This window comes from Taudactylus pleione, unplaced genomic scaffold (assembly GCF_031769625.1).
Source record: "Taudactylus pleione unplaced genomic scaffold, aTauple2 ptg000116l, whole genome shotgun sequence".
NCBI lineage: Eukaryota > Metazoa > Chordata > Amphibia > Anura > Myobatrachidae > Taudactylus > Taudactylus pleione.
The window spans coordinates 15,489,429-15,550,376 of NW_028284518.1; the positions used below are offsets into that span (position 1 = coordinate 15,489,429).

Consider the following 60,948-nt stretch of genomic DNA (forward strand, 5'->3'; position numbering starts at 1 on the left):
TCAAGTTTCATTACCTTTGAAGATAACAGTGAGGATTTATTTGCGAAGTGATTGACAGACAGGGACCGTTTGTGGGCGGCAACAAGGGTGGCAATTTAAACGCAGGCGTGTCCTGACCATTTTCAGGCGGTGTCTCAGCCTGCAACTGCGATCCCGTACGCAGTAAAAATGTCTTTGGCATCTCAGTCAGTTGCCGTGGTCATTCTGAGCGGCCCTAGGGTTGCTCAATAAGCCAATAATTGACTGATCTGTGACCGATGCTGGGTCTTTGCACGCATTCTCTTGGATTTGTGAAGATGGCGATGGGCATTTCAATACAAGTCCATGCAGCTGCGGTATTTGCATATTTTCACCCAGCCACTGCATACAAAGTCCCAGCTGCGCTGGTATTTGCGTACATTTCTGAAGCAGACCCAGTGTGAATGAAGGTGTAGATATTGTCTCATTTGAAAATAATATAGAGCTGCAATTTTTTTAGGTAACAATCCAGAACCATGGCTCACTACTTACCTGGAGTAATATACCAATTAATGCACTATATACATCTATAACTTTTATTTTACTCATTATTCAGCTGATCCAAACAATACTGGCCTTCTCTGTAGTTCTGTACATGCAGGAACTGGTTTCTCAGATTTGGGCTTTCAGTTCCATTTACTAAAAAAGAGGAGAAAAAGTCTATTATGTTGTCATTGCTTAGCTTCAGATTACAACAGGGTTTTTATAAAATAAACAAAACATTTTATTGGATTAGTTCTGGCAATGGGCTTAACGTTTTCACAGTAAAAAACCCATGAGTACAGGCGCTAATGAATGACGGGTGGAGGACACGGGATCCTGGCAGTCGGGCTGCCAGCAGTTAGAATACAGACAGTGGCATCCCGACTGTCAGGGTACTTACCTGCATGCATCGGGAGTCTAACACCCAACCCTCCCTCTAACCCTTATCCACTTCTCCAGTAGCCTGACCCTTACCCTTCCCTCCTGCAGCCTAACTCTACCCCCCCCCCCTGCAGCCTATCCCTCCCCCTTCCCCTAGTGCTTAAACCTTACCAGTAACCAGGGGCACTGAGAGCCATACTGGGCCCGGGGTAAGGGGCGTGGCCTAGTGGCCATGCCCCCTTAGGATTAAAGAAAACTATTTTTGCAGCGCCGCATAGTGGCGAGGTGCACTGGGAAGGGGGTGCTCTGTGAGCCCCTCAGCCCGGCACAAAGCCAGGGGGTCGCGATCAGTGTGATCGCTCCCCCCCATAGGCATAGGAGACTGCTATGGCTGCTTCTCAGCAGCCGTAAGCAGTCTCCCACTGCAGCATAGTACACAGCAGTGTGTGCTGGGCTGCTGTGAAGTAAGAGGGAGGGGGCGGGGGGTGCTGGCCCCCTGCCCCTCCAGCACACTCGGGCCCGGGTAATTAGTACTGACTCTTCCCACCTCTCGGCGCCCCTGCCCATAACCCTAATACTTACTGATGGGATGTCAGCAGTCGGGATTCTGGAGCTGAAATTATTACTTCCAGCATCCTGAAACCTGGAATGCCGACTACATCCTTGAATGACCATATAGTTAAAATTTATTAATGATCAATAATACTGAAATATAATTAAAAACCAGCTGCAGCACCCTTATTAAGAGTTTATGGACACTCACTGGAATCCCTTTCTAACGAGGAAAGTGAACATAATACAAACGAGAAGTGTTGTGCTTATAATGTGAAAACAGAGATATTGATATGGCAGAATGATGTAATCAAGACAAGTTACTAAACAATAACACATCATTTAATATTTTTATAGATTATCTTCAGATCATAACAGGATATTTATAAAATAAACAGAACATTTTACTGTATTAGTTCTTGAAATGGGTATTTTAGGACAGAATGTTTTCCTACCCTGCATACTCGTATAATGTAATTGATCTAATTTCTTATATATATTGCAGAAGTTATATTAACTTATTATATATATACTTCAGATAAAATAGTGATTCTACAGTATGTGCCTCAGATTTTAACTATTGAAAAACAAAAATTGAGGTAATTATGAAAGGCCCCATATGCAATTCCCACATTAGTAGTGAAATCTCCAGTAGTAATGCACCCATTAGTAGTGCCCCATTACAGTGGCGGAACTCCCGGAGACAATGGAGTCATTTGCCGCCGGGCGTCAGCCCTGAAGGGGGCACCTGGCTCCATTGTCCCCGGGAGCTGCATGGAGAAGGAGCGCCGCTGATCGGTGCTCCACATCCATTGGCGTAACTACGGAGGGTGCAAGGGGTGCGGTCGCACCCCTGCACCCTCCATTTGCCGGGTGCCCGCTGAGTGTGTTACCAGCGGGCGTCCGGCTCCTATCCTCCTGGCGGTAGCCGGAGGACGGAGCTCCCTCCGTCTTCTGGGTCCCGCAGTGTACTATGGGAATGATGTCATAACGTCACTCCCATAGTGCCGAGGAGCGGACACCGGGGACGGAGCTCAGGAGTGAGCTCCGTGTTCCAGGTCCCACAGTGCACTATGGGAGTGATGTAATGACATCACTCCCATAGTGCCGAGGAGCAGACACCAGGGATGGACGGCAGCAGCACTGGAGCGGGGATAAAGGTAAGTGGGGTTTTTTTGTGTGTGTGTGCGCGCAGTGGGGGCCATCACTACTGGGGCAACTACAGGGGCCTACTACTGGGGGAAACTACAGGGGCTCACTACTGGGGGCAACTACAGGGGCCTGCTACTGGGGGCAACTACAGGGGCCTACTACTGGGGGCAACTACAGGGGCTCACTACTGGGGGCAACTACAGGGGCCTAATACTGGGGGCAACTACAGGGGCTCACTACTGGGGGCAACTACAGGTGCCTACTACTGGGGGCAACTACAGGGGCTCACTACTGGGGGCAACTACAGGGGCTCACTACTGGGGGTAACTACAGGGGCCTCACTACTGGGGGTAACTACAGGGGACTCACTACTGGTGGCAACTACAGGGTGCTCACTACTGGGGGCAACTACAGGGACTTCACTACTGGGGCAACTACAGGGGCCTCACTACTGGGGGTAACTACAGGGGTCTCACTACTGGGGGTAACTACAGGGGCCTCACTACTGGGGCAACTACAGGGGCCTCACTACTGGGGCAACTACAGGGGCCTCACTACTGGGGGCAACTACAAAGGTCCTCACTACTGGGGGCAACTACCAGGGGTCTCACTACTGGGGGCAACTACCGGGGGCTCACTACTGGATGTACTGCATAGGGGGACCATTACTGGGGAGCACTACATATGCGGACCACTACTGGGGGCATTATATAAAAGGAACTGCATAAGGGAGGCGGCGGCAGCTGGGGCTGGCATAGGTGCTGGGGGGTGGTACATTTTAGTTTGGGGGGGCACCAACATTTATCTTGCCTCCGGGCACCTGGGATGAAGTTACGCCACTGCCCCAGTAGTAACGCACCCTGTAGTAGTGTCCCCTGTAGTAGTGCCCCCAGTAGTAGTGCTCCCAGTAGTAGTACCCCCAGTAGTAATGCCCCCAGTGGTAATGCCTTCTTAGTAGTGCCCCCAGTAGTAATGTCCCTATTAGTAGTGCCCCCATTGGTAATGCCCCTTATAGTAGTACCCCCAGTAGCAATGCACCCATTAGTAATGCCCCCATTAGTAGGGCCCCCAGTAGTAATGCCCCAAGTGGTAGTGCCTCTACAAAAAAAAGGTGAAAAATGTAATTCAGCAACAGCTGGATGGCCGCTTATTGCCCACCCCTGCTTTAGGAGGATGACTGGGAAGAAAAATGTCAGTCCTTTGAAAAGATTTTAATCTGGGAATAGAAGCACCACAAGCAATCCCAGAGTAATGTACTGTCACTATACTACAACTGATCTGTACCCATGTATATATTCTGATCTAATCGTATCATGGCTTCTAAGTAAGGGACCTACTGTATACAATTCCAGTCTACATTGGCTTTGACTTTAACCATGGAAGTTTAACTGCTATAATGGGCTCCCCTTTCATTCAGAATGACTTCATCACAATCATAAGTTCTGGTAAATATCAGTCAATGTTTCTACGTCTATGGCAGGTCTACAGAAAAGTTCTCAAACAATTGTCTGCCTGTAGACCTGTAGATTGGCATTATTAGTTTTAGCAGTCCTATAACTAAAATAAGATCCCCACTGGACAAATGTTAATGGAATTAATGAGTAGAATAGTTATGTTTTATTATAATACTTATCTTAAATGCCATATTACTTTCAGAAATCTGTAGGGTCCCTGTTAGGATCAACGGGTAGCTGATCATCTTGGTGGCAGGGACCAGCCATAGTTGCAACTGGGACACTGCCTCATGTCCTGTCCTTGTTCCGGCTGTTGCAGGCAGCTGGAAATCCTGTCTTGTCTGTGTACAGCTCCTAGCCTGTCATTCTTGCTTGTCTGTGTGCAGATCTCAGGCGCTCACTAATTAATCATCTGTCTCTGTGCAGAGCTGAGGTGCACACTAGCCTGTGGTTAGGAAAAGCTCTCTGCAGGAAATGGCTCTGATTGGATCCTGCATCTCTTAAGTTACAGCCAGCCCTGCACTCAGTGCCGTTTATACTGTCTGACACCCATGTATGTTGTTCTGTTCAGTTCTTGCCGGTCTACAAAGTTTGTTATTCTATCCTGATCCTGTCAGTATTGCATCTTGCAGTATTATTACCACAGTCCTGTCTGGTTGTTCTCCACCTCGCTGCCTCTAGTTTGTGTCCCTGTTGCATCTGAGTTCACCTGTCTGCCATCTGGTTTCTGCATTATGGTTTACTAGGTTGCGAACTGTGTTAGTACGACCACGGGTCAGCTAACACACCTGGGCCGCATCTTGCCAAGCACTGTACTTCTCGGCTGCCACAGCCGCACCTCGGCCACATCTTGCCAAGTAGATCTCGGCTGCCACAGCCGCACCTCGGCCACTGGGCCGTATCTTGCCAAGTACATCTTGGTTGCCTCAGCCGCACCTCGGCCACTGGGCTGCATCTTGCCAAGTATTTCTCAGCTGCCTAAGCCGCACCTCGGCCACTGGGCCGCATCTTGCCAAGTACATCTTGGTTGCCTCAGCCGCACCTCGGCCACAGGGCTGCATCTTGCCAAGTATTTCTCAGCTGCCTCAGCTGCACCTCGGCCTCTGGGCCACATCTTGCCAAGTACATCTCGGCTGCAACAGCCGCACCTCGGTCACTGGGCCATAGGGCCGGACTAAGGGAGGGGCGACAGGGGCGGTCGTCCCTGGGCCCCCACACATAGAGGGCCCCACACTACTGAATGCAGCAGCACAGTCAGTGCTGCTGCATCAGCTTGGGGCAGGGCAGTAGTGTGGACGGCACATAAGTGCCGTCCGCACTACACAGCACAAACACACAGCCGCCGTCTTCCAGCTCCCGCAGTGGCAGATGGGAGAAACGATGACGTCTCTCCCATCATGCAGAGTGGGCCGGCCTGGGAGGACGCTGGACGGAAGAGCAGATGCCGGAGCGGGGCTCAAGGTAAGTGGAGAATTTTTTTTTTCAGTGTGTGTGTCTGGGGGACAACTACTCCTAAGGGCACTGCTGCATTTGGACTACTACTAGGGGCACTGCTGTGTGGGGGTGGGGGGGAAGTACTACTAGAGGCACTGCTGTGGGGGGAGGAGCACTACTAGGGGCACTGCTGTGGGGGGGAGTACTACTAGGGGCACTGCTGTGGGGGGGAGTACTACTAGGGGCACTGCTGTGGGGGGGGAGTACTACTAGGGGCACTGCTGTGGGGGAGGAAGTACTACTAGGGGCACTGCTGTGGGGGGGGGGAGTACTACTAGGGGCACTGCTGTGGGGGGGAAGTACTACTAGGGGCACTGCTGTGGGGGGGAAGTACTACTAGGGGCACTGCTGTGGGGGGGAAGTACTACTAGGGGCACTGCTGTGGGGGGAGAGGAAGTACTACTAGGGGCACTGCTGGGGGGGGAAAGGATGACTACTACTAGGGGCACTGCAGTGGGGGGGAAAGGACTACTACTAGGGACTTATGGGGGTACTACTAGGGGCACTGCTGGGGGGGGATTGGACTATTACTGGGGGCACTGCTGGGGATACTACTGGGGGCAATGTACACTGCTGTGACCACTACTGGGGGACACAGCATAGAGGGTGATTACTACTAGGGGTACTCCTGGGGGGGACTACTGTTGAGGGGGGACTGCTGCTGGGGGCATGGCTGGGCTCGGCTCTGTGTGGCTTGAAGGGGGCCCCCGCAACTTAGTTGCCCTGGGGCCCCCACAAGCCTTAATCCGGCCCTGCTGGGCCACATCTTGCCAAGTACATCTCGGCTGCCACAGCCCCACCTCGGCCACTGGGCTGCATCTTGCCAAATACATCTCAGCTGCCTCGCCGCATCTAGGCCATTGGGCCGCATCTTGCCAAGTACATTTCAGCTCTCAAAGCTGCACCTTGGCCCTCTAAGCCACATCCAGTATCCAGTCCTTCTTTGTTGTGTCTGTCTGGTCTATGTTTCTTGTTTTGTCTGTCCAGTCCTAGTCCATGTATTTTTGTCTAGTTTGTCCTTGTCTAGCCTTGCCAGTCTTGTCTTGTCTAGTCTTGAAATCCTGCAATATACTACAGTCTTGGTCATTCCTGCTCTTAGTCTCTAGACATACCCAGACCATTTACATTTGTTGCTGCTAGTGCACCCTGTCGATACCTGTTAGTGTCCCTCTATGCAGCCACACTACAGCTATTCCCTGTAGTGGAAGGTCTGCCACATCATTACCTGGTCTAGTCCTCGGTCAGCAGTTTTGCGGTCTCATCTCCGTGTGAGAACCGTAACAGTCCCTTTCCTGGCTATGGGCATTAGTATTCTCACAGAAAATGTATGCAGTACATAACATGAGGTTAATAAAGTAAAATGAGTAAAAAAGGTTTTTCCACACAAAGGTTCTGCAACCAAACTGCGTATTTGTACACAGCTGCTCGTATTTAAAATGCTACCAGTGGGCTTCTCAATGCAATCACCGGTGGCTGTGTCATTTGCATATTTTCACAGAGCAGCTGTTTATGGGATCACAGCTGCCATGGTAATAGCATACAACTATGAATTAGGCCCAATGTTCTTCACTTCCTGTACTGAAATCTGCAGACTTTTTATATAGGTTCCCAATAGGGTAGCAACAGCCTTCCCACAAATGTCATGCTGTCCTGGGGTTTGGTCCCATATAGTAGACAGAAATGGTAAATTGTATAGCCCACCTCTCAGGTATATGGCAGAACAACAGTCCACTCTGAGCTAAGTTATATTTTGTAGTTATATATTACTATTATCAATTAAATATACATTATTATTATTAATAATAATAATATTATTTTGAAGATGAATATATTGTACTCTAGTAAGATACTAATATGTGTTATCCCATTTTTGCAGGATATGATGATGAATGAAACCCAGAATGAATTCAGCAACAATGTGTCAATAGAGGACGTTAATGGAACTGCAGATAATCAGTCTTTATCTGAAAGGAACTCTTACGCTGTGCCCTTGACCATTTTCTCTCTAGCTGTATGTGTCATGGGTCTTCTGGGAAATGGCATTGTTTTCTGGTTTCTCTGTTTCAGGATTAAGAGAAACCACTTTACCATCTATATCCTCAATCTCTCAGTTGCTGATTTTACCTTTCTGATTGGATTATGGGTGTGGATGATGTACACATTCTGTTATTTAAAAGGGTTAAAGACATCAGTTCTTGAGCAGAATTATATAGCTTTCTTCACTAGCTTGCTGTATAATTTTGGCTTTAATGCTAGTATGTATCTTCTTACGGTCATTGGCCTGGAGAGATGTGTTGCTGTCGTATGTCCATTCTGGTATCAATGCCATCGTCCTGAAAAGTTGTCAACCTACTTGTGTATCCTGTTCTGGCTGCTATCTTTGCTGGTGACTGTACTGGAAAATGTAATTTGTAATGGAGGACAGCAGTATCGTGCCCCAGGCTCAGAAAGCTGCACAAATGTCTATTATTTTACTTCTTGTTTATATCTCATTATTGTTCTACTAATGGTTCTATCCAGTGTAACTCTTCTGCTTACTATCCGAAGAGCCTCAATGAGCTGCCACCCCCCTAAACTTTACAATGTCATTGTCATTAGTGTCAGCATCTTCCTCGTTTCTGTGATCCCTGCACGAATACTGGGCCTTCTCTTATACTTTAACGTGCTCCAGTCAGAAACATTCCTTGTTGCGTTTTTCTTTGTCACATCTCTGTGTTCAGCTTTTAACTGCAGCGCTAACCCGTATATTTACATGGCTGTGGGCAGGTGGGGAAAGCACAAAACGGAGAACGGTTCAATAAAACAATTGTTGGAGAAGGTATTTAAAGAGGTCACAGGAGGCCAAAACATGACTGAAAATAAAAATATAACATAAAAAACAAACATATGCAATGTATATACTGTATTGTCCATATGTAAATATTATTAATGATTACTGATAGAAATGATAACTCCTCTCTCTGACACTGGGCCTGAATGGGCTTTGTGCCCCCCACTAACCAAGAAAGCTTATATAAATGCACTTTCTCTACCACTTGATTCTTATTTAAAAACAAAATCAAACAATTGTATGTGAGCATAATACCAAGCTTCCTAGTGTGCAAAACCTGCATTCAGCAATGTACCAATTACTCTGCCCCAATAACAGGATCAACGACGCCTTGTAGATTCTGCCAACTTGGGGAACAGATTTATGTTTCCCATATCAAAATAATAAATGTTGCAACAAAATGTGTCTGGACTTACTGTATATAAACAAACTGTGTTAAATGGTCCCTTTTATTTACACCTGAGAGCTTGGTATTACATTTTCTGCTAGTTTCTATACACATCTCGGACACCAGTCACTTTACAGTCCCCACCAGGGTCAGTTTATATCTACACACAGAAGATTGAAGCAAGGGTTTGGTCTAAAGTGCACTGAAGAACCACTGACATCATAACCATGTGACCCGCGACAGCAGGGGAAGGAGCAAGGTTCAGAACGTGGGACCCAAAGTGTACCTTCCTGGGCTTTGCTCGCCACGCTTCGGGCAGGTTACTGTTCCCACTTTATGTCCATGTGGATAGTAAAACTGCTAGCTCACCGGCCTTGCCCCTCCCTCTGCCATCGTGAGTCTCATGGTTGTGACGCCAGAGGTCCTTTTGCCTACTTGGATCTAGCATCAACCTTGAAGTATAGGGGATGTTTTATAGATGATATCATTTCTGTATGTAAAGTTTATCTCACTGTGAACTTTTAAATATGTTTTATTTAAATTTTCTTGCACTCACTGAAAAATCTGTAAATGGGACATGTATGGACTTATTGTACATTTTCAAAAACTGACAACTATAATAAAGTGGTTGCTTAGAGGATTCTTACTAAGTAATTAGTTTAATTTCTTACATATGATTATAATTAAAGCACAAACTATAGTCCTTTAAGCTGAAATTATGACTTGCATCATGGGCTATTTGTTTTAATAACTATTCATAATTTTGGCATTAAGTGCTCATCTACGTTTTTTTCAATGGAAAAAATATTGTGTTACCGAGACAGCAAATACTTTCAAAATGACACTAGAGCTCATATCAACCGCTAGTTTACAGCGCTATAAATCATTTACAATTTCTTTACAATTTAGAAATTTCCTAACTGTAGATTTTCAGAAGACTATGATTCGTGTATGTGTAGCAATGACGAGGAACGGACATTTACATCATCTATAAACCACATAAACACGTACAAGCCTATAGCAACCCGCAGAGATCAGTCTAAAAGCCTAAACTTGGGTATTACAAGCATGCTTGAAGTATGTGTGAATAAATTAATTTGATACTCTAAAGCGAAATGCAACTTTTTTTTTAAAATCTGGAACTCTTACAAATTGAAAAAACAAATAAACCTTGTTTCACATTACTTTACATTGTCAAATGTATTTACCATAATATAGGGATGTTTACCCATTATAGCAAATGTACTGTTAATAATAGGCCTGATTCAATATGGATCGCAACTGCGATAGCTACAGCGATTACGCACGCAGTCTCACTGCGAAGATATGATAATGTCTGCTATTGCTATACCATATGCAGCACAACATAAAGACGCCCACCTTACCTTACACACATCCGTAATCCTTAGCAAGACTGCAAAACCATCAGTAACATCGAGTACCATCACAGCCTCACACAGACTTGCACAAGCTCTGACCTTACTCAGGAATTGCTAACCTCATCGTACGCAGTGAGTGCACAAGCTGCGTATGGCATTGCAGTGGTTAACTTTTGTATGCCCGTGCAATGGCATTCAAATGCACTGGCACGCCTGCGTTCCGCCCACCACCTCCCCCATCACCACCCCCAAATGGTACTTCCTGTCAATCACTCTGCGATGGGTCTGAGTAGTCACTGCGATCGCAGTCCCGATCAGAGTGGAGTGTTTGCGCACGCGCACTGCGATGCATCCGCAGAATGCAATAATTGGCCGTTTGCGTGCATATTCGCAGTTGTGATCGCTGCTGAATCAGGCCCAATGCACATATTAATTTTAAAAAATACACATGTTGAAGGGATCCTGTATAGAGCTGCAACTTGTCCAATCAGCTTTTTCTATCTTGGATTCTTGTATTTCAAGGTTATTATAAGACTATTTCTTATCTCTTGCTAGCCATTAATACAGTAGATAGATATCTCACCAGTTTCTCAGTGATGATGGATTATGAAATGGGGAATACCAGAAATTACTTGGCCGGAATCTACTGTTTACAAAAAAATAACTGAAAAACAAATTGAATGCTTGTATATGGATTTGAAAATAGAACTGTAAGAAGGTAAATGTGAACAGCTGCATCTTGGCTACCAACAATCACCATCCCAGCTGATTAGCCAGTATACCATGAGGACAATTCACAAGAATAAGGGGGAACTGTAAAAAGGGTCGGTGCTACCACTAGGCAGCCTGCTGCCTAAAGGTGGCAGCCACTGAAGGGTGCCACTGAGTCCACATAAAAAAATGAAGGATGTCTCTTTCAGTCCCGGCCAGGACTACTGATGACCAAGGCTGAAGCAGGAATTCCCCCAGCACCTGAAAACAGCACTCTCACTTGTTAGTGTGGTAGAGTCAGCAGCAGTGGTGACCAACCCATCCCTCTCCTCCAGTCCTCTCCTTTCCTCCAGCCTGTCACTCACATAAGCTCCGTACCCCTAGACAACACAAGGAGTTGTTACCGCTGAATGGAGCCTGGTAATGTATGTTATGGCTTTTTGGTAAGGAGAAAGGATTAATGGGTGGGTGAGTGTGTATGAGGTGGGGGGCTTGTGCGTTTAAGGGTAGGGGAGCTTGTGTGTGTTAATGAGTGCAGACAGGCTTATTGTGTGTGTGTGTGTGTGTGTGTGTGTGTGTGTGTGTGTGTGTGTGTGTGTGTGTGGGGAATTAACTGAGTGCTGACAGGATGGGTGTGAATGTGAAGGAATGTTTAAAGAGTGCAGTCAGGATTAGCGTGTTTGTATGTGTGTAGGGAGGTGGTTTTCTTGAGTGTTGTGTGTGTGGGGGGCGGGTTTAATGAGTGCTGGCAAGGTATGTATGTGTATGTGTATGGGGGTTTAATGAGTGCTGGCAGGGTGAGTGTGTGAGTGGGGGTTAGTAATGTGTGTGTTAATGAGTGTTGGCAGGGTGAGTGTGAGTTAATGAGCACTGCCAATGTGTGTGTGTGTGTGAATGAGTGCTGGCAGGGTGTGTGTGTTAATGAGTGCTGATAGGTTTAGTGTGTGTGGTTAATGAGTGCTGGCACGGTGAGTGTGTATATGTGGGAGTTAATGTGTGCTGGCAGGTCGAGTGTGTGTGAGTTAATGAATACTGGAAATGTGTGTGTGTGTGTTACTGAGTACTGACAGGATGACTATGTGTGGGCTAATGAGCTCTGGCAGGGTGAGTGTGTGTGTGTATCTATTAATGTGTGCTGAAATGGTTGGTTTGAGGGGGGTTAATGAGTGCTGGCATGGTGAGTGTGTGTGGGAGGGAGGTTAATGGGTGCTGACATATTAGGGCACAGGTTGTGTGGCACACATATGTATTGGGGCATGGATGAGTGGCATAATTTATTGGGGCACAGGTGTATGGCATATAAAGAATTTGGGGCATATGTGTGGCTTATGTATTGGAACATTGTGTGGTGTAATGCATGTCTATGTGGCATACAATAAATTTGGGGCACAGCTGTGTGGCATATGTTTTGGGGGCACACATCTGTGGCATATCATGTATTGGAGGTACAAATGTGTGGCATATTATGTATTGGTGCAAAAATGTGTAGCATATTTTATGCATTGGAAGCATTGAGTGTAGTATAATTATGGATTGGGCATACAGCTGTGTGGCATAAAATACATTTGTTACACTGATGTGTGGCATATTATGAATTGGGGCAGTTTTATGAGGTACATTATTATTTTGGTAACCTGCTGTGTGGCATATTAATTGGGGCATTTACATATAGTATATTATAAATCTGGTACAATGCAGTGTGGCATATTATAAATTGGGGTCACAAATGCGTGGCATATTGTGAATTGGAGGGAGCAGGGGCGGTGGGTGAAATGTTGCCTAGGGCACCCAGAAACCTTGCACCGGCCCTAACTGTAAAGATATTTGAGAATACATGTGTCAAGGGGAAGGCTCAAAAATCAGAAAATAAGTATGATGTGTCCATAACTGAACACAGAGCAAACATAAGAAAAATGGGCACAACAAATACAGAGAAAGTGTATTTTGTTACAGCAGTGGTTCCAAACTCCAGTCCTTAAGCATCCCCAACAGGTCATGTTTTGTGGATGTCTTTAATTATTCAGAGGTGAGTTAATCTATTTTGCTGCATCAGTAATTATCCCACTCGCTTCCACAGGTAGAAATCCTCAAAACATGACCTGTGGGGGATTTTGAGGACTAGAACTTCTTAGTTACAGAATACACTAAGGCTCTGATTCAGAGCCGGGCGCTCTGACAGAGCGCTCGCTCTGAATCAGGGCGTCTTTTTTTTTTTATGGAGCGGCCTCCTGGGGTTGCCACCCACCCAAGACCATCGCGACCATCGGGCTTGCGACAAGACCCTTGTGGTAGGGTCTCGTGGCCGCAAGCCCCAGAGCTTTCGGCTCAAACAGAGCCGAAAGCTCTCCCACTGACATCACTTGTGATGTCAGTGGGGCCGCCCCCAGACGGTAGACGTTCTCATGGGAATGCCTCCATCTGGGCAGCCACCCACCCGGCCCGCCCACCAAAGGGGGTGTGCTGTCACTCAACATCGACATCACGCCCCCTTTGGTGCCAGACCCGGAGCGACGTATTGCCCGTCGCTATCCAGGTCTCGCGCATGCGCATGACGGAGCCAGCTCCGTCGTGCGCATGCGCTCTGGGCCACCATCAACCCGATTGTGAGCGCTCAGTGCTTGCGACCGGGTCTGAATCAGACCCTAAGTCAGCCAAGAAGGTCAAAAACATTTTAAGAAAACAGAGGCCGGTACTGCACATGGACAAACATCTTACCCAACGAACCAGATGTAATTTTAGAAAGGCACCAGACATAAAACAGAAACGGGTGTAAACTAACTAATAATAATACCTACAAGCATTACAAACAAATAACAGCAGGTTTCTACCACTGTGGAAGATACCACAACTGTAAAAATCTTAGGTTATCAAAGGCACAACACCGGACCACAGCCCCTATTTGTCAGGTGTCAGGACACAGGGTACCACACCATCATTGGCGTATCTACAATGGGTGCAGAGGCATGACCTGAATCCGATTCAGCATGCTCCAAGAACAAGCAGGAACTGAAGACATTTGCAGTAGAGGCCTGGCAGAGCATCACCAGGGATGAAACCCAGCGTCTGGTGAAGTCTATGCGTTCCAGACTTCAGGCTGTAATTGCCTGCAAAGGATTTGCAACAAAGTATTAAAAAGTGAAAGTTAGATTTAGGATTGTTTAGTTTGTCCCATTACTTTTGGCCCCTTAAAAAGTGGGAGGCACATATAGAAACAGTTGTAATTCCTACACCATTCACCTGATTTGGATGTAATTACCCTCAAATTAAATCTGAAAGTCTGCAGTTAAAGCACATCTTGTTTGTTTCATTTCAAAGCCATTGTAGTGGTGAATAGAGGCCAAAATATGAAAATTCTGTCAATGTCCCAATATTTATGCACCTGACTGTATATTCACACATACATATGTAATACCTCGCTATTACGGATGACATTGTGCATTACGCTACAGTGCATGTCATTACACAGGCAGATAGTTGGAAGTGAGGGGGCAGTTGGAGAGACGGCCGGTAGTGTGGTCCCGGCAAGAGAGTGAGGTGCCTCAAAAAATGAGTGCTCTGTACCTATCAAAGTCGGTTGAAAGCCTGAAAGGAGGAGACATCACTGAGAGGAGGAGAATGTACAGTAGCAATGGAAGCTTCATTTATTACCACATTACCCCTTCTTGTTGGTGATGCAGCCCTTGCCCTGGTAACTCCTCCTCCCCTCAAGTGATTGACAGACTGCAGTGAGCAGCTTCTCTCTGCCTGTCCTCAAGAAAGATGCTGACATCTCCGCTGCTTTCACAATCTCCCTGAAAAGCTTTTTCAAAAGTGCGCAAGCATGGCACAGTGTAAGGAAGTGAATTGTATATCATTCTCCAGAGGGACTATACACTAAAACTACAAATCCTCTATTTTAAGTATATTTGGAAGCCCATCCCCTGCAGATTGTGACAGCAGCTTCTCTGATAGGGAACCGGAGGATCAGCCTCATGCCCTAACATCAGAAATAGCAAAGCCTGAGCCTGGGAAGCTAGTAATATAGCTCTAGTTCTACAGTATGTAGATGCTGGAATCCGCTATTTAGCACACTGTGGGCCTGATTCAGAGCCGCTCGTAAGCGGCCGCTCGTTCGCTCTGAGCGATGTTCGCACAACTGCGCATGCATATGGGTCGTAATGCGCATGCGCAAACCAGTCATTGCGGTCGGAAATCGTGCGCTCGCAAAACAGCGAGGGGCTACTAATTTGATTGACAGAATGTACTGTTTGTGGGTGGTAACAGGAGAAGGTGCTTGAAAACGGGGGAGTGGAGATCCGAACGCAGGCGTGCCAAACGGTCAAAAGGGCGTTTAATGGGAGTGCATAATTAGTAAAGGAGCGTCATCGACCACGTCATTTGGTTGTCTTTTAGTCTGAACTGCTCGCAGTGATAGCGGTAAGAAAACCTACCACAAGCACTGCGAGCAGTTCAGATGCCTTTCAATGTACCCGATTAATCTAATAAATACCGGAGATGACGTGTGTTGCGAACGGCAAGGGACGTCTTTACAAAACAGTGAGCGCATTTTTCGTTCGCTCGCTCAGACATAGAGACGTCAACAAACCGCAAAGAGCGAGCGCTCAATTTAAATAGCCGGCCCCTTTTTTGCAACGACCGTCCGCAAATAGCGTCCGGGTCTGAATTAGGCCCTCTGTCCTCAGGACTCTGACACCTGGATTCACACATTTATCAGGAGAAAACTCTTCAGTCCAGAACTTTCCCCCATATTTATGACCCGGGTCAGACTTTCCTAATAATCTGAACTACTTAGATATATGGACCATATATCGAAAAGTGTCTGGTGAATGTTCTAGTCATTTTGTGAACCCATTTATATAAGGTATAGAAATGGTGATCTGAATTTGAAGAAATAATATAGATAAGTTGGATCTAATTTGTATGTAAAAGTCTTTGCTAAGGAGTTAAAGGTTAATGTACTTGTTTGGGAGGTATTTATAATAATAAAATAATCGAAAAATAGAAAACAATCTAGCTATGTAAAATGCAATGCTTATACTCTAGTGTAATAGATGTCAATTATAATGTTTTGGATTTAATGAGTTTATTGGTATTGGACTGTGTATATAATTACATTGTTATTAGTATAACAGAGAAGACGATCTCACCGGAACAATTGGAGTTTAATAAAACCTGGTATTGTACGAGAAAGTTGTCAGTTACTGAGCTGGAGAATTGGGGTACTTGCCTCTCTGCCACAAAGTGAAAGACATCTATGAACATCCCATGACCATACGCAAAGCATCAACCTGGAAAAGCCTTTAAACAACTTTTGGAATGTTACAAATATATATAAGAAATTGTTCTTCCAGTAACTTATGTTTCACTGGAGTGTAGGTAATCACCCCATGGAGCTCACTTGGGGTGGGGGACTGGCGCAGCTAACAGTGGTTTGGGGGAGTTGAAAGGTCCTGCGATGACCATTTTACATCACAGTGGGGGAGGAGAGCTCAATTTGTAGGCTGGCCGCTGCTGCTGTGCACACTGCACATCAAGAGCCCGGGGCAGGTGGAAGTGAAGTGGTGCAGAAAGTGGAGGGGTTGTCAATTTTGGGCAGTCAGTAATTGCCAGAGTCTGCCCGGCTGCCCAGTCTAGCACTGATCATTTTTATTTTAGCGTCCCCCTGCATGGCCCTGACAGTAAAAGAAAAATTGTTGCACATAGGTACCACCACTAGACGGTACTTACAGAATGTGATGTTGTGGTGTAGGAAGGAAGGGCTTTTGAAGCCCTTCACTCTCACTGTGTTGCCATTCGCAATGCCCAGTCATGACCAGACTCAGAGAGAATGAAGACGTTTTCCTAGGCGGACAGGTGTGGTCTTGTGGTAGGGTTTGTATGGCAGGATGGCCGCTGGCAGCCATGACAGAAAAAAAAATGTTTTTCCTGTCAACTCTGTTAGTTTCCTGTAGGCCGATTTTCATGGGGGAGTCTGGAGCTGCAGATCCACCCACTCTAGTGTTAATCTGCCTCTGTCTCTTGGTGAACATATGATCACCCAGAGCCAGTGAAAGGGTTTGTGTTTGTGTGTGTGATTAATGAAGGCTGGCCTGGTGATTGTGTGTATGTGGTGGTTAATGAGTGCTGGCAAGGTGAGGGTGTGTGTGAGTTAATGAGTACTGGAAATGTGTGTGTGTGTGTGTTAATGAGAACTGGCAGGGTGACTTTATGTATGGGTTAATGAGTCCTGGCAGGGTGTTTGTGTATCTATTAATGAGTGCTGAAAGGGTTAGTGTGTGGGGGGTTAATGAGTGCTGGCACAGTGAGTGTGTGTGGGGGGAAGTTAATGGGTACTGACATATTGGAGCACAGATGTGTGGCACAAATATTGGGGCATGGTTGTGTGGCATAATGTTTTGGAGCTCAGCTCTATGGCATATAAAGAATTTGTAGAACATGTGTTGCTTATGTATTGGGGTATTGTGTGGCCTAATTCACAACTATGTGGCATACAATAAATTTGGGACACAGCTGTATGGCTTATGTATTGGGGGCACAAATGTGTGGCATATCATGTATTGAGGGCACAAATGCTTGGAATATTATGTATTGGGGTAAAAATGTGTGGCATATCATGTATTGGGGACACAAATATGTGGAATATTATGTATTGGCGCACAAATGTGTGGCATATAATTTATTGGGGGCACAAATGTGTGGAATATTATGTATTGGGGCACAAATGTGTGGCATATTATGTATTGGGGCAAAAATGTGTGGCATATTTTATGCATTGTAGCATAATTATGAATTGAGCATAAAGTTGTGTGGCATATAATGAATTTGGGGCAGTGTTATTAAGTATATTATGATTTTGGATCTCTGCTGCATGGGCATTTCTATATAGTATATTACTCAATTGGGACAATGCTGTGTGACATATAAATTGGTTCACTAATGCATGGCACATTATGAATTGGAGGGAGCAGGGACAGGATGTAAAATGTTGCCTAGGGTGCCCAGAGACCTTGCACCTGCCCTGTGATCACCTGGGATGCTTTGATCGTAAGTCAGTCCTTTCACTCATTGAACATTATGGGCAATGATTCTGTGTCTCCTGGCGGTAACTATCTGAATGCATGTGCAGTGGTACTTCCAACATCAGCCAACTATGGGCCTGATTCAGAGCTGCAGCTCGTTCGCTCCTAGCGATGTTTGCCCAACTGCGCATGCATACGGATCGTTATACGCATGCGACGAACCAGTCAGTGCGGCCGAAATTCATGTGCTCGCAAAATAGCGAATGCCTGCTAATTTGAGTGACAGAATGAGGCGTATGTGGGTGGTAACAGGGGAAGGTGCTTGAAAACGGGGAGTGGAGATCCGATCGCAGGCGTGCCTAACGGTAAAAGGGGCGTTTAATGGGAGTGCATAATTAGTAAAGGAGCGTCATCGACCACGTCACTGGGTTTTTTTTAAGCCAGAACTGCTCGCAAAATTGTGGTAGCAAAAACCAACCACAAGAATAGCGAGCAGTTCATACCCTGTTCGATGTACTCGATTAATCTAATAAATAGCGGACATGACGTAGGATGCGAGCGGCCAGGGGGCGTAGTTTCCCAAAAAACGACCGCAAGTTTTGTTCGCTCGTTCAGACCTAGAGGCGTGAACAGACCGCAAACAGCGAACGGTTCATTTGAATAGCCAACCCTATTTTCTGGACGAGCGAGTGCAAATAGCGTCCGGCTCTGAATCAGGCCCTTTGTGCATATAGGCATTGTGTGCAGTTAGTGTGCACCTCTGAATCAGGCCCTATAGGTGCAAGTCCTGTGTTACTAAACTGTGTTCCTGCAACTGCTTTATTTTGGATTTCCCTTGTTCTCTGGCTGTCTTCACCTCTGCTTGGACCATGACGTCTGTTGTTAGACACCTGCCCTGATCTCAGCCTCGGCCCTGACCACTGCTATTTTTTCTTTTTCTTTTTTAAGTTTAAGAAATAATATGTAGCGCTTATTTTATATTTATTTCACACTATGGAAATAATCCATGTAATGGATATTTCAATGTCTTTGTTACCCACTCAACAAAAAAATCATGTGTTTTGTTAAATACTCCTACACACACCCAACCCAAACATCATTGGGCCTGATTCAATACGAATCGCAAAGGTGATTGCAATAGCGATTACGTACGCAGCCTCACTGCGATAGTATGCTAATCTACTGTGATCGCTATGCTGTCGCAGCACAACATAAGGACGCCCACTTTACCTTACATACATCCGTAATCCTTAGCAAGACTGCAAAACCATCAGTAACATCGAGTACCATGGCAGCCTCATGCACACTTGCACAAAGTCAGATCTTACTCAGAAATTGCTAACATTCCGGTATGCAGTGAAAGCTCAGGCTGTGTATGGCATTGCAACGGATAATTTATGGACGCCCCTGCAACGGCGTTCAAATGCACTGACGCCTGTATTTCGCCGACCACCCCCCATCACCACTCCAAAACTGTACTTCCTGTCAATAACTCTGCGATAGGCCTGCGTAGCTGGTTCACGCACACACACTGCAATGCATACGTATGCGCAGTACGCAACAATCAGCTGATTCCATGCGTATTAGCAGGTGCGATCCTTGCTGAATCAGGCCCTTTGTTCCTTGCTGCAGCCCTTCTTTCCACCTTCCTTTATAAAATAATATACAAGGAAAAAATAGAGGGGAAAGTGAGTATTGGAAGTGGACACATAAACTAAATAAAGACACTATAATTCAGAACCTTTGTTCAATGTAAGAGAGTGATCTAAGGAGCTGAAAAATAGAAGGTGTAGGAATAGAGGGCCTGATTCAGAGCCGGACGCTCTGACCAGAGCACTCGCTCTGAATCAGGGCCCTCCTACCTAAAAATGGAGCGGCCTCCTGGCCGCTCGCTTAGCTGTGGGTGACCACCCACAGCTTATGCGAGCGGCCAAAAAGATGGTCGCGATGGTCAAGACCATCGCGACCATCGGGCTTGCGGCGAGACCCTGCAGTAGGGTCTCGCTGCCGCAAGCCCTGGAGTGCTTTTGGCTCTGTCAGAGCCAAAAGCACTCCCACTGACATCACTAGTGATGTCAGTGGGGCCAGCCCCAGACGGTAATGTTCCCATGGGAACGCCTCCGTCTGGGCAGCAACGCCCCCGGCACGCCTACCAAAGGGGGCGTGCTGTCGATGGTGAGTGACCCTTTGGTGCGAGACCCATAGCGACAGCTTGGCTGTCGCTATGCGGGTCTCGTGCATGCGCACGACGGAGCTCCCTCCGTTGTGCGCATGAGCACTAGGGCACCATCGACCCGCTTGCGAGCGCTCAGCGCTCGCGAGCGGGTCTGAATCAGGCCCAGAGGGTTCAGAGCCGGATGCTATTTGCGGACGGTTGTTCCAAAAAAGGGGCCGGCTATTTAAGTTGAGCGCTCGCTCATTGCGGTTTGTTGACGCCTCTATGTCTGAGCGAGCGAACAAAAAATGTGCTCGCTATTTTGTAAAGACGCCCCTTTGCTGTTCGCATCACACGTCATCTCCGGTATTTATTAGATTAATCGGGTACATCGAAAGGCATCTGAACTGCTCGCAGTGGTTGTGGTAGGTTTTTCTTACCGCTATCACTGTGAGCAGTTCAGGCTAAAAGACAACCAAGTGACGTGGTCGATGACGCTCCTTTACTAATTATGCACTCCCATTAAACGCCCCTTTTACCGTTAGGCACGCCTGCGTTCGGATCTCCACTCCCCCGTTTTCAAGCACCTTCCCCTGTTACCACCCACAAACGGTACATTCTGTCAATCAAATTAGCAGCCCCTCGCTGTTTTGCGAGCACACGATTTCCAACCGCAATGACTGGTTTGCGCATGCGCATTACGACCCATATGCATGCGCAGTTGTGCAAACATCGCTTATAGCGAACGAGCGGCCGCTTATGAGCGGTTCTGAATCAGGCCCAGAGTAGCCATAGGAATAAGGTGTTTCATGACTTATTTATACATGCATGATATCAACACACTATCCTGTTCAGCAATAGCAATTTAAAATAACTAGACACAGAAAGTGAAGCAAACACTGTCTTCCAAAGTTAAGCCAGTGGTGCACTCTACTGGTTAACATTGATACCAACTGCTAAAATATATGTCAAAAAGCAGACACAACCTCAATTACAATGCAAGGTCTTATAAAAATATTTATACTACATAGGAAAAATATATGTATAGATGTATGTTGGAGAAATTATATATAATTGAACTATAAACCAATTCTCATGGATAGCTTGCAATGCGGACCCCCATCCTGTTGGCTTATATACAATCTTGAATGCCATATGGATGGATAGTATGAAACGAAGACACCAATAAAGACTACAATTGTAACTGCTAGTACAGGTATCGGCAACCTGAGGCTCTACAGCTGCTGTGGAACTACACATCCCAGCATACCCTGCCACAGTTTTGCTGATAAGGCATGCTAAAACTGTGGCAGGGCATGCAGGGAGGTGTAGTTCCACAGCAGCTGGAGTGCCACAGGTTGCCTACCCCTGGGATAATATATAATAAAAGCTTGCAAAGACTGTTTTATAGTTTCCACTCTGATTTCTAGTACACTATACACAGATGTAGACAACCTGTGGTTTCCATCTGTTATAAATTTACATATCTTAGCATTACCAATAGTGTACAACAATGATTTTCAACCTTTTTCAACCTGCAGCACACTGAACAAGATTTAAACATTGCCATGGCACACCATCAGTTTTTTGAATCAAATATAATATATAATATCAAATATCAACATATATTTAATATAGGTATATATGTCCAGGTTTTTCTGCTATATACATGAAAGTGTTACTCAGAATATCACACAGCATGTGGTAATGACATACAGTAGAACATGGGACCGCACAGAGATGCAGTTTTCACCACTTTTCTGACAAGCAATCCAACAACCAAAATATGATCCTTTTAAGAACTAGCTTTCAGATAAAATCATCCAGGATCATATAGTACAGCTGCCACCTTATTCTATAGAAGAACTGTAAGGCAGATAATACATACTCGCCTACCCTCCCGCCCCCCCCGGAAAGGCAGGCAAGCCCCCTTCCGGCCGCCGTCACCTCCTACCCCCCCTTCCCCCGCGATAACCTGAGAAACCCCTGCAGCAATGGGGGGGGGGTAATTTTGGCCCCGTTTCCTGCTTCAGAATGCCTGTAATATCGGCGTTGTGTAGTGGGGGTGGAGCCAAAATGAGTTGCTCTGCCCACAAATGACAGTAAGCTGTCTGTCCCTGCCCCTTTGCGTCGGCCACGCCCCCTGACATGCCGATCTGGCTGCTCCCTCCCGAAAGGGGCAGCCAGAATGTCGGCAACCATGAGATAATACAGCCCATTGGCACATTTAGACATTAACACTTGTGATTATCGACACAAATACATTATCAACACAAATACATGAGAGATGCAGACTGTTTCATACTCACCAAAGAAGCTACAACATCATTCTTACTATGTATACCCATTACACACTATTATGTCACACAACGCACGGCCTGTGCGGAGAAACACAGAGAGAAACAATGTCCTGACACCTGAGGGAAATCCTAAAGTAGACTAGTAACCATCAATGATATTATAGATAGTGCCAGACTACTTTATAGCCAGATGTGCTCCACACAGTCAGCAAGAGTACACAGAGACTACTCCCTGGGCCCTTCACATGCAGCCTCTCACCTTGCTAGATGTCCCCATTGCTGCTGCCGGGTAGCAGGAAGCTGAGCTGCCAATCAGGCTCTGGAAGACAGTAGTGGCAGGAGTGCAGACAGGGAAGCAGCTTTGGCTTAGACTCCTGGCACACTGCAGACTCTGCTTGTACACCACGAACGTATCCAGCAGTGAGGTAGGATTCCCTTCACTTGCCGCTCTTGTTCCTCCATCAGCTTCTGTTGTCAGCACCCAGCGTTGGCGGGCATGGTTCTGCTTCTTTGGCGGCACACTAGTGTGCCGCGGCACAGTGGTTGAAAAACACTGGTGTACACTATGCTTAGATTTCTGTTACAGTTAGAAAATTGCTGACTAGTCTCAGGTGACCTTCCAATTCTCAACCATAAAAATGGCAAGTACTAAATAAACACTTTGTGATTAGGTCAAATACCATTTTGCAGAAGGTATGAGTTTATGAATGTAAACATCTCTCTAAATTAGAGATGTGCACCGACCCTAGTGTTTTGCTTTTGGTTTTAATTCATCGTCGGGTTTTGGTTTTACCAAAACTGCTTATGTGTTTTGGTGTTAGTTTTGGATCTGTATTATTTTCAAAAATTTATAAAAATAGCTAAAAATCACATAATTTGGGCCAGTTTGTATTATTAACCTCAACAAACATTAATTTCCAGTCATTTCCAGTCAATTTTGATTACCTCACAACTCACAATATTGTTTTCAACCAGTTTAGGCCACAAAGTTGCACCAAGCTAGCTGGCTGACAAAGCTAAGGGACAGCAGTGGGTGGCACAAACACATGGTAGTTCAACTTCTGACATGGCACATCTAGGAAACAGAGTGATGTGACACTGCAGTGGCCGACCAGATGGCAGTTTACTGAACTATTCTACCCCATAGAAAGAAATCAAGCATGTTTCAACTAAGCAAGAACTTGATCAAAGGCCCGATGGAGGTGGAGTATGTATGTCATTGAAGGCAGGTAAAGGAAAGAAGGATGGATTAGTTTGTAAATTAATTTTTTTTATTCCGGAGCAAATTTATGAGAGATGAGGGGAGCGCTTTACAGTGAAAATTTGGACATTCACATCAGTCCCCGTCCCAGAGGTGCTTACAACAATCTATTTGCCCTATCAAGCACACACACATATACACTATGGCTAGTTTTTGTTGGGAGCCAATTATTATCCTAACCTGGACTGTGGGAGGAAAACCAAGTATACGTAGGAAACCCATGCAAGCACATGGAGAATATACAAACTCCACACATGATTAGTGTTGATAATTTAACCACAAAAAAGCAAATCAGAGTAGTGGAAACCATTGTTAAAAATAAGCTTTCAAAATCCAAATTAAGGTATTTAAAGCCTAGTCAATTTGAGTAATTCATTATATCATTTGATTATACAGAGTATATTTCCTAAAGTGAGAGTATTTAGAAGTGGAGATGTTACCCATAGCAATCAATCAGATTCTAGCTATTATCTTCTAGAATGTGCTAGTTAAATGTTAAGTAGAATCTGGTTGGTTGCTATGGGCAACATCTCCACTTCTAAAATCTTTCACTTTAGTAAATATAAACCTTCTAGTCTGCATCTGCTGAGTAGCTGCAGGAAATGGGGCATATATGCCTAGATATGAAGCTGGTGACGGATGGCATTGCAAGATACAAAAGAACATGAACACCTCAGTAAAGTACAGTAATATACACTAAACTGCCTGCAGGTAAAGGAAAGAAGGATGGATTCGTTTGTAAATTAATCTTGGCAAAGCCCATAATGAAAAGTGGTGCAAGATGGAAATGTTTTTGGGCCCTCCCATCCACCCTTATGTTGCAAAATAAAAATGACATGCGCAGTCTAACAAACCATACACTACAGTGTCAGGGACTGCCTCTTTTATGGCTGAAGTGATTGGGATGTTTGGGCCCCCACAAAACAAGCTACCAATGGACAGCTGACATTACAGGGGCAAGATGTCGTCACCATTATCATCCTCACCCTTATCAGTGTGTACATAATCTTGGCACAATAATAATTTGTGCCCGCTGGAATCCACTATTACAGGTAATTGCCAGTAAATGTCTGTCTCGTGAAATTTGTAGTTCATTTTGATGAACATCATCTTTTCCACATTTTCAAGAAGTAGGAGGCCTCCTGTGTTGATCGCTGATAAGGTTCCCAGCTGTGCTGAAAACTCTTTCTGAGTACACACTGGAGGGAGGGCAGCTTAAGTAAAGCAAGCCAGTTTTTACAAGGGCCCCCAAATTGCCATTTTTTCCTCCCAGTAGTCATTGGGACTTTTGACATGCTTATAACTGATGCTGTCATTAAAACAATCCTTCACCATTCTATGTATGGTAACTGTATCAGATGGAGTCACGGAAGAGGGGTCACTAATTTTGGGCAATTCTTTTAGACCTGACCAGAAGTCAAAATCTTGTGTTGACTCATCTGTATCACTAGTAAAGCTCAGGCAGCAACAGTTGCCAGAGAAATTGAAGGAGGAGACGTCGCCATGTCACGTGCCACTTGAGCTGACAACTTGCTTGCCAACATCTTTTTTACATCTCTTAAGATCTGTGTCAGTTGGAAAGAAAGACACAATGTATGACTTAAACCTAGGATCAAGCACAGATGACAAAATGTAGTGATCCAATTTCAAGATACTGACAACCCTTGAATCATGGAAAAGCGAATAAAGAACTTGTTCTACAAGTCCGACATACTTAGCAGAATCACTTTGATTCATCTCTTCCTTCAGTTTCTTGAGCTGCATTTGCAAAAGCCTAATTAGGGAAAACTCATGACTCAAGCTGGCAGTGTCTGAACTCACTTCACAGGTGACTAGTTCAAAGGGTTTCAGCACCTTGCACAACACAGAAAGTATTCCCCACTGCACTGGACTGAGGTACATTCCCCCTCCTCTCCCAATGTTATGGCTCATAGTGTTGCTTTGGATGGCTTTTTGTTGTTCCTTCATCAGCCATATAAAGGATGGAATTCCACCTTGTTACTAACTCTTGCTTTAGCTGGTGGCAGGGCAAAATTAACTGTTCTTGCAGGTGCTGCAATCTTGTACATGAAGCTGCTCAATGCCGAAAATGTCCTAAATTTTTTTGGACCACAGACAGCATCTCCTGCATGCACCTGTCATTTTTAATAAAAATCTGCACCACCAAATTCATTGTGTGAGCAAAACATGGGATGTGTTCGAAATTACCCAGCTGTAATGTTCTCCTAATATTTGTGGCATTGTCAGAAATCACAAATCCCAATCGGGGTAAGCCATTTTGCTATGACATCCCTAAGAGGTTGACACCGGGTTGCCTCTTAGTGAAGCCGCTGATATAGAGGGAAGCCTGTGTCTGAATTAGCTGGCGTTTGTTAGATGCTGCTGCTGTTCATGCTGCTGAAGGCAAAACACCCACCCAGTGGGCTGTCACAGTCCTGTATTCTTTAGTTTGCCAAGTTCCGCTTGCAGAAACGGTGGAAGGAGGCTTCACTACTAAGTAACTGGAATAATGGAGCGCTTATCAAACTGCCATGCAGATTTATAAAACACTCATAAAATACACATAAAAATTATTTATAAAAAGCACAGAATACAAATGGTGATTCCTAAATAATAGAATAATAAAATCATAACCACCAAAGTGACTTCACATTTGGATTAGTTTCTCTACAGAGTCTAAAAAAACTCTGCAATTGGTCAAAGATATGCAATGTGTTAGAAATAAAAATCAGTTTTTCATTGAGCAATAATAAAAGTTACTAGCAGCGGATTTAGTATCCCTTCCTAAGAAGACAAGGAGATAAACCATACTAATCAGTGGAAGAGGGTTATGCTGCGTACACACGGTATGATCAAAATGGATGATATGAGCGACAACGATATCGATCATATCGTTATCGTTCATATCATGCATTTTTCGGTGGCCAACAACTAGGGGTGTGCACCGGACACTTTTCGTGTTTTGTGTTTTGGTTTTGGATCTGGATCTTTCTTCGTGTTTTGGATCTGGATTGGTTTTGCCAAAACCACCCTTCCGTGTTTTGGGTTCTGGGTTTTGTGTTTTGGATCTGGATTTTTTCTTAAAAAATAAAAAAAACCCGCTAAAATCACATAAATGGGCCTTTTTTTGTTCCTACGCTATTAATAACCCCAATAACATTAATTTCCACTCATTTCCACTCTATTCTGAACACCTCACACCTCACAATATTGTTTTTAGGCCAAAAGGTTGTACCGAGGAAGCTGGATGACTATGCTAAGCGACACAAGGGGGCGGCACAAACACGTGGCCCATCTAGGAGTGGCACTGCAGTGGCAGACAGGAAGCCAATCAGCGTTATGGTGCCCATTTGCATGTAGCACGAACCCGGGAGATCCGTGCTACATGCATCTGTGTGATTGGCACAGAGCAATGACAGGTCCGTGAGACCCGTCTGTGCTGCTGTGGTAAAAAAAAAAAAAAAAAACCTGTGTAAAAAAAGAAAAAAATGGCGTGCACCCCCCCAAAAAAGAGCAACCAGCCCCGGGCATTAGTAACCCAGTGCTGGGTGTGCTTAAATACAGGGGACAAACGACGTAGGGGTCCCCTGTACTTAAGCACAACCAGCACCGGGCTAGTCAGAACCAGCGCTGGTTGCCAAAATACGGGGGACAAACGACGTAGGGGTCCCCTGTATTCTGCGCAACCAGCTCTGGGCTCTGATCCGGTCCTGGTTCTGGAAATATAGGGGACAAAAAATGAGTAGGGTTCCCCTGTATGTTCCAGAACCAGCACTGGACTTTTTCTAGCGGGGGGCTGATGCCACAGCCAGGGGAGCCCTTTCACCGGGCCCCCCAGCCACAGCATCAACCCTGACCGCTAGTCAGCCCAGGCCGGGGATCCCTGGAGAGCTGGGGACCCCCCCAATAAAGGGGTCACCCTCTCCAGGGCACCCCAGGCCCAGGCTGATAGCCCGGGGCTATCCCCGCCACCCCTGGTGGCGGTGGGTGGCGGGTTGATTGTGTGGTGTGGTGTAAATAAAGAATATCAAACATTGTCTTTACAAGTAGAACTGCAAGTCCCAGCTAGCCTGCCCCGCATGCTGGTACTTGGAGAACCACAAGTACCAGCATGCAGGGCATTAAGGGCCTACTAGTACCTGTAGTTCACCTGTAAAAAAAAATTTTAAAAAAACACAGGACACACACACCGTGACAGTATAAGTTTATTAAACATACATACACACACACACATGTACACATACTCACCTATGTAACCTGTAGCATCGGTCCACTTGTCCGGTAAAGTATCCCTAGGGGACCTGTGAAAAAAAACATACTCACCATCTCCTATGCGAGGTTCTGTCCTCTTCGTTCCAAAGTAGGCATCCCCGGACTTGGCAAAAAAAAAAAACGAAAACGCGATCCACGAACTTAGTACCGTTCTATAGAACGGTACTTCCCGAATGAGAGCTTAGCGGCGGGGTATCACCATGGAAACCCCGCTGCTAAGCGTTCATTGGCTGAGAGAGGTCATCTCCCGTCTCTCAGCCAATGAACGGCTCCCTCCATTGTAGTCAATGGTGGGAACCGCAGGGTAAACTTTAATAACCTTGCGGCTCCCAGCATTGACTACAATGGAGGGAGCCGTTCATTGGCTGAGAGAGACGGGAGATGGCCTCTCTCAGCCAATGAACGCTTAGCAGCGGGGTTTCCATGGTGATACCCCGCCGCTAAGCTCTCATTCGGGAAGTACCGTTCTATAGAACGGTACTAAGTTCGTGGATCGCGTTTTCGTTTTTTTTTTTTTGCCAAGTCCGGGGATGCCTACTTTGGAACGAAGAGGACAGAACCTCGCATAGGAGATGGTGAGTATGTTTTTTTTCACAGGTCCCCTATGGATACTTTACCGGACAAGTGGACCGATGCTACAGGGTTACATAGGTGAGTATGTGTACATGTGTGTGTGTGTGTGTGTTTAATAAACTTATACTGTGACGGTGTGTGTGTCCTGTGTTTTTTTTAAACATTTTTTTACAGGTGAACTACAGGTACTAGTGGGCCCTTAATGCCCTGCATGCTGGTACTTGTGGTTCTCCAAGTACCAGCATGCGGGGCAGGCTTGCTGGGACTTGCAGTTCTACTTGTAAAGACAATGTTTGATATTCTTTATTTACACCACACCACACAATCAACCCGCCACCCACCGCCACCAGGGGTGGCGGGGATAGCCCCGGGCTATCAGCCTGGGCCTGGGGTGCCCTGGAGAGGGTGACCCCTTTATTGGGGGGGTCCCCAGCTCTCCAGGGATCCCCGGCCTGGGCTGACTAGCGGTCAGGGCTGATGCTGCGGCTGGGGGGCCCGGTGAAAGGGCTCCCCTGGCTGTGGCATCAGCCCCCCGCTAGAAAAAGTCCAGTGCTGGTTCTGGAACATACAGGGGAACCCTACTCATTTTTTTCCCCTGTATTTCCAGAACCAGGACCGGATCAGAGCCCAGAGCTGGTTGCGCAGAATACGGGGGACCCCTACGTCGTTTGTCCCCCGTATTTTGGCAACCAGCTCTGGTTCTGACTAGCCCGGTGCTGGTTGTGTTTAAGTACAGGGGACCCCTATGTCGTTTGTCCCCTGTATTTAAGCACACCCAGCACTGGGTCACTAATGCCCGGGGCTGGTTGCTCTTTTTTTGGGGGGGAGGACGCCATTTTTTTCTCTTTTTACACAGGTTTTTTTTTTTTTATTTACCACAGCAGCACAGACGGGTCTCACGGACCCGTTAGTGCTCTGTGTCAATGACACAGATGCAAGTAGCACGGATCTCCTGGGGCGTGCGTGCATCTGTGTCATTGAAATACACAGCAGCACAGACGGGTCTCACTGACCCATCTGTGCTCTGTGTCACTGTCAATCACACAGATGCATGTAGCACGGATCTCACGAGTCCGTGCTACATGCAAATGAGCACCATAATGCTGATTGGCTGAGAGCCGTGACAGACGGCTCTGTCAGCCAATCAGCACTTTGCCCATTAAAGGCAAAGGCATTTTTTTTTAAATGGCCGCTCGAGGCAAAACCTCGAGATCCGACAGCAGATCTCGAGGTTTTGCCTCGGGAGAGGGATCCGGGGCAGACAGGGAGATCCGAGCTTGGGCTCGGATCGCCCCGGATCCCCGAAGTTCGGGTGGGTTCGGTTCTCAGGGAACCGAACCCGCTCATCCCTACCAACAACCTGCAATTGTTGATCGCAGGTCGTTATAGTCGTTGGTGGTGTGCTGGATGATCGATATCGATCATTCAGCACACCCGGGAGATTGAACAAAGATATCATAATCGTTGTCGATCGTCCCCGTGTGTACGCCTTTAAACAGCTAGATTATTTATTAGTGGGAAGCAGTGAAAGTCATTTGCATAGTAGCACAGTCTCCTTTCCCAGCACATAGGTTTCATTACGAGTACAGTATCAGAAAGGTCAGGCTCAAACATAGCACTCGTGGACACACTTAGGGATTTCTGACGTTTCTGAACAGTTTGTTCTACTGCCTTAGTGGATTTTTTCAGCAATGATAATCAGGTTTTCACTTTTTTTTGACACCTTTTCTAGACTCAGAATGAGACGTTCTTGCATCATCATGTGAGGCAGAAGATGCCTGACTGACAACAGTTGCAGAACCACCACTCAGAAATAAAAGACCAGGCCTGAGCCTTTCCTTGCCACTGCATGTGGTGTATGGCATGTTGGCAATTTTATGTTTTTTTTTCTGCAGAAAGCTTTCCCTCTATTAGATTGCTAAAGTAAAAAACACAATAGTTTCTTTCAATGTAGCACTTTATTACCCCTGTACCCACAGCCCAGGGTGCGGGGAAGAGCCCCAGGCTTCAGATTGGCGGACCTTAGTTTAAATAGTAGCTTGTTTCACACTATTCTACATGTCTTGACAAAGGCTCCTGCACGAGCCGAAACGTGCATCGACTAGGAAGTGTGAGTTCATCTTTCAGATCCCCTGTGTTGAGGTATGTCTAACTAGGCTTTGGAGCACAATTTTGTGAGAATTTTTGCCAAAGCACTTTATATCTGACAGCACCCACAAGGGAGATCATCAACCAATTTTTGTCTATGTATTTTTTTTATTGTTATTTTTATTCAATTTTACATGTTTTTGATATTGTTAATTTTGTGGAATTGAAGCTTGACACATTGACAATAAATACTTTTTTTCTGATCCGGTATCTATCGATTCCATCATTTGGAGAATATATTATATATATAATAAATCAAGAGGAAAAAGAAACCGTTATGGGTTTATAACTACCATCTTTATTGTGAGTCCTGGTACTCTTGTTATATCTTCCCATCAAAGAAACCTCTCTATTTGTTCTGAGGTGAGTTATGGTACGCAGGATATTTTCTTTGTGTCTATTTCTCTGAAATCTCCGGGTGATGGTACCTTATAAAGAAACCTTTTGAGGAGTATACACCGTGTCTCTGCTGTGAGTGGGGAGGGTCTTGGGGAGATTGGTTTCTCTGCTTTATGAACTGCGATTTGAGTATTTATACATGAATATATTTTTCCACATGTCAACTTACCTTGAGGAGGAGGTCATCTAACATCAAATTTCTGCTCGGATAAGAGAAAAGAAGAGGATAAGGAGAAAAGATTCCATTTTGAAAAGGGATGTATATATCTCTGATTATTTAGAACTATTTGTTAAGTGCCTAGGTGTAGCTCTTTTTGCTATTAGTGTATAATATTATATGTTTGTGGGTGTGGTGACATCCAGCAGCATTGAGAACTCTCATTATTGGCTGCTGTGCGCAGATTAGGTGGAAACCTTTTATTCAATTGTATATATTAGAAGAAGATGCCTGACTGACAACAGTTGCAGAACCACCACTCAGAAATAAAAGACCAGGCCTGAGCCTTTCCTTGCCACTGCATGTGGTGTATGGCATGTTGGTAATTTTATGTTTTTTTTCTCTGCAGGAAGCTTTCCCTGTATTAGATTGCTAAAGTAAAAAACACAATAGTTTCTTTCAATTTAACACTTTATTACCCCCGTACCCACAGCCCAAGGGTGCGGGGAAGAGCCCCGGGCTTCAGACCCCTTTTTTAGGGGGTCCCCACCTCCCCTGAGATCCCCGGCTTGGCCTGAGCGGCTTGGGGTTATAATGCTTTGGCCCTGGAGACCCGGTAATAGGGTCTCCTGGCTGTGGCATTACACCCCGGTCATTTTGGGTTCGGTGCTGGTTTTAAATATAGGGGGACCCCTACGCAATTTTTTCCCCCTATATTTAAAACCAGGACTGGCCCTGGAGCCTGGTGCAGGTACCTAAATTACAGTGGAAACCTACTCGTTTTGTTACCCGTAATTTTAGGTACCAGGACAGGCTGACAAGTCCGGGGCTGGCAAGGCCGGATTGAGGGCCACATGGGCCTGGAGCTGAAAATGACCAAGGGCCTATTATGAGAAGCAGAGGAGGTGTGACCAGTGCAGTGAGGGTGTGGTCAGTGCTATGTGAGTGTGTACACCACCTATACTCTCAGCCCCTATGTCTCCCTTGGGGGCCTACTCATCATTACAAAAAATTTGATGGAGGTAATTAGATTTAGAACTCACATGGAGTTCTACCTAATTACCGAAGGAATTCATCATTCCTCCTCTCCATAAGTATCTATTCAGAAAAGCTGTCATTTTTGCAATGACAGCTTTTCGGGAAATAGATACTTTTCCCTACCTGCTCCTATATTACTGCAGCTGTAATCAGTGCTGCGCATGTTACATCTGTAAAATCAGTGCATTCGCAGCACTGCCTACAGCTGCGGTAAATGTGTGTACCCCCCAACCACCCCCTCTGCTCACCTCCCTGTCCCCCACTTACCTGGTCACTGCAGCCACCTCCAGCTCTGGCTGCTGCTCTGACACTGTGTTCTCCCGGAAGTACACAGTAAAGTTTAGAAAAAAAAGGGTTTCTTTTCTTCTAAACTTTACTGTGTTCTGCTGGGAGAATACAGTGTCAGAACAGCAGCCAGCGCCAGAGGAGAGTCCGGGGAGCGACGGAGCAAGCCGAGGACCTGCCCTGCTGACAGCAGATAAGTGTAACCTGCTGTACGCAGACCCTCCAACATGACCCGTTCCATTAGGTACAAGACACTCTGCTCCTAGACTTCCCTCTTAATTTAAGATTGCAGACACCTGTGCTGAAACACCTGTCTCATCAATTACCTAGTTCAACACAGGTAACTGCAATCATACATTAGGTGGGAAGTCCAGGGGCAGAGTGTTTTGTACCTAATGGAACAGGTCATGTTGGAAGGTAGGCATACGCCACCTCAGAGGGGCGTATAGTAACACCGTAAAATTCCGAAAATACATAATTTTTGGAATTTGATGAATAGCATAATTTCCATATCCTCATATGGTGAGTTGATTCGAGTTACCTATCTCCCCAGAGTTTTACAAGTGAGAAGAGAGAAATCTCTCTCTAACTCACCTGATTTTGCATTTAGTAACGTTTGTGAGATGAAAATCAAGCCTTAAATCAATCGAAATTGGCATCTTGACCAATCTCAAAGTGTTAGACTTAAAAAAAACACAATATTACAGCCTGAAGTTTTTTGAACAAACACTATTTTAAGAAAATAAATAAGTGCCAAACTGCCCACCGACAGATAATATTAAGGTGGTGGCCCTTGACCTACTGACAGTTAGTGTTAAGCTGGCCACACACTAGACCAACTTACATCCAACCAGCCAATTTATTGATTGGTTGGAATTAAAATCTGGTAAGGAATGAAAGCAAATGACAATCAGCAATTTGCTCCCAAACGCCGGAAAATGGACAAAAACTGTTGTTTGAACAAATAGTTTAGATCAAACATTTAACAAACGTGTCTGAACGACCATTTTCATCTGTTTTCTGGCATTTAGGAGCAAATTGCTGATCATCATTTACTCCGATTCCTTACCAGATTTTCATTCCAACCAATCAACAAGTTGGCTGGTTGGATGTAAGTTGGTCTAGTGTGTGGCCAGCTTTAGACTAAAAAATACACAGTATCACGGACTGAAGTTTTTTGAACAAACACTGATGAGATTGCAGCTGCGAAAATATACTACTAGTTAGAAAGTTTACACAAGCATAGGGACACCCACCACTGCATTCTCATGTGCGTATGACGTTGCCTACCTGTGTAAATATCGGTAACCTCTACACATCGAGCAGCCATCTTGCCCTTGTGGCAGGAGTGACCAGCAACAGACTTGGCAGCTCTCCTGACACGCAGAGGGCTCTCATGCTGCGTAGGAGATTGCAAGAGCTAAGTTATGCACGCCCATGTAACAGTGTTTAAATAGTCAGACGTGCTTGCGTTTTATTGACCATCCTCCTGTTATCACCTTCAAACACTGATAACCGGTCACTCACTTAGCGATGGATTCCTCTGTGCATCCGTAACTGCAATGCGATCGCACGTGCAGTGCAGCTTATACGCTTGCGCGATGGCAAACAATCCCTCGATGTGCGTACGTAATGATGAAACATTCGCTGTCTATTGATGGAGAAACATGTTAGGACTGGTGCTGCATGGAATCTGTGACACAGGGTGAGCATAGGGCCTGATTCAGAGCCGGACGCAAGTGGCTGCTCGTTCGCTCCGAGCGATGTTTGCCCAACTGCGCATGCGTACGGATCGTAATACGCATGCGCGAACCACTCAGTGCGGCCGAAAATCGTGTGCTCGCAAAAGAGCGAATGCCTGCTATTTTGAGTGACAGAATGAGGCGTATGTGGGTGGTAACAGGGGAAGGTGCTTGAAAACGGGGAGTGGAGATCCGATCGCAGGCGTGCTTAAAGGTCAAAACGGGCGTTTTATGGGTGTGCATAATTAAATCTTCAGCGTCATTGACTACGTCACGGGGTTTTTTTTTGCCAGAACTGCTCGCAAAATTGTGGTAGCAAAAATCAACCACAGGAATAGCGAGCAACTCATACCCTGTTCGATGTACTCGATTAATCTAATAAATAGCGGACATGACGTAGGATGCGAGCAGCCAGGGGGCGTAGTTTCCCAAAAAACGACCGCAAGTTTTGTACGGTCGTTCAGACCTAGAGGCGTGAACAGACCGCAAACAGCGAACGGTTCATTTGAATAGCCACCCCTATTTTCTTGACGAGCGAGCGCAAATAGCGTCCGGCTCTGAATCAGGCCCATAGTGCAGAATCCAAGATCTCTCTGCGCTCTACCCTGGAGGTTTACACAGTACAGACTGAACTCACCCCGCTGCTAATTAATCATTATTAACATCACAGCGCTGTTTCAGAAATCCATCTGCGCCTTTATCTGTGTACACATACGCCTCTAATTGTGACTTTTAATGTTGCCACTAATACCTATACCTGTATCAACAACGCTTTGGATTTGTAAAAGACTATGGGCTGAATGTAATAGAGGGCCTGATTCAGAGCCGGATGCTATTTGCGCTCGCTCGTTCAGAAAAAGGGGCCGGCTATTTAAATTGAGCGCACGTTGTTTGCGGTCTGTTGACGCTTCTATGTCTGAGCGAGCGAACGAAACATGCGCTCGCTATTTTGTAAAGACGCCCCCTGGCCGCTCGCATCCTATGTCATCTCCGCTATTTATTTGATTAATCGAGTACATCGAAAGGAATCTGAACTGCTCGCAGTGCTTGTGGTAGGTTTATCCTACCGCAATCATGCGAACAGTTCAGGCTAAGAGACAACCAAGTGACGTGGTCGATGACGCTGCTTTGTTAATTATGCACACCCTTAAAACGCCCTTTTTGACCGTTTGGCACGCCTGCGTTCGGATCACCACTCCCCGTTTTCAAGCACCTTCCCCTGTTACCACCCACAAACGCCTCATCCTGTCACTCAAATTAGCAGGCACTTGCTATTTTGCAAGCGCTCAATTTCCGACCGCAATGACTGGTAGGCGCATGTGCAGAGCGGCCGCTTACGAGCGGCTCTGAATCAGGCCCAGAGTGCGAGCAGGTGCCGCTGTGGGAATACATGCGAGTATTCCCGTTTTTTTAAAACAGCAAGCATGTTAAAGGTAGAACCAAGCTGGACCATGTACCTACCCCTATTAGAAATGGCAAACATCCAAATATGTTATTACGGTTAGTCAAAACGGATCTTTACATATCTGTGTGCGACTGCGTCTGAATGTGCACATTGGAACATGGCGTGAAAAAAAGCAGCGGCCTCTGCATTGCAGCACTTCGTATACAGATTCAGACTCAGCCGCGCACAGATATACAAGTGTCACATCACATTGCGACTATGACGCACATTCGCGCAAAAAAAACTCGGTGCAAGTATATTAAGCACTGTATGCCCACCCACAAATAACAATACAGTACAATTTATAAGAGTCCTGTGAATACATTTAATATTGAACCATAGCATAATTATTTGGATTAAATATAAACTGCACCTAACTGATAGCAAAGGTATAAAATACAACAATGAGCATATTTTTTTTTTAGGAATATTTTTATACTGTACCAGTCTACTGTGCATTCGGCGATCTTTAGGAAAATAGGACAGACACCATTTTCCTGGTGATTTTGGTAGTGCATTCACAGTTTTACGGAAACATGGTGTTTGTGTGGCATCGATGGAGAGGTAATAAATACGCTCATCGATCGATCTATCTAACTAACTAGCTAGCTAGCTATCTATAAGAAAGGCATTACTGATCACTGCAGAGACCAAATTGTAAACTGGCAAATATCTTGAAGGAAGACGTTTGAGGCAGAAGCTAAAGTACAGCCCAGCATAAATATAGTGTTGGCAGTATTTGTACTCGGTTTTTAGCAAAACACAAGACACCGATCAGTGCAAATTTTACTTCCAGACCGGTCAGGGATTTGGAAAAAATGTTGCACTGAACGCCTTGCACACTAGATGGCAGTATTACATAGCGCATGATGCGTCTAAACTTAAGCTTGTACCAGGCAGGAAATGTCGTGTGTTCCCTCCTCTTCCTTATCTGTTTTGTTGATGTGGTTTTTATTTAGTATTAGTAATTAAACTGTAACAATCCTACACACAGCTCCCTGCATATTAGGGAGTTACTATGCTCTCTGCAATGCAGACGTGTCCTCGGCATTTGCTGGTGTGTGAGAAGTCTAGTTTCCTGCAGGAGAAGTCACGGCATGACACACACGTGGAGACACACTACTACAACTACTCTGTGAGTACCAGCATGTACCCTACTAATGTAACGTCACACTCTTCTCCAGCCAGGGTATATGTGACAGTGCCGCTCTCTGGTGTCAGGTACAGGCAGACTGTACATCGTTGTACCTTAAATCTGAATTTATACTCTATATAGATGGATGTGGACAAGCAGCTGCAAGAACTAGAAGTAATTGAATGTTAGGAAATATTGGGAGGGGGAGTGTTTCAAACCTTGGAGAGCGATAAAGTTCCAACCAATCAGCTTCAAACTGTCACTTTACAGGCTTTGTTTGAAAATGATAGAAACTGATTGTTTGGTACTCCACTTTATCTGTCTGCAATGTTTCCTGTATCTCCCCCATAGTATGATCAACAAGAGCTGGTGTCCCCTGCAGTTAGCGTTACCTGTGGAGCTGTGGATGTAATGCATTGGAATGAGGAAGTGAATACTGAACCTGATTGGACAGGAACTGCGGACATCCAATAACTTGCTGCGGTTTATTCTTCACACCAATGATGGGCTATTGACTCAAAAGCACATTCCAAACTCTAGTCTGTGTCTACTGTCAAAACATGGTAGTCCTGTAATTCGTATGTTCATTAGTCCTGTAATTTGTAGTCTTGTAATTCGTACGTCAGGATTCTACAATGGTGGGGTGGAGGAGTTACCCAAATAATTACTACATAGGACACGGGTGGGGAACCTTTTTTCTGCCGAGGGCCATTTTGATATGTATAACATTATTCACGGGCCTGGTGCAGGCCACGCCCCTCCGTGTGACGCCACAATCGCTGCCGATTACAGCAATGCTCGGAGTATCCTGAGGATGCGCCGGGGGGCTGTAAGGGCAGCGGTGTGACAGTCTGAAGCGTTCTAAGGACGCTCCAGGCAGCACTGCTGCACAGATTCTGGCTGCAGGGTGCCATTCCATTAGACCAAATGGTTCTGCAGGCCTTATACGGGCCTGAGGTTCCCCATCCCTGACATAGGAGAAAGGCAGAACACTAATATATATGTATTTGCTCAAACTGTACAACTTATCTACTGCTTGGTTTGGAAATCTGCATATTTAACAGTGCTCCAAATAATGTGAGCGGGACCCCATGTTCCATTAGCAAGTAGGGATGACCATCGATGGGTCAACCATTCATGGTCAATGGTTATGAACTATCAGGGGGCACCATAGAGCCTCAGGTCATACACAAAGGAACAGGGTTTGCAGCCACACCAAAAAGTAATTGTTTATTGCCATTGGAACTCCCTCATCAGTGGTAGAACCATTTACAGTTAGGAGGAAGCCATCAATGGTTACTAATCATTTATATGGTTGATGGCCAGCCCTAAGAATAAGTGTACTTTTTGTAAATGGTGCGTAATGGTACAGTTATGTGTTTTTAAATATGATTGTAGGATAGGGGAAACTTTGACCTAAATATAGTAGAGTGCAAGATTTGCAATGTGCCGAGATTTTGGCAATTTAGTGGAAAAAGATTTACATTTAAATTGGTCATTTTTTACAGTGCGAAGCCAGATTGGTTTTGACTGCTGCTAAATTACTTTGCAAATCTCTCGCTCTTATATTTGGGCCTTTGTCTACATTTAACACAGTGGAAAGCCCATTATCAGAATGCCAATTCACTGCACATGATCTACGGTAACAAAAATGATATCTTTTTAACTGTGTGATAAACAGTTTATTTGTATTGTACTGTTCAGTGTTTTATTTCCTTATTTTTAGTTTAGTCCACTGATTTCAATGATTTATTTGATGTTCTATTAGCCAATAAAAACTAATAAAATACCATTATATATAAATGCATAATTTAATACATGTCCAACTCCGAACTACTCTCGGTCTCAGGGCCTGATTCAGCAAGGATCCCAACTGTCAATATACGCGCGCAATTGGCTGAATGTTGCGTACTGTGTATGCATCGGAGTGCGCGTGCACGAACCGGCCACTGCGATCGGGACTGCGATCGCAGTGACTATGCAGGCCCATTGCAGAGTGATTGACAGGAAGTGCCGTTCATAGACTTTTAGTACCACCTACACACGGACTACATCAATCTCAGCAGCATATGTTTTATAGAGACTCTCTATTCTTAACACATTTTCTTAGTCATTTCCCTCATATGTTTAATTGATGCATGTGATACCCCCATTATTTCATCACTGTCTATAACTTTGTTGTTGCATTATGTATTATATTTATGATATAGTTCACTTTAAGTTTGTGTTGTGGCCAATAAATCTGTGATACTTAACCATCATGCCTAAGCCATCATTAGCGACATTTAAGCCCCACAACTGCTTCTCCAATAGGGTGAGTATTTGTACAATAGGGCAACATCCTGGGAAATCAGAGTAACATTTTACAACTTTACCCCTTCCCAATACTACACATACAGGGGTGAGCGCAGTAACCTTTCTATTTTTCTTGTATTTATGAGAGGCCCTAGGCACCTCTTATCCATGTGTGGCACACTCCGCCCAAACTTCTCCAGGGCACAAGGAACACACCCATTTTCCTTACTAAGGATTACAGATGTGTGTAAGGTAGTTGGTGTCCTTATGTAGTGCTGCGACGGCATAGCGATCGCAATGGATTAGCATACTATCGCAGTGGAACTACGTGCGTAATCGCTATTGCATTCGCAGTTGCGATCCGTAATGAATCAGGCCCTCAGCTGTGTTCTACCATACATATAGGTGTTTGTCAGTACCTTGGACAGAGGAGCTCGGGTAGAGAAGGCTGCAGGTCTATGTACCAGTATGTTAAAGACTAGAAACATTCATTTTTTTTTTTTCTAACACAAATTTTATTGTAGGGATGCGAGGCAGTACATAACCTGCGCAGAGGTCCAAAAATAGGAAAAGACACAACAATAGTACATATAAGACCAACAAATTGTCAATTACACGTTGTGTCAATTACAAACAGTTGTGTGTCAGAAACATTCATTTTTAATGACTGCTGGAAACTGTCAATGACTTCTCTGTATTAAAGCTATGCTGGAGCTTGATATGTATGTGCTTGGTCTTTTACCATTGTGTTTCCCATTGTGTAATTGTACTGCCAAATGACTGACAGACCCAAAGCACCCTAGCACAGATAAAGGAAATCTTCTGATTTATTTTGCAATCTTGATGCTCTTATAATTGTATTATTAAATCCATTAGGTATCTATTTTGTTACCCGAATGTGGGCGTTTACCAGAAAAACTAAAGAATACCATTGATGGCTTTGGGGATTATTACCTGGTGAAGAACTTACCACTGCATGAGTTCACTACAGCAGAGTTTAATGACAAGTTTCTAAAGAAAGGTAAGATAAATCTGGAATATATCAATTTTCTTTGGATCAAGTGAAGATTATGGCCTAGGTTAGGAGAGTTTTATACAGTACAGACAGTGTTCTCCCCAGAAATTCCCCAATGCTAGGCGCCACCTTCAGGCAGCCAGTGGGGGCGTAGATGGAGGGGCATGGACCGGAGGGGTGCCGAAGTGAGTGAAGGGAAATGCTATACCCTGTTGGTCTCCAGATGCTGCATCTTGGAAGTGGGGTGGGAGAACAGAGAAAGGGCGCCCTTCCTTTTATACTAGGAGTGATCTTCTCTGCCCTCTACTTTAACGCCGCCTGGCACTGTGGTGCAACCATTAAGTTGTGCTGCGCTCATGCTTCTACGTGGAATGTCAGTACAGTGCGATGTTCGGCTGCGTCACTGTTCTGGGAGGCAGGGTAGTTTTGCCAGGCATAGACTACGCAAAGGGAAGCTACTGTAGGTTTTTTTCTCTTATTAAATGTGTTAAGATGATCACTTTCATGCTCTCTTTTTCTTATAGGCTTGTTTTATGCACTGTCATATAACACAAGGATTGATCAGGATAATGTTGCAGCTCTGCTACCAACAGGTATCTTTTGTGTAATTGTTGACAGTTCCAATGATATTGAAAGTGACATTTTATGAATAATACAATGTTCCGACATTATAAAGTAGATGGGAAATTGACATTGAAGGAAAATTAAGACTACAATCAGCATTGAGGTTACTTAGGTGAGAAGCTTACAAAATGCATCACATTGGTTGTAATCAAATTGAATAACCGTTACTTTGAAGCCTTTGGGCCAATTATAAAAGCCTGCGATTTGTAAGAGTCAGCAGGATTCCAGCGAGATGGTCACTAGATTAAGGGGTCTATTTACTAAGCAGTGTTAGGATACAGAGTGAAAAGTGATAAGGTGCCAGCCAATCAGCTCCCAACTGTCATCTCACAGGCTGTGTTTGAAAAATGACAGTTGGGAGCTGATTGGCTGGTACCTTATCACTTTCTTATCACTTTTCACTGTGTCTCCTAACACTGCTTAGTAAATAGACCCCTGAAAGTGGTTATTTGTTTAAAGGCATAACTAGGTTGCCACAAATTGTTGGCTATTACATTTGGAGCTTTGTGTCAAGTAACCAAGAGGTAGCAGAGGTAAGCATACAAGTATTGAAGTGAAGAGTTGTTAGTGATTATTATTTTCACATTATTTGACAAATAGCTGAGCAGTTCCCATCTGTGAGTTAATTAACTATATACATAGAAACCAAGTCTTAAAATGGCATTAAGTTGCTGGAAAAATAGTATTACTAGCTATGTATAGTGGGGGTGATTTGTATGTGCAATGCTGAACGCAGATTCCCAATTATCGGGAGTCTGCGCGTGCGCAGGACCTGTTCTGCAAATGTGCAGAACGGGTCCTGCGTGATCGCATGTAGGCCTTTCTATGCTTCTGCCTGATTGACAGGTAGAGACATTTAAGGGGCGGTGCAAGGGCAGGGACGAATGGCATTCCTGGAAACGTGGCCATGTCTTCCCCGTTCCGGGAGTGGCAAGATCAGGGGATGTGTACACAGTTTCCGAGCCTCGCAAACCGGCCAGCCGACTGGCGACCCGGCGTGTGACCTTATACACTTCCTGCTGCATTTACATGTTTGCAAAGACGGAAATGCAAGGCTGCACGCAAGCAGTACTGAATCACCCTCAGTGTTGTGTTTTTTTTGTTAAGCACATTCTGCTAGAAGAGATTACTATTTATTTGTCTTTTTAATACAATATTATATTTTATTGCTTCAGCATGGATTACTTTTCATGGTAGTTGTGGTGTGGGAGAATTAACTTCAAATATCTGTTGCATTGGAACTACAATGGAACTATTAAAGGATAGTGTCTACAGTATCTTACACTACACCCTGATCCTCTCTCTCCCCCCTCCCCATTTTCTTATTTGAAACAGTCAACATTGGTGCAATAATATCTTAGTTTCTTCTGTCGCTATACTGCATCAGTCATATGACTAGCTCCTAAAAGTTAGCATCAGATATAGGTGACGGAGGATTGTGCATATATTAATATTATAACATGTTGGCTGCATAAAAGAATATATTCATATGAGGTCATTCTTACCTTGTTTTCTCTGTTCCCAGGAAAACTTATTGTATCTGTAGACAAAGACACCTATGAGGAGTTAGGTCTGCAGGGCAAACCCTCTCTCTACGCTGGAAAAAATGCTATGCGATACAGTAAGTTTAACTAGTGTGTTAGTGTTTAGTTGTTCAGTTTAGGACCTGTCCTTATATTTTACCCAAAATTCAATAAGAACGTTTGCACTTCACATTGCAGTTGTTACTATTGATCTGACCGATGTTTTCTCACCTGATGGCAAGAAATTCCAGCGTATGAGATGGGCCTTATCAGAGAAGAAGCCTTTGGCTTTTGATTTCCTCCTTGCATGGGAAAACACCGGTAAATAACGACACTATTGTTAGGTAACATGTATTCTAAGCAGAGAATGTGTAACTGCATATTACTATCAGATTTTTAGTTTGATTGTCCATCAACATGCAATTCTGTAAGGCTGTATTTTGGTTCTGGTTCTGTAAGGCTGTATTTTGCTGTGTGCTTTTAGCAGGATGGTGCAATGGTTCATATGCAAGTGAGATTTATGTAGAGTATGTTTTGCACTGGCTTTGTGCCAAAGCAAATACCGTAAGGGCATTATGCCATTTACTGGGGATGACAGCTGTGTGAACAATTTATTTTCTGTAAATGGTACTAGTAGTAGAAGATGTTCCTTTAAAACTCATTCATCTAACATTATTGGTAATTACACATAGGGTGAGATGTATCAAGCAGTGTATGAAGTGGGCAAGTGATGAAGATCTCCATAGCAACCAATTGGCTGCTAACTATCATGTTATAGAATGTACTGGATAAATGCTAGCTGGCACCTGATTGGTTGCATTGGGCAACTTCTCCAGTTTTCCACCGTTTAATACATCTCCCCCAAAACCTCTTGCAGTTTTAAGAGAGACATTGAGGCCGACTGTGGAAGTTTTTTCTCTACCTTTTCCCTGGTGATGTGAAAAAAAAGTTTTTGTGGCTTTTGCCATAGTCTGCAAATAATGTTTGTGGATTACTGTGGGGAAATTAATTTTATATTTGAACATGTGCAGTATTCCTTTATAAAATGATTGATTTGACTTTCCATCAACACTACTAGACACATGGGGTATATTTACTAAATGTCAGATTTTCAAAGCCACTGATTGTCGATGAATTTGCCAGCAGGATTTAACATGGCAGTAATAGTGGGAGCAAAATCGGACTACTTCTGCATTTAATGTTATAACTGTATTAAATTCTGCGGGCAGAACAGCTGACAGTCATTGCCGCAGTCTAGTAAATGTACCTCATAATGGGATTCACAATATAATGTTGTGTATTGTGGTAAATCCAAGCAGAACTTAACTTACCCATTGGAAAGATTTATATTTATACTACAGCAGACTAAACAATAACCCCACCTTTGTTAATCCATATAGATGCAAGAGACTTCTAGGAAGCAACCCTATGATTAAAACCTGTAACTAGTTCTTACAATTATTCTAACTGGATTACAGATAGTGAAAGCACTACTAACTCTAAACATTTAAATGTCTAAATATGGACCATAATGGTGAAATACATTGGTCAGTGTCAGCCTGACTTTCCACTGCAGCTTTGTTAAAAACTTATTACCATCCCACATTACAGACAGCAGTTACTCCCACACCTAGAACAGTGTTCTAATAAGATCAGATACAGTTTACCAAAAAACAAACTGATATTGCAGTGATTTGAGCTACAGTGATCTCTATAGCACATATATGCATCAACTAATTCACACAGGGCATTTCTCAGAAGGAAAGTGACAAGCAGGCAGTCATTTTATATCTGCTCAGTCAGACAAGATTAGAAAACCCAACTCCCCACAACAATAGATGTACAGAAACACAGAAACACACAAGTTTTATTTGTTTTCAAATTGTGATGTTTCATATGGTAAAATACTGATGTGAGTTTCAATTACAGTATATCTTTTTCCATTTCTTTCTTTTGGACTTCAGTGTCCCCATATGTGTTGGGTACGACATGTCGACACTAACCATTTCCAAAGTCAGCATGACAATGCCGGCACTGGGATCCCGACATGGGTCTAATGCTGCTTATAGCAAATTAACCGTGCAGGTCTTTATCACTGTAAACATGCTGGTAAGAACCACTCAGCGAAAATGCTTTAAGTAGCATTAGATGTGTCCAGGATCTCGTCAGCATTGTCATGTGAACATATTGACTGTGGACATTGGGCCTGATTCAGAGATGGACGGAATTAAAGAGCCACACACAAGCGACTATGCAATTCCGTCCATCTAAAATGCTAATGCAGCAGGAGGTGTCTGTAGGAAACAGACACCTTATTGCTGCATCTGCTGCCCAGTGCTCGGATGCAGCCTGTGATCACCATCGCAACCATTGGTCGTAATGGTTGCCCCTTTGGCCAGACTGCAGTAGCTGAAGTTTACCGCAGCCTGAAACACAGGGGCGATATGCCCTCGTTTCTGGGAACAGTGACCAGCCACGCCCCTGCCCTTCCCCAAATGCTGTAGCATATCAATCATGCTGCGGCTTGGGGGGGTCTGCAGGCAGACCACCATCGGAGATGTACGCTAACCATCGGGTCTATGACCTGAAGGTTAGCGTACATCTCCGAATCAGGCCCATAGTCAGTGTCTACATGCAGACCGCATACCATTCATTACATATATAGGATCTTTTTTAATCTGTTATGTTTTGTGATTACATGTTTATTTTTCAGATGCACCATCTATTATATCTTACTTTTCAAAATACATTGTCAAGAAATATCCGCTTAGGATTAGTTCAAGTGTTAAGAGGGATTTGCACTGCCCAGTGTTAAAGAGCGGAGAATTACATGGGAAAGAGGAAGAATCCTGCAGTGCTGTGGAGCTATTTGAATGGTTGGGTGCCGTTAGCAATAATATTGACTGGTAGGTACATCCGTTCTTATAGTTTTAATACTTGTCTAAAATATATAAAAAAATAAAATAAATGTATCCTATATACATAAGTTATGAGCAGTGATGGAACACTTCATCATAATAATATTGGCCAGGTAAATAGACATTTATCAACAAGTTTTATCATTCACAACGACTAATAAAACTTACTGCATATGATAAATGGTGCTCCAGCCAATCGGCTCCCACCTGTCATTTTCCAAAAAAGACCGCCATGGCTGGCTGAAATGTGTTGGACACCACAAGCAAACATCTGAGCACACTGCCCAGCACCAGGGAAGACGGAAGGAGGATCTTTAAGCGGCGATTACCATCTACATTCAAGCCGCGGGTGAAGGTAAGCCGCGGACGTGTGCTGCACGGAGGAACGCTGTTGGTGTCAGGTAGATAATGGTCAGCTCAGTGTTCATCAGCGAACCCGCTGCCTGTGCTTTTATGCACGATCACCTCGCACCGACATACTCCCCCTTAGCCGTGACTGAAGGAACCGCTACGCACACTGCATGTCACCGCAGTCTTTTGGTTAGCTATAGCCTTGAGTAACTTACTGTACCTCACCATCCCACTGCATCTGGGAGAGACTGCCAGCCACTGCAGAGCTGACAACCTACTTACAACCACTACTAGTGGGTCCGGTTCTTATAAACATATTAAGCATCGATACACACATTGTTGATTACATTATCATTACCACCATCTGCACTTCAGTACACACCTGGTTAGGAATTTGATCAAAAAGGAACTTATTACATTGCTTAAAAGCCTGCATATAATGTTTTAAATTGACTTTTTTTGTACCTGTTACTACTGGATCTTTGACCATCTGCTGCTCTTTTAAGTTCTAAGTATTGGACTGTGGTTTTTCTTCTTTTTTTGCAATTCCTGTGTTTTTTTTATTTTTATATATGTTTTATATTTTTTTTTCCAGAATTTCATTTACTATTTTTTTTTTTTCTTATTTACTCCCTCCCCCAACCACCCTTTCCCAGTGTATTCATGTGAGTTTCTCTGTTCTTCATATCTATATGTGCAGTATATGGGCTAACTGAATATACCTTTAATACATTTTTATATTTAAAGTCTAACTCATTACCGTTATTACTACATATACCACTGTCACATTTTCATAAGGTGAGCGCAAGCTAAAATAACCAATGGGTCGTTTCGTCCGATACTCAACCTCAAAGCTCTCAACAAGTCTTTGCGGGTGCCGAAGTTTCGGATGGAGACCCTACGGTCCATCATTCTGGCACTGGAACCTGGGGACTACATGGTGTCATTGGACATACAGGACGCTTACCTGCATGTCCCTATTCTTTCGCGCCATCAGCAGTTCCTCAGGTTTGCAGCGACCACTTTCAGTTCCGGGAGTTACCTTTTGGCCTGGCGACAGCACCACGTGTTTTCACCAAGGTGATGGCGGTCATGGCGGCTTCCCTGCGGCTGTAGGGAGTCCGCATGTTGCCGTACTTGGACGACCTTCTCTTAGTGGCAGGATCTCCGGAGCTCCTTCTACGCCACTTGGACCTGACCATTGCAGTACTGCAACGGCACGGCTGGTTAATAAACTGGCAGAAGTCCACCCTGATCCCGTCTCAGCGGATTCTGCACCTCGGAGCCTTATTGGACTCCGGACAGCAAAGGATCTTTGTGACGGGGGAAAAGATCTCTGCCTTGCAGTTGCGGGTGCGCAGTTGTCTGCAGAGCCGCCGGGTGTCTCTACACTTGGCGATGAGGTTACTGGGTTCCATGGTGTCGGTTTTCGACATGGTGGAATATGCCCAGTTTCACTCCAGACCTCTGCAGCACCTGATCCTGTCCAAATGGAATGGACTGCCTCAGACTCTAAAGTCCCAGACGATCGTGCTCACTCCGGAGGTTCGCCTGTCTCTTGCCTGGTGGTTGCAGATGACACATCTCAACAAGGGTCGTCCGTTCTGGGTGGCGAATTGGGTCCTGTTAACAACGGACGCCAGTCTTCGGGGCTGGGGAGCAGTCTCGGGTCCACACTTGTTCCAGGGCAGGTGGACTCCGGCAGAAACAGAGCTTCCAATAAACATCTTGGAACTCTGAGCGGTTTTCAATGCTCTCCAGCAGGCGCACCGGGTTCTCCAAGGTCACCCAGTGCAGGTCCAGTCGGACAACGCTACCACCGTGGCTTACATAAATCGGCAAGGAGGAACCCGAAGTTGGGCGGCTCTTGTAGAGGTGTCCCGAATCCTGGTATGGGCGGAGCGCAATCTTCCGGCCATATCAGCAGTCTTCATCCCGGGAGTGCTAAACTGGGAGGCGGACTTTCTCAGTCACCAGGACGTTCATCCGGGGGAATGGTCTCTGCACCCGGACGTGTTTCAACTACTGGTGGACAGGTGGGGTCTTCCAGAGATCGACCTCATGGCGTCCCGGCACAACAGCAAGTTGCCGGTGTACGGGTCTCGCACAAGAGACGAAAAGGCGTCTCTGGTGGATGCTCTGTCCGTCCGGTGGACGTTCCGGTTCACTTATCTGTTTCCTCCAGTTTCCCTCCTTCCGCGAGTGATCCGGAAATTCAAACAGGAAGGAGGGACGCTCCTGTTGATAGCTCCCGCATGGCCCAGACGGCACTGGTTCTCAGACCTACAGGGTCTGTCCGTGGACAGTCCTCTGCGGTTACCGCTACGACCGGACCTTCTGTCACAGGGTCCTTGTCTTCACCCGGACCTGACTCTGCTGTCTTTGACGGCGTGGCTGTTGAGACGGCCATGCTGAGGTCCAGGGGGTTTTCCAGCTCTGTAGTGCGAACCATGCTAAGAGCTCGGAAGCCGTCTTCCGCGAGAATATACCGTCGCGTGTGGCATACGTTCTTCCAGTGGTGTCGACCGAGAGGTTATGCACCGCGGGAGTTTCGTCTGTCTAGAGTGCTAGCCTTCCTACAAGCTGGACTAGACCATGGGCTTCGCCTTGCTTCTTTGAAGGTGCAGGTTTCTGCCCTGTCGGTCTGGTTTCATCGTAGGATTGCTACAATCCCTGATGTGCGCACCTTTATGCAAGGTGTTCTGCGAATTCAGACGCCTTTTGTTCCACCTGTGGCGCCTTGGGACTTGGCTGTGGTCCTGAGGGCTCTCACGGGACCGCCGTTTGAACCACTGGGCTCAGTGGATCTTAAATGGCTTACAGCTAAGGCTGTTTTCCTTCTGGCCATAGCTTTGGCCAGACGTGTTTCTGATTTAGGGGCTCTCTTGTAGACCCCCTTTCTTGATTTTTCATGGGAACAGGGCAGTGCTACGCACTCGTCCTGAATTTTTTCCCAAAGTTGTTTCCCAGTTTCATGTTAACGAGGAAATAGTTGTACCGGCTTTTAACTCACCTGGACTTTCAGTGGGTGAGGCCACTTTGGATGTTGTGCGGGCCTTAAGGACTTATGTTGCCCGCACTTCTTCGTTTAGGAAGTCGGACGCCTTGTTTGTCCTCTATGGCTTCCGTAAAAAGGGTTGGCCTGCTTCAAAGCAAACTTTGGCAGCCTGGATCCGTATGGCGATTTCAGAAGCTTGTCTTCATGAAGTCCTGCCGGTTCCTCCTTCTGTGAAGGCTATTTCCACTAGATCTGTGGATCCTTCGTGGGCAGCTCGACGTGGTGCCTATGCAGTCCAGATCTGCAAGGTGGCCACCTGATCCTCTGTCCATACCTTTGTGAGGAATTACGCGTTTGACACCTTTGCCTCTCAGGATGCTTCCTTCGGGTGGCGGATTCTCCTTTCAGCACAGGAGCGTCCCCACCCTTAAAGGATACTGCTTTGGGACATCCCCAAGGTATCCTGTGGATACCCTATGGACCATGAAGTAGAAAATATGAGATATGGTAAGAACTTACCCTTGTTATCTCTATTTCTACAAAGTCCATAGGGTTCCACAGGACTCCCGCCCTGTCGCACCTGTGCTGCAGATGGGCTTTGCTCTGGTCACCGGTTTTTCCGTCTCCCTCTGGTGAGAATGTGATTCTTGTGTGTGTGTGTGTGTGTGTGTGTGTGTGTGTGTGTGTGTGTGTGTGTCCAGATCTTTTTTCTCTCTCTTCCTTCTCCAGCCTATGGCTTGGTACGAAACTGAGATGCCTTGGCTCGGTGGCGGGGTATAGGAGGGGGACCCTAGTGCATCCTGGGAGGCTGAAAACTTAACTCTATGGTGCCCGATGCCTGACGTCAACACCTATACCCCAAGGTATCCTGTGGAACCCTATGGACTTCGTAGAAATAGAGATAACAAGGGTAAGTTCTTACCATATCTCATATTTTATCATCACTGTATCAATAAATGCATTGTTGTTTTTCTATGAAAAATTTGGTTATTATCCAAATTTTAGTTTTCAAAAATAAAATGTGGCTCTTCAAGATCTAATTTTTCTCAAATAGCTTCTATCCCAATTAAGGTTGGGGACCACTGGTCTACAGTGTCAAAATGTTTGTGTCTAGTTATTCTCAGATGATCTACTTTGTGGGTGCCTGTATGAATACCTCCCAACATTATAAAACTAGGAATTGGAAAACACGTGACCACACCCACAGGAGACATGCTTAGCATTTCATTAATGCTATTTCACCCAAAACTCCCTCCCCTCAAAAACACCTTTGACCATGTCACTAAGTACATGCATCTCAATTTCCCGCAACTTGTGGTGAACATACCGACCATGAGACTGTATTTTCAAATTGGGAACATCCATACTTCATCCATACAAATTGTGACAGTTGGGAAGTATGTATGAATTTATTATTTTAACACCTTTTAACCAATTCTAGTATTTTTTCCCCCATGGAAGTGAAGAGTTGCATTGAATCTACTGTACTTCCAGCACTGTATCATTTAGGTTTTATATTAGCCAGAAAGGGTATGCCAGTAACATTTTACAGCTTCTATTTTTAGTTATTAGGTCAATGGGTATTGTCCATTGATCGCTCTAATATTTACAAAAAAAGGAGGGCAGCTAGACGTGGCATTTCAGTAGACTCTAAAGAACCCTTGACCATTGTTTTAGTAAAGCTTGAATATGGTCTGATAATCCTCCAGAAATGTTTTGTATTTTTTAAGCATTGGTTTAACCTATGCTTGGATGGGGTATAACTCTGCTTACCCGGTGATGAGCATTTATGAGCTGGATAATACACTAAGGGGGTCATTCAGACCCGCTCGCAAGCGGGTGGATGTTGCCCCACTGTGCATGCGCACGACGGAGGGAGCTCCGTCGTGCGCATGCGCGAGACCCGGATAGCGACGAGCTCTCCGTCGCTCCGGGTCTCGCACCAAAGGGGGCGTGCTGTCGATGTTGATTGACAGCACGCCCCCTTTGGTGGGCATGCCGGGGGCGTGGCTGCCAGACGGAGGCGTTCCCATGGGAACGCCTACCGTCTGAGTCCGGCCCCACTGACATCACTAGTGATGTCAGTGGGAGTGATTTTGGCTCTGATAGAGCCAAAATCACTCCAGGGCTTGCGGAAGCGAGACCCTACCGCAGGGTCTCGTCGCAAGCCCGATGGTCGCGATGGTCACAGACCATCGCGACCATCTTTTTGGCCGCTCGCATATGCTGTGGGTGGTTACCCACAGCTATGCGAGCGGCCAGGAGGCTGCTCCATTTTCAGGCAGGAGGGCCCTGATTCAGAGCGAGCACTCTGGTCAGAGCGTTCAGCTCTGAATCAGGCCCTAAGACCAGGACAGGAGGCGGGAGTAGAGTTCTGCAAACATCATGGACTTAGCTTGCCCCTGTTGACCTGGTCTGGGAGTAATCTAGACATCAGTTACGTATTGAACCTTATGAATGCCAGATCCCAGGTAAGTAACCTTTTGGGATGTGGTGTAACATATTATGTTCCACCCAAAACCAAGTTTTATGTAATAGAGTAATTCCACCAAAAATGAAAGTTAGAATATGTTGTCCCTGTCTAAATTAATATTTTACCATCCTTTTTTTTTTTTGCATTCTATTATCCCTGTTTCAACCTACATATTTTGTTTTCTTGTTCTACAAGCAATAATGAGTCCTCTAACTTCACATCAAGCTTTTGCTGTCCAGAGCCTAACAACATAGTCGACCATGCTCATTTATGCACAATTACTGGATTCCTAACTCCAGTGAAGATACAGCAACTGCTACAGCATCTATGGTAAGATGGATATATGCAATGTCTGTGCCTTAACATATTATATTAGTGAAATTACACCTTTTATGGTTGCATTAGGGATATGATGTGTAAAACAGTAGCCATGTTTTGTTTTGTTTTGTTTTTGTATCTACTGGAATAAGTTTAAGATATGAACGCATAATTTAAGGATGATGAGTTCCTTTTTTTTAAATTTTTTTAGTCATTGGATTACATTAACTTTAATGTCTTACATTGTGGAAGTCAGACTTTACTGATCGACCACTTTGTTCCTTACAGGAAAAATGTTGGAGAACCTTAATCCCAAATAATTCACATTACAATTTCTGCTCTATTGCAAAGGCAAATTGTTTTATATTTTCAGCATTACATGAGTAATGCTATTCAGGCATTATGTTTGACCCCATTTTCTTAAATATTCTCAGAGCATAGGATTCACCCATATTTTCATTTTATATGCAAATTAACCTTTTTGTGTATGTTGTTGTTGCTGACAAAACCACTACACAGGATAAGGCTTAACAAAGTAACTGGGATGATATTTAGAAAGAGTATTCTTGTTTGTATAAAAAAATTGTAGCCATAAATGAACAGATTTATGTGAAGAAATATCACTCCCGGAACTACAAAAATCAGGATTTGCGAAGCATTTACTTATAGCCTCCAGTAACTGGACTGTTAGAAACAATATTACGTTTTGTTTTACTAGTTCTATTCTAGTATCCAAAAGCACATATCTTGTATACCTGCTTCAGTCAGGCCACCCTAGGATAATAATCCATTAATGTCTATATCTCAATATCAAACATTTATACATCCAAAGAGGTATACTGTATTTAATAAAGAACTGATTCTCGGTGGCTTTGAAGGCTGGATTTAAAAGGGTATTGGCAATACTCACAAAACAAGCCTGCTTTTGCGTGTATTACTATTGCTCTTTTAAATCTAGCTCTCAGTGTAACTGAGAATCAGCGGTTCTAAAAATACAATCTCTGGTAAATATACTCCATGATGCTAGTAAATAGTTTGGAAATACCCAGTGACGTGGAGGACAAGAGAGCAAAAGGGCTAAGGGCCTGATTCCGAGATTTACGTTAATGTAATCGCAACTGCATTCTCCCGCAGATCGCTGTTGCTAAAATATGCTACTGCTGAGCATAGGGACGCCCACGGCTGCCTTCTCATGTCCATCCGACGATGGTCAACGGCATAAACAACAGTAACACTGATTCACATCAGGCAGTCACACAGCATGTAAGTCAAGTCTGACTAGCTGCAAACACTGCAGCTCTCCTGATACGCAGAGAGCTCTCATACTGCATAGGAGATCGCAATGGCTAATTTATGCACACCCATGAAACAACGTTTAAACAGTCCGACGCGCTTGCATTTTTCTACCCACCCCCACGTTACCACCCACAAACGCTGACTACCTGTCACTCACTTTGCGAGTGGTTCCTGTGTATGAGAGTAATTGCAATCCAGTTGCTGCAAGTGTGCAGTGTGGCATTTGGGCATGCGCAATGGCAAACAATCGTTCGATCTGCGTAAATATCGGCTTTGCAAACAAATCTGAATTAGGTGCTAAGTCTGACCTAAATGGCCCCTCAGTGCCGCAATATGGCAACAGGCAGTGCAAGACGCATGCATCTGCCACTAGGTTCGGTGGGTTGCACTCACTTTGTGACGGCATTCAAATGTCCTATTTGCGTGGCAGGTCGCATAGGGCTTGCAAGTCACATTTAGCTCATCCTTGCCTTAGTGTCCCAATCATCATAATAAACAATAATCAATACATTACCAATTTTGTTAAGAATTTTTTCCTGGAAATGATCCCATAATCCTGGTAGAGATTCTAGATGGTCCGCAGCATACTGCAGAATGATGGTGTCCTTTTGATTTCATCCTGTTTTGGACTTTCCTCGTAGGGGATATTATTTAAACACGGTCAAACACTCTATTCATTTTTTTTTTTTTCAATTTCCATCCATTTAGTCTTTTATATAGTTAACATAATTGTATAATTTAAACTGCCTATATGTTTTTTATTGTAGTGATTATTTTGATGAACCAAAATTGAATCCGTGGGTGTCCCTTATGGTACACGGATTTGCAGACAGTCCTGTATCTTGGAGAGAAGGAGAACATGGCTACTTTAAAGGTGGTGAAAACTTATACAGTTTTGTTGTCTTTAACAATAAGGACTACTGGATTCAAATGGCGGTTGGAACACATGATGGCTGCCCTCCTTAATTAAGACTCTTAATATAATTTATTAATAAAATGTAATGTAAATATCTGCCCTTTGGAATGGAACTGTCTATTTTTCCTGATTAGAAATTAAATTGTGGCACTAGTAATTTTGAAAAAATAAAGGGTGCATTAATAAGAATTGAATTTTTTTAATGTTTTCTCATATATTCAGGCAAAGTCACTTTCTACGGTAAAAATTGTAGAAAAGTCAATTATCAGACAAACTGTGAATGAAAAAGGAGTGAACAATGTAAGTCACCTCAGCAGGAAATAGAAACGTTTCTTGTGTGTGTTTGCTTTTGGTGAAAAATGTGATTAAATTCTCATTCAACCGTAAAACTCTCCCAGAAGGCGACTATCCAAGAGGTATAGTAATATGAAAGTAAGAGAGAGGTTGGCTGTGCAAAGCTATTATGCTAGAATGGCTTCATTAAATCTGATGCAAAAAAAAAAAAAAGTTTCTTTCAGAATTTTAATCTTTGACTCCCACATTTATTACATCTAAAAATGAGTGAGTGAGTTTTTGCTCCATTAGGAAGGAAGGCTCTGGACCTTACTAAATACTCAGAGCCGCGCTGTGACTGACTGGAATGAGCACATGACCTACCAGGATTGGACAGCCGGAATCACATGGCCGCAGGCAAGATGGTGGCGCTCATAGCAACGGAACGGAAACACCGTCAGACTTCACCAGGCCTAATGACAATGTGCCCGCACAGAACCACACGCAGCCAATGCCCCTCGTCAAACACCAGCACCGCTGCCAGAGACCCCCCGCCATAACGACCTCACAGGTAATACCCGGTGATTACCATGCCGAGAAACCCTGGCCGTGACATTGGGGAACCCTAACGGTGCATGGTTATTATGTCTCCTTGTTGCAGCGCAGGTGTAGTCATTACTGTAGGGCACATTTTAAAAGATCCACAAGTGGTACTAATGATTTAATTTGTTATTCTGTGAAGAAACCTAGAAAACATGTACTGTTAGGGTTTCCTGGGGACTGGAGTTGAGAAATGCTGCTTTATTTTATATTTTCTGGTGAATGGACTGGAAAATTTCCTTTTAGAGATGGGTCAGTCGACTCGATATTATGCTCTTTGTTTTCTTCTTAAGAAGTAAATTAAATTATTCTTTAAGCTGCATACACACATAAAGATTTTCTGTCCAACCATCCAACTAGTTGATTGAAATCTGGTAACGTATGGGAGTAACTGATGATCAGCAATTTGCTCCTAAATGCAAGAAAAGAGATGAAAATGGTCATTCAGACAAGTTTGTTAAATGTTTGATCTAAACAGTTTTTGTCCATTTTCTGGCGTTTGGGAGCAAATTGCTGATTGTCATTTGCTTTCATTCCTTACCAGATTTTTATTCCAACCAATCAACTAGTTGGATGGTTGGACAGAAAATCTTTACGTGTGTATGCAGCTTAAGAAGTAGCTTACAACAATAAAAAGGTCATAAATCAGAGTTAGCAAATCAAAAATAATAATTGCAACAGCATCACAATCATTTTGATACCTTCAATTTTAGTTTAGTTTTTAATATAAAAAAATTGTCCTACAGTATATAAAGCATATCTTAATTAGACTGAACTAATACTTAAATATAACTGTACCACCTATACATAAAAATACCCCTATTTATCCCCTAAACAATTGTACTTGGCTATTTATATTGGTAAATTGACCCAGCTGGTAGTCTCTACTATGTCTAGGTTCCTAAACCTATAATATTTTAGAGGGTATATATATATATATATATATATACACATATATACATACATACAGGTTGAGTCTCCCATATCCAAAATGCTTGGGTCCAGGGGTATTTCGGATAACGGAATATTCCGTATTTTGGAATATTTGCATATCATAATGAAATATCTTGGGAATGGGACCCAAATATACACACAGAATGCATTTATGTGTTATATACACCTTATCCACACAGCCTGCAGGTACTTTTATACAATATTTTCAATACTTTAGAGGCTCAAGCAAAGTTTGTGTACAGAAATGAAATTAATTTATGTTTCATTTACACCTTATACACACAGCCTGAAGGTAATTTTATACAATATTTTTAAGAATTTGTGCTTTAGACAAAGTTCGTGTACATTGAACCATCAAAAATCAAAGTTTTCATTATCTCAGTCATGCCAAAATAATTCCGTATTTCGGAATATTCCGTATATCGGAATATTTGGATATGGGAGACTCAACCTGTATATATAAATGCCTTGAAAAACTTATATGTGAAACGTACGTCGGCATATGAGTAGCTCTGCTACTCGGAAAATACTTTGTATGTGTCTCCCAAATTAATTGTTTATGTAATGGATACACCCTTCCTCGTTTGTGTATTAATGTCATCTCAACATTATAGGACTTGATCTATACACTACCATGCGAGGTGCATGTGTGTAGTAATCTAACTACTAACCTTACAGCACGTGTATATAAACAAGCAAAAGTTTAACATAATATGTTAGAACGAGTAGCTATTTATAATAAATGTGTTGTCTATAGTAGCGCTCAATTTCGGAACTTACAGCACTCAACAAAGATATACATATACCCAATAAGCTATGCAGTGTGTCTGTCAGCAGTATATGATTTGACCTTTAGTTATGGGTATGTCAGGCACCTGATAGCAATTTAACTATTTGATTCCACAGCACGTGTACAAAGAAGTAACAGATAAGAAAATAAGAAAGAACGAGTAGTCATTTATTTTCATATTGCTAAACAAAGATACATTTACACTCAAGATGCCACTTAGCGTGTCCGTTGGTAGCACATGATTTGTCTCTATGTAATGTGCATATCAAGCTTTTAATTGTAATACCACTTGGGCTTATTTGCAATATAGTGTGCCTGTCAGTTACGTATGATTTGGCATGGAATCACACCAAATATGTGGATATATATAGCCATTGCTATAAATATCAGGCATATGATTATTAGCACTGACTAGCAAACCAGGAACCAGCTAGTTTTCATCAATTTAGGACACCTCATGTGTTAGTATCAATAGAGTGATGCAATTGTATATTTTGTTACCAGATTATTACGATACTTAGAATTCAATCTGGGTACTGTGTTTGGATTGACATAGCGCAATGTGTATTTTATGCTTTATGCACATCAGCAACAATTAAGTCGATTACTCAAAATTTGTTATATCACAGTTGCATTTTATGCATAAGCAATTTATATCAGCACTATTATTAATATTTTGACAATCCATAACCCTAAATGCTTAACACACATATATAGTGAGTATATTAGCAATATTGGGCTATCTATATTCATCACTACACAGTTTGGAACAAAACATCACGTGTCTGGTATTTTGTATGCTTATAAACGGCATTCTATATACAGAACTTCCATATAGCTTATTTGATACAGTGCTGTATCTTTTGATATAACCAGTGTTATTCCAGCATGATTGGTTGTACAACAGTGACATCTATTGGCCAAAGATATGGTTATATAATCTTACTTATGGTCACTGGAATTATAACAGTGTTTATCACAGTGGACACTTTGTATAATATAAACATTACAAGTAACTGTTCTTGACATATCTACTCACACAGATATAATTATTTGCTTGATTCATCTAACTTTGAATTAGGGGTGAGCGGGTTCGGATTTCTGAAATCCGAGCCCCCCCGAGCCGAGGCCGATCCGAGTCAGGCTCGACTTTTCCCGCCTGACTCTGATCTGAAATCGAGGCAAAACGTCGTCATCCCGCCTTCCGGGTCTCGCGGGTTTTGGATCCTATATAAGGTACCCGTGTCGGCGCCATTTTCTCACAGTGAAGAGGGAGGGTGGGAGTTAGGGCTGTGTAGTGTAGTGCAGTGTTGTGCTGTGCTGTGCTGCACTGTGCTGCTGTTGTTCATAGGGGCTGTGTCCACTACTTCAAAGTCCATAGGGGCTGGCTGGACTGTGTTGTGCAGTCAGTTGTCCATAGGGGCTGTGTCCACTCCAAAGTCCTGTGCAGTGTCCCAGTCCTAAAGGGGTGCTGTAGTGTTGTCCAGGGGGTGCTCTGTCCGTCGGGTGCTCCCCCCAAGTGCTAAAAAAAAAATAATATTTTTTCTGTGTTTGTGAATTGTGTGCACTGTGGCTGCACGTGCATCAACAAAGGAGCAGCGCCAAGCATGCGCCTGTGTTCCATAAGTAAAAGGCCAGCTGGCTTGTCCGTTAAAGGGTGCTGTAACCCCCAAAGGGCACTCCAAACAAAATAAAAATATATATTTTTTTGTGTTTGTGAATTGTGTGTGCAGTAGCCGCACATGCATCAACAAAGTAGTGCCAAGCGTGCGCCTGTGTCCCATAAATAAAGGGCCGGCTGGATTGACCGCTAAAGGGTGCTGTAACCCCCAAAGGGCACTCCAAACAAAATAAAAAAAAATTTCTGTGTTTGTGAATTGTGTACACTGTGGCTGCACGTGCATCAACGAAGGAGAAGCGCCAAGCGTGTGCCTATGTGCCACATGGGTAAAAGGCCGGCTGGCTTGTCCGTTAAAGGGTGCTGTAACCCCCAAAGGGCACGCCAAACAAAATAAAATATTTTCTGTGTTTGTGAATTGTGTGCACTGTAGCCGCACGTGCATCAACAAAGGAGCAGCGCCAAGCGTGCGCCTGTGTCCCATAAGTAAAGAGCCGGCTGGCTCATTTCTTAAAGGGTGGTGTAACCCACAAAGTGCACTACTCTCCAGCAAAAATAAAATATTTTCTGTGTTTGTGTGCGCCTTAGCCGCACGTATATATCAAAATAACATAAATGGAGGACCAAACTTTCTCCGATAGAAATAAAATAGGGAAAGATCAAGAACCACTTCCTCCTAGTGCTGTTGCTGCTGCTGGGAGTTGTTCATCATCCCAGAGAGGAAGTAGGAACACCACTACTTTTACTAAACAATTGACCCTCCAACAGTCCTTAGCGAGGAGGATGAAGTACGACAGCAGTCATCCTGAAGCAAAACGTATAACTGAGGCCTTGACTGCTATGTTGGTGTTAGACGTGCGTCCGGTATCCGCCATTAGTGCAGTGGGATTTAGACAATTGATGGAGGTAGTGTGTCCCCGGTTCCAAATCCCATCTAGATTCCACCTGCATCCTCAAAGCAGCAGCGACAAGCGTGCGTCTGTCTGTTAAAGGGTGGTGTAACCCTCAAAGTGCGCTCCACAAACAATAAAAAAATTATTTTTTTTTTCTCTTTGTGAAAATGAGGTTAATAATAGCATAGGAGCAGAAAAATCAACACATTCTGTAATTTTAGCTGTTTTTATGCTTTTTTAAAAAAAAAATACAGATCCAAAACACAAAACCCAGAACCCAAAACACCGAAGGGTGGTTTTGGCAAAACCAATCCAGATCCAAAATACGAAGAAAGATCCAGATCCAAAACACAAAACACGAAAAGTGGCTGGTGCACACCCCTACTTTGAATACGTATTGGATAAATGACTAGAACGAGGATTCCAGGATATTGATATCTTTATTATTTTCGGGACAATATTGACACACAAAGAAATTTAATATTATTTTATTACTTTTAATATATTCTCATATTTCACGTTGGAAGTTTATTTACATTTTAGTAAAATGAATTAAAAGTTATATTTTATAATCATCTTTAGTGCGCCAACAAAGAGGACACTCTTTTCTCTTCTTGCGTTTTGATATATCAATGTCCTTGGCAGCACCCCCATTATCTTTACAAATAATATCATTTGAAAATAATTAAATTGGGGTATTTGTGTTACTAGCTTATATATACCACTAGTGCAAAAGTCCTTTCCATTTTTCCCTTTCCCTATTCATGTAACGTATGGGAGTAACTGATGATCAGCAATTTGCTCCTAAATGCAAGAAAAGAGATGAAAATGGTCATTCAGACAAGTTTGTTAAATGTTTGATCTAAACAATTTGTTCAAACAACAGTTTTTGTCCATTTTCTGGCGTTTGGGAGCAAATTGCTGATTGTCATTTGCTTTCATTCCTTACCAGATTTTCATTCCAACCAATCAACTAGTTGGATGGTTGAACAGAAAATCTTTACGTGTGTATGCAGCTTAAGAAGTAGCTTACAACAATAAAAAGGTCATAAGAGTTAGCAAATCAAAAATAATAATTGCAACAGCATATCTTAATTAGACTGAACTAATACTTAAATATGACTTTACCACCTATACATAAAAATACCCCTATTTATCCCCTAAACAATTGTACTTGGCTATTTATATTGGTAAATTGTCCCAGCTGGTAGTCTCTACTATGTCTAGGTTCCTAAACCTATAATATTTTAGAAGGTATATATATATATCAGTTACTGTTAGAAAATTATAAATACAAATATCTGTTAGATGGCAATCTATTCTTGCATCTGATGTTGGTACACTTTTTTTTTTTAATGAGGCAATAGAATTTGTCCCAGATCAAGAAAGTATATTCTTTAGTACTTCCCAACAGATTAGTGACAGATATCCTTTATTATCAGCCGCTAATGAGGATTTTGAGGTAGCTTTAGCTGTGGGGATACTGGAATAAATGTATAATTGTGGGATAGTCAGTAGTCCTATGCTCCAAATAAATTCACTGTCAGACAGAGTGAAAGAATCAGTGAGTATGGCGTGGTCACAAACAGACCAATGTTGGAGCAGAGGATACCAGGTATAGCTCAAGTGTATGAAATAGACAGAATAAGGAGAGATGTGATAAAGTACCAACCAATCAGCTCCTAACTGTCATTTTTCAAACAAAAAGACTCCTAGAAAAAGTAAGTAAGTTACTAGTTAGCAACAGGCTCATGCCTAGGATGTTTTCTTTTAAAGAATTTTTTCGTGGTGGAGGTGGCAAGTTTTCTTTTGATAATATGTACGGATACTCACGTTAGACTTCGTATGGTCAGTCTTGTAACAGTTTTGTTTGTCTTCAATCAAAGGATTGCTGCTTATTTAGTATAAAAGTTCATTTATTTGTACAAATGTACATAGAGAGTAGAATACTCTTAAATAAACCGTAAACAGAAACATTTTTAAATCTTTTTTAGATAGTGATCTCTGGGGGGAGCTAACATGAACCAGAGTGGAGGGGATGTAGTTTATAGACCGGTGGACTAAATGCCACCGGTCTATATCACGACAGCAGAATCCCAACAAGGGACTTAAGATATGTGTCGAAATACCGACGCCTATCTTAATCCCGATACCGGAATGCCAAAGGATGCCCGACCGATCGAGGTAAGTCTGGCCGTCCTTAGTACTTAGCCGCGCGGAGTTTAAGTTTAAGCACTCCCGGGGTGACTTAAGGTTAGGTACCCCCCGGAAAGGGTTAGGCAAGGGTAAGGGGGGTTAAGGTTAGGCACCACTGAGGGGAGGT

At 44.0% G+C, this 60,948-nt stretch overlaps 1 protein-coding gene across 1 annotated transcript; it reads left to right on the plus strand.

Moving 5' to 3' along the window:
• Nucleotides 1-36,504: 36,504 nt before the first annotated feature.
• On the plus strand, nt 36,505-53,691 carry RPP40 (ribonuclease P/MRP subunit p40). Its single transcript, XM_088471700.1, has 8 exons — nt 36,505-36,770; nt 39,942-40,086; nt 40,605-40,673; nt 42,230-42,325; nt 42,426-42,548; nt 44,941-45,133; nt 51,163-51,297; nt 53,349-53,691. Exons 1-8 carry the CDS (start codon nt 36,654-36,656, stop codon nt 53,545-53,547), a joined length of 1,077 nt encoding a protein of 358 aa, XP_088327826.1. The 5' UTR covers nt 36,505-36,653; the 3' UTR covers nt 53,548-53,691.
• The last annotated feature ends 7,257 nt before the right edge of the window (nt 53,692-60,948 follow it).

Bases quoted from the DNA above. Each gene is read 5' to 3' on its own strand.
- RPP40 (XM_088471700.1), top strand. From the start codon at position 36,654: ATGCTCTCTGCAATGCAGACGTGTCCTCGGCATTTGCTGGTGTGTGAG. The intron at 36,771-39,941 runs GTGAGTACCAGC...TAAATCCATTAG, and splicing joins CACACTACTACAACTACTCT to GTATCTATTTTGTTACCCGA. The intron at 40,674-42,229 runs GTATCTTTTGTG...CTCTGTTCCCAG, and splicing joins TGCAGCTCTGCTACCAACAG to GAAAACTTATTGTATCTGTA.